We start from the raw sequence: 58997 nt of genomic DNA, 5'->3' as shown, positions 1-58997 counted from the left end.
CGACAATAGAAGATTGGAGATTGAAGTTGTTAGACTATGCCGAATTGGATAAGATGACTGGGAAGATTAGATATTTAAGAGACCAAAAGTTTACAGAAGACTGGGAAAAATTTGTTGAATATCTGGAGAGTATAAGTGAGGGTCCAATAACGCTAGAGGGTTTTAAAAGAGCACTGTGAAAACGTGAGAGGTATTGTTAAAAGGGAATAGAAGAAAAAGATTTAAATAATGACAATATAAACAAAGGAAATGCGTAAATTAACAATAACTACGAAAGATTTGCGGAAAAGCTGAAGGAAGTTCAAAAAAGAAAGATCTGGAAAATATGAATGTGAAAACAATGTATGTTTTGTTTTGTTTTTGTTGTAAATTAATAAAAATTATTTTTTTTAAAAAAAACAACCAGACACACCACAGGCCCCCTGGAATGAAGCTCACAGACCACAGTTTGGGAACCCCACACAAGAGCCTACTGAATATTTTGGGGTCACTTTTCCAAATTTTAATACCTCCACAATACCTTTTTGTGCCTGGGTGGCTAGAACTGTGCACTGTATACAGAATGCAACGCAGCCTTCCAAATTCAGTTATTAGGGACAGATTTCTTTCTTATTAAAAAAGGGGGGGGGGAAACTAGGCAGTGTGGATGAGTCCTCCTTGCCTTGCATGTTCCCAATTGACTATTTCGATTGGTGGAACTGGCACTTTTGCAGGTGCCACAGAATACCTGTTTCGCTTTTTATAAGCCTATTGTTTTGTGCAGCACTTTGGAACTCCCTGCCTCTTGAGATTAAGCAGGCACCTTCCCTGCTCTCTTTCCGCTACCTGCTAAAAACATCATTGCCTAGACAAGCCTGCCCAGATACTTAGAAAGTCAAGTTAATTTTAATCTGTTTTAATACTTGAACTTTTGCATGTTTTAAAGTAGGGTGGTGAGAGAGGTCTCTGGGATGGTTGCTGCGGTTCCTACGCTTTGTGTTTTTCTGTGCTTTTATACAGTAAACCGCGCTGTGCTATTGGAATGAAGAGTGCTGTATACATTTAATAAATCATATTAATAATAATGATAGTAACAGTTTCTTTATTTTTTACAAATTTAATAAATGTGTTCAGTGTGTTTTTATACAATTCATAAATTGTTGTTGTTTAGTCGTTTAGTCGTGTCCGACTCTTCATGACCCCCCGGACCAGAGCATGCCAGGCCCTCCTGTCTTCCACTGCCTCCCGCAGTTTGGTCAAACTCATGCTGGTCGCTTCGAGAACACTGTCCCACCATCTTGTCCTCTGTCGTCCCCTTCTCCTTGGGCCCTCCATCTTCCCCAACATCAGGGTCTTTTCCAGGGAGTCTTCTCTTCTCATGAGGTGGCCAAAGTATTGGAGCCTCAGCTTCAGGATCTGTCCTTCCAGTGAGCACTCAGGGCTGATTTCCTTCAGAATGGAGAGGTTTGATCTTCTTGCAGTCCATGGGACTCTCAAGAGTCTCCTCCAACACTAGAATTCAAAAGCATCAATTCTACGTCAATCAGCCTTCTTTATGGTCCAGCTCTCACTTCCATACATCACTACTGGGAAAACCAGAGCTTTAACTCTACGGAGCTTTGTTGGCAAGGTGATGTCTCTGCTTTTTAAGATGCTGTCTAGGTTTGTCATTGCTTTTCTCCCAATTCATAAATACTAATTGCAAGAATAACAACAATAACTGAAAATAAACCCGAGGATAAACGGAAGACAGGAGGCGAGAGAGGGGCCTCCCTCCGCCTTCACCATCCTTCCCTTCCCCTCCCCCCAAAGCGGGATGCAGGCCCGGGCGCCTGGTTCCCTTAGCAACGGGGAGGCCCTGCGCCGTAACCAAGGGGCGGGGCCTCCGCTCGCCGCACGCGCACGCGCCGCGACGCACTTCCGGCTCCTTAAGGGAACGTGTCCCTGGGCGCCGCCGAGGCCGCCTCCGCCGGGCCGGAAGTGCGGACTGCGTTGGGGACTGGAGACGATGGAGCAGGCCGAGGCGCACAACGGGAGCGGGGCCGGGGCTCGGCCTCCCGCCACCCCGGAGGGCATGGCGCTGGCCTACGGCAGCCTGGTGCTCATGGCCCTGCTGCCCATCTTCTTCGGGGCGCTGCGCTCCGTCTCCTGCGCGAAGGGGAAGGTGAGGCGGGGGAAGGGGCAGCGGGGCGGCCAGGGCGGGACCCCCTCCCACTCCGAGGTGGGAGGCCGCGGTCGCGCCCGCCAGGGGCCGGCGGAACTCCCCGAGACATGAGGGGGGCTTGTGGAGCAGGATGAGGGGGAGACGCAGCTCTCAGGGGGTAGAGGGTATCTGGCTGGCATGCAAAACGGGCCCCCGGCTCAGGGCACACCGAACACGGTATTTCCAGGTAGAGCTGCGAAGGATCCCCCGCCTGCAGGTCCATCCAGCAGCTGCCAGTCAGTGCAGGCAGTACTGGGCCAGGTGGACCTAATGGCTTGACTTTTTCATCTCTGGCGATCACTCGTAATTATTATTATTATTATTTATACCCCAGCCACTCTGGGCGGCTTCCAACAAAAATAAAATGCAGTCATCCATCAAACATTAAAAGCTTCCCTAAACAGGGCTGCCTTCAGATGTCTTCTAAAAGTCTGGTAGTTGTTGTTCTCTTTGACATCTGGTGGGAGTAAGATCGTAGCCGAGTAAGATTATCTTGCATAAACACGGTTTTAACAATGAGTCCGTGACTGTGGAGGCCAATTCTGGATCCACACGTCCTTCCACAGTGGGGACATAGGTTTCCGGGTGGCAGTTGATCACGGTGAGGGTTTGCCAAGCGTGCCTTTCTCTTAGCATGTTTCTCCCTTGAGTCCTGAGTTTGAGTGTCTTCAAAGCCCCTAACACCTTTGGTAAAGGCTTGACTTGAGTAAATGGCTTGACTAGCTTCCCATAGAATCACAGGGCTGGAAGGGGTCCCAAAAGGCCATCCAGTCCAACCCTCTGCAATGCAGGAATGGCTGCTGAAGAACCCCTGCCAGGTGGACATCCAACCTCTGCTTAAAAGCCTTGGGCGGAAGAGAGTCCACCCCTTCAGAGGGAGCCCGCTTGGCTATCAAAGCAGGTTCCATGTTTCTTGTGAAGGAGGTTGGTGCCGTTGGCCGTGGTTAGCTATGGTGGTTATGCGGAGCCTTTGTGCACAGAGAGAGTCTATTCCTGAATAGTAGCACATTGTGAGGGGGAGCAGAGGGACATTACGTTCATGGGGTTCTTGAAGGAGCGTCTCCACTCCCATCGTTCTGCCTGGACACTGAGGTCCAGCACCGATGGCCTTCTGGCAGTCCCCTCATTGCAAGAAGCCAAGTTACAGGGAACCAGGCAGAGAGCCTTCTCGGTAGTGGCGCCCGCCCTGTACACACCCTCCCACCAGATGTCAAAGAAATAAACAACTATTTAACGTTTAGAAGACATCTGAAGGCAGCCCTGTTTAGGGAAGTTTTTAATGACTGATGTTTTAATGTATTTTTAATCTTTCGTTGGAAGCCGCCCAGAGTGGCTGGGGAAACCCAGCCAGATGGGCGAGGTATTAATAATAATAACACTAATCTCTGACACCCCCTCCAGTCTTGGGCTTGCAGCAGGCATCTTCGCTTCCTCCCAGTACCTGAATAGCCAAATATAGTTCTTTGATTCTCTGTGCCGATGCCTGTGTTAGGAAGCAGGGCCATCTTTGCATACATGTGGTGATGGCATGTTCTCCCCACATGCTGCAATCAGGCGCCCTGTCTAATTGTTCTTTTTTTACTTCTGACCATGTCCAGAGCTTAGAATAATAGACTTGTAGAATGCGAAGGGAACCTGAGGGCCATCTATACTAACCCCTTGCAATGCAGGAATCTCAGCCAAAACAGCCTGCCTCTTGCACCCTTCCCTTGCTGCCTCCTGAGTTTTGCATTAGGCCATTGGTCCATCTAGCTCTGCATTGTCTACCCCAGCAGTTCTGTCTCCTTTCCTTGGTATCTCCTGGGGTGATGTGTTTGTGTGTGTGTGAAAAGCATGCACTCCAGCAAGGGTTTCTTCCCTTCTAAGTTGAAAAAGGATTCACTTTGCTACATGCAGTAGCATTGGCCTATTTAGCACAGGACTTTTTGTTCCTTTGCTCTTGAGTGTGCACCTTGGGGAGAACTTGGGAAGGAAGGAAGGAGGCCAACTGACGTGTAAGCAGGCAACAGGGCCAAAGTGGAGAGCATGCCCCTCCTCCTTAGATGCTTGAGTGCTTCCTTGGGCAGGCAGTTGTGGCTAGCTGTGTGCTGACGAGCTGCTTCTGTAGAGAATTCATGTTTTGCATATGCTACATTCGCCACTTTCTGTACATTTCCCTTTATGAAATTGTGAGTGTTGTGTAGGCTGCAGATAAGAAAGAAAAATCCATGTGGGTAATCTTGGATTCGTGCACTGAGGCTGGCAGGAATTGGTTTTTTTAAAAAGGAAATACTTCACCTGATACATAATTAACATCTGTTGTTTTAGTGCTGGAAGCTGTGGGGAGGGTACTGGAATAAATAAAGTCATGGAATCGGTTTGTGGTTCCAGCCCAAGATAGTCAGACCTGTTAATTTATTTAGAGGTGGTATAATTCGGCCTTGCAGACGTACTCACAGAAGTTAAAGGTATAGGGACCCCTGACCATTAGGTCCAGTCACGGACAACTCTGGGGTTGCAGCGCTCATCTCACTCTATAGGCCGAGGGAGCCGGCGTACAGCTTCCGGGTCATGTGGCCAGCATGACTAAGCCGCTTCTGGCGAACCAGAGCAGTGCACAGAAACGCCGTTTAGCTTCCCGCCGGAGCGGTACCTATTTATCTACTGGCACTTGGACGTGCTTTCAAACTGCTAGGTGGGCAGGAGCTGGGACTGAGCAACGGGAACTCACCCGGTTACGGGGATTCAAACTGCCGACCTTCTGATCGGCAAGCCCTAGGCTCTGTGGTTTAGACCACAGCGCCACCTGCGTCCCACTCACAGAAGTTATGAGCCTGGAAACAAAAGGGGAACCTGTTCTCTTCCAACTTCCTTCAGTTTCCCTTTCTGAATTTTGGAAGGGATGCCGACTGTCCACAGGCTATTTCAGGTCTGATATAACAACAACGTTTCCCCACTCACTCTCAGGAGCAGGTGGATTGAGCCACCATGTCATATTAAAAAGTGCCAAAATAATTGCAGGCTGATACCTCAACTGGCCATGTAGTGCTGCATCGAAAGGTATTTGTTTCACAAAAATGTCTTCAGAACAAGAAGCTGAAAAACAATGAAAAAGGTGTTTGTGTGAGTGTATCAGAGCAAATTTCCATATGACGCATTCCAATAGGGAAACTAATTTGCCTCTGAGTGTGCTTGGCAATCCCATTGCTCAAGTTTCCTGAGGGCTGTAAAAGCAGATGTGGTTAAGTGCAATATCTGCCCTACATTGCAGTTATTCTGCTTCCAGCGGGAAATAGGGAAGAGCACATTGGTCAATGTCCAGGCTGATGGGCTATCTTGTAACACTTCCAGTGAAGCTAAATCATGGAAGATTCAGGACAGGTACAGGAAAGTCCTCCATGCAATGCATAGGTAAACGATGGAACTGGTTCCCACAGGAGGCAATGATGGCTACCAATTTAGATGGCTTTTAAAAAAGGATTGGACAAATTCTTGGCAGAGGAGAGGGCTGTCAAAGGCTACCAGCCGTGACGGAAATGCTGTGCTTCTGAATATCAGTTGCTAGAAACCACAGGAGGGGTGAGGGCTCTTGTGCTTGAATCCTGCCTACTAGTTTCCCAAAGGCATCTAAGGAATAATAGGATGCTGGAGAAGATGGGCCATTGGCCTGTTCCATCAGGCTCTTCTTGTACAGTCATACCTCGGGTTAAAGTACGTTTCTGAGCAGAATTCAAAGTGTTGGTGCTGACCTTTAAAGCTCTAAACGGCCTCAGTCCAGTATACCTGAAAGAGCGTCTCCACCCCCATCATTCAGCCCAGACACTGAGGTCCAGCGCTGAAGGCCTTCTGGCGGTTCCCTCCCTGCAAGAAGCCAAGTTACAGGGAACCAGGCAGAGGGCCTTCTCGGTAGTGGCACCCTCCCACCAGATGCCAAAGATAACAACAACTACCAGACTTTTAGATGACATCTGAAGGCAGCCCTCTTTAGGGAAGCTTTTAATGTTTGATGTATTACGGTATTTTAATATTTTGTTGGAAGCCACCCAGATTGGCTGGGGAAGCCCAGCCAGATGGGCGGGGTATAAATAATAAATTATTATTATTATTACTATTATTATTAAAGTAGCTTCAGGTTGTGTGTTTACAGGTTGCGTTCCGCGGCGACCCGGAAGTAACGGTACGGGTTACTTCTGGGTTTCACCACTCGCGTGTGCGCAGGCGCTCAAAATGACGTCATGTGCAGAAGCGGGTTGCGTTCTGCTCAGGATGCGAACGGGACTCCGGTACCACTGTATTCTTAATATCTTTGCTGAATAAGGTATCCTTCCCACCCTAAGGGGCTAACATTTGACCAACTTTTCCTCTAGAATGCTTCGGATATGCCAGAGACCATTACCAGCCGAGATGCTGCCCGCTTTCCTATCGTTGCCAGCTGCACCCTCTTAGGCCTCTATCTCTTCTTCAAAGTAAGTAAAACCACTGGGGATCTCATTGCAGTCTTCTGCTGGCTGACAGCTAATCCAATAACTCTCCCTTTTGTGGGTGCAGAGGAAGCAGAATCACTCCTGGGGAGGGGGAAGTGGCAGAAACCTTTCTGTCTGAAGTATTCGCAATAGTGTGGTGTCTCCATCGGGCCTCTGGGAGCTGTGGGGTGCTGAGTATTTTGTAGGTGGATGCTGTCCGATGCTGGTAGAAGAAGGTCTTTCATTTCCTGGATCTGCCAGCTCGAGGTTTCCAGCTTTCAAAAAGGCTCCATAAAAGGAGGGTCTGCTTGTACAAACAGTGTAATATACTGGGGGGGACAATTCCAGCTTTTAGCTACCTTATCCAGCCTTTCTATTCGGGATTTCCCAAAAGTATGTACTTGGTAAAGTGTATGAAACACAAAATCACAGAATTAAAAGCAGTGTAATGGAACGATAAAGGCAGCACCACTGAAATATCAACTGAGACAACAGGATAATGTTTTAAAAAAACTGAAATATCTAAAAGTGACAGACCAAAATTAAGAAGAAGAAGCAGCTTTATTTAGCCGAAATAAATAAAAAATCCACCCATTGTCTAAAGGCAAAGGTTGTGCCTGGTGCATCCCTGCTTGGTGTGTGTGTGTGTGTGTGTGTGTGTGTCCATAATCCCAGGCTCCACAACCACCAAGATGGCTCCCTTCCTCATGCTCTGGCATAGGCAAACTCTAGCCCTCCAGATGTTTTGGGACTACACTTCCCATCATCCCTGCCCACTGGTCCTCTTAGCTAGGGATGATGGGAGTTGTAGTCCCAAAACATCTGGAGGGCTGAGTTTGCCTATGCCTGCTCATGCTCATCCGCTTCACCACCCACAGGATGGGACAGAGCAGGGCCTCCAGTACTAGCTGGAAAGGCTAGAGAGTGGAGCTGATCTGATCTGCTGCATTGCCTGTTTGCCTTCCCCCTCGCACAGTGGTAGATCGTCTGCTTTGCACGCAGCAGGTACCAAGCTGCATTCTGAAAAGTTTAGGTGAAGTGGGAAGATAGAAACCATTTAGCTCCAGTAAAAGTCCAGAGTGGATTGCAGCATCAAATGAATTTTGCAGTGTGCTCCAGGCCTGAGGAGACTTCCCCAGTTCTGTTCTCCTGACTGGCATCAGAATACCTCGGAGCAAGGCGAGGCCTAGCACGGTTCCCCGTGCCGGTCCAGATTGCCTCCTCTGATCTGGTTGCATGCAGAGTGGGTTCTGTTCTACTTACTTGTTTGGGACATTGGAAACCCCTGGGTGTGGAAGGTGTGCAGAAATGGACATGCTTCCATTCCCACCAGAAGTCTGGATTCTGGTTGGTGCTGAATTCTTCCCCGTCCCCGATCTCTGGTAGTAGGAAGGCTGAGCCAGGAGGTAGTAGGAAGGCTGAGTAGGAAGGCTCTGCTAGAGATCCTGGAGATTCCAGGGGTGAGATGGAGCTGTAGAAGACACCTTCATGTGACCACTTGCCTAAGCCATTTCAAGTGCAAATGGGTGGTGGGATATATAGTTTAATTTCATTCCAACTGTTTGCATACCGCTTAATCACCAGAATTTCTATCGGGTATACAGTTGGATTGCAGGAAACATACAGTGGATAAAAGAAATTGAAATTGATCCTGAAGTCATAAAATGCCTGCTGAAATAGAAAGGTCATTGTCATAGACGTGATGGATTGGCCTCGGAAATTGTTAACTTCCTGGATTCCTGCTGCATTTCTGCCAGATGAAGCCAGCCTTGGGCAACTGGCAATCACAGCCTGTACCGGCAGGAAAGGAAATGGAATAATTCTAACTGGCAATTGGTGTTTCCAGGGTGACTGTTTGTTCATCGCACAGGATTTGTATCTTAGAGATACGCAGATAAGCTGTCTTGGACGTCAGGAGAATGGAGGCCTTTGTGAGGAACAACTGCAAAAGTGACCAAGGTGACCAAAGAACAGTTGGTTACCGGTTCTAACTTTAGAAAGCTTTCATTGTAACTATCACAGAGTTTTTCCAGTCAAGAACTTCTTCCCAACCAGCACGGAATTAACCTTTAGGGGCAGCGCTATTAGAAAATTCATGAAAAAGAACACACACACACTTCTCCTAGGGGAGAAGAAAACCATCTGATCTGGGCAATGAGACTGGGCAGAGATGATGCACCCCCATATTTATGTCAGACCCCTGGTTTGGCATAAGACAGCCTTCGCTAACCTGGTGCCCTCCAAATGTTTCTGACTACAACTCCCATCAGCTCCAGTCAGCACATTCTGATGGGAGTTGTAGTCCTAAACATCTGGAGAGCTGCTCACATCTGTCAGAAATTAAAAGAAAGCAAAATTACAGCCTTGTGGCTTAGATGTGAAAGTTTAAAAGCAGTAATTACGCTTCCGGGTTGTTCTTCCTCTGTTTTGACACGTTGCATAGTTAGAAAGCAGGTTGTTTCACCTGACTGGTTTTTCTTGTCTTCTAGATATTCTCTCAAGAATACATCAACCTGTTGCTCTCCATGTATTTCTTTGTCCTGGGGATCCTGGCCCTTTCCCACACCATCAGGTAAAAGAAGGAGAACAGATGGCTTGAATACTGTGTGTTGCGATTCCATTTAAAAGAAAAAGAAATCTGAACCCTGCTGGTTGCAGCAAAACAGCCGAAACTTAGCTGGCATTTTTCTTTGAAGCAAAATTAGAGGGCCTGTGCTGGGGATGCTGGGCAATACGGCTTCATCTAATAGATTTATCCCTCACTCCTCTCAGCTCTTTCCTGCCATTACAGGATTCTTCCTTCTCCCCACACGCCTCAATAAATTCCCCTTCATTTCTCGCTCTAGAACAAACGAAGCCAGAGATCTCTTCAGAAATTGCTTTTGGGACATTGGGGCATTCCCAGTGGACACGGTTAGCTAATATTATTCCAGAGTTGGCTGCTTCCAAAACTGCTCTTCCATTCCTCAGCTATATAATAAATTTTCCTCTGTTTGAACCAACTAACGTTTCAGGATGAGGAGGAGAAGGGATGAGATCAGAGGTTTGTTAGCAGAGCTGGAGGTTGGCAGTATGTCTCTTGACTCTGCAGCTCAGGGTTTTTCAGACTGAGGGCTGCATTTCCACATGCCAGCGGCGGGTGGGAACAAAAGCAGTGGCGTAGCATGGGGGTGCAGGGGGGGCCGGCCACACCGGGCGCAACATCTGGGGGGGCGTACTCGCAGCTCTCTGCCCCTACCTGGCTCACTCACTCTCTCTCACTGCAGTGCTGGCTGTGCAAATCCGATCCGAGCTGCCAGGTCGCCGCCCACTGTGGAGGGGAGGGTGCCAGGCGTGCAGTGCGGAGAGAGAGCGAGGGACTATCTGGGGGAGGGACAGTGCAGCGGGGGGCGGGGCGCAAATTACTTGCCTTGCCCCGGGTGCTGACAACCCACGCTACGCCACTGACCAAAAGCAAATGTGGGTGGAACAATGAATGCAGAAGCCTAGTTTCTGCCGCCTTTCTGTCCTCCATTCCGGCTGGCAAGGGGCATTATCAGAGTTAAAGGGTGCATTCCAGGCAGGGAAAAGCCATGCAAGCAAAACTAGGGAGTGCTTTTCAAGTGTCTCCTGGGAATGCCCTTTTCAGGGTGTTCTACTTCCCTCTGACGTGGGAGACAGGAAAATAACACACCCGGCCAATGAATGTCAGCAGTCTGCAGTGCCATTCACTGGGTGAAGAGGCAAATTAAAATGTTTCCTTGGCAAAGTGATCCGCTTAAATCCTTGGCTTTGTATTTTTGCTGAAATGGTCCCTGTTCTGCAAAAGCACCACACCCAATAAGCAGGATGGTGTTGGCATCTATAATGGCATGGCTCAGTCTTCCTAAAATCCTTGCCAAATTGTGCCTTGAAAAAGGAGTTCATACGCACTCTTTGAACACTACTTTTAATGAGCTGCTGGTGGTCAATTCCAGGGTCTCCGCATCTCAGTACAAAAAAAAAATAATAAAAAAAACCTTAGCTGCCTTTGGGGGCAATAAGGCCCCCCCTCATACCTGCCCCCCTCCCTTCCCACCTGGCCCCATCAGGATTCAAATGAAAGATGCACAGTGCAGCTGAAATTGGCTGTTTCTTACCAAATTCAAAATGAAGCTCTCTGGGTCAGCTTAATATTGAGTCTCTCTTTTTAGCTGGTTCTTAGCGTGGGGCTGGTGATGATGCTGGGAACTCAGCTCTTAAACATGACCTCCTCCTGTATTTTGTTGTCGTGAACAAGGACATCCCTGAGGGGGTCATTTGACCTGTCCTTAAAGGCGATGGCAGAGGGTGGTTTAGGCCTTGCAAATAACCTCACACAGGTTATTAGCCCACTTCGTTCAAGTTCCCTAAAGGGAAAAAGGAAACCATGGTTTGCAAGACTTCCTTGCCTGGAGCCAATTTTTGAGTGTGCCTCTTTACAAGCTTGGCTCAGTTTCTGCTGCATGTGTGTGCATTAGGCACTTGACTGGGGCGAGCGCTCATTGAAGACTTTTGAGCTAAACTTGAGGCCGACAGGAATACTTAGTGGGTGACACCCCGCTGCCCTCCTCTCAATAATAGTAATAATAATAATTTATTATTTATACCCTGACCATCTGGCTGGGCTTCCCCAGCCACTCTGGGTGGCTTCCAACAAAATATAAAAATATTAAAATACAGTAATTCTTGGTTCTTCGTGAGTCACCTTGTCCCTTCTCTGCTCTTGATTTCAGCCCCGTGATGAACAAATTCTTCCCGGTCAATTTTCCCAACAAGCAGTACCAGCTTCTCTTCACTCAGGGCTCTGGGGAAAGTAAAGAAGGTAAGTCCCTCTCTGCCAGCCAGCTTGAACTCCCGCCTGAAGCATTTCCTGTGCAAATCCTACATTTCCCCTGGCTTCCCTGTTGCTTCCTGATTTCCCCCAACTTGAAGGCCATCAGTAGGCTTGCCTGCAGTTTTCTGCTTCGGCTAGTGGGCTCTCCTTGGAGTTTCTAATTCTTTCAGTATGGCCAATATACCGGGCAAGTGTCCTAGGCACCCTTGTCTTCCAGTTGTCACACCGCTGTTGCTGTTTCTATGCCCACACAGGCAGCAAGAGAGGGAGAGAAGAGATTTATGAGGAACGGCTAAGGGAGCTGGGCATGTTTAGCCTGGAGAAGAGGAGGTTAAGGGGTGATAAGATAGCCATGTTCAAATATATAAAAGGATGTCACATAGAGGAAGGAGAAAGGTTGTTTTCTGCTGCTCCAGAGAAGCGGACACGGAGCAATGGATCCAAACTACAAGAAAGAAGATTCCACCTAAACATTAGGAAGAACTTCCTGACAGTAAGAGCTGTTTGACAGTGGAATTTGCTGCCAAGGAGTGTGGTGGAGTCTCCTTCTTTGGAGGTCTTTAAGCAGAGGCTTGACAGCCATATGTCAGGAGTGCTCTGATGGTGTTTCCTGCTTGGCAGGGGGTTGGACTCGATGGCCCTTGTGGTCTCTTCCAACTCTATGATTCTATGATTCAAACACCTGTGGAGTGATGTGCTTTAAATAATAAAAAAATCAGAACTAAGATAAAAGAACTACATACAGTCAGAGAATCAGCTGAATATCTAAAACCTCTCTTAAGTGGGTCTTTCTGCTTGCAGAGCTTATGGCCCGTCCCCCAACCCATAGTTCAGTGCCAAGATGCATTATTTGCAAGATCCATCTCTGCCTCTCTCTGCCTGCAAGCCTTCAACAGTCTAGGTGGGTCAGCGGCCTGTCTTAAGTCAGCTTTGTGAGCTCATAATCTAGGTGCGAAAACGAGCGTGGCTTCTCTTAGCTCTTTGCCAGGGTTCCTGGGTGCTGCCTATCCCTTACTCTTGCTTTGTATTAAAAGAGGCTGATAGAGGTGAAAACGACGTGGTGGCTTTTGTTGCAGAGATTGTCAACTACGAGTTCGACACCAAGGACCTCGTGTGCCTGGCCATGAGCAGCATCGTTGGAGTCTGGTACCTGTTGAGAAAGGTACGCCCAGCACCTGGCAAAGCCACTTTCCCTTTGCCTAAAATTCTGGGTGTGCCTGTGCTGTGCTAGTGCTGTTTTTATTGTAATTATCTCTATGTTTTTAATAGATTTGAGGGGGGGGGGAGAGGGAGAGAAGAGATTTAACCCTAGCAGTGTTTAATTGCTTTTAATGATGGTTTTCACCCCCCTCTGTTTTTATCTTTTTTATTTTTATCTGTAAGCTGCCTTGAGTGCCTGTCAGGGGATAAGGAAGGCCATAAATAAATTATTATTAGTAATAGTAATTTTAGTAATTATAATTTATAAAATATATAATATAGAAATGTATATACTATTTATATTTATAATACACAGTCATTCCTCGGGTTAAAGTTGCTTCAGGTTGAGCGTTTTCGGGTTGCGCTCCACGGCAACCCAGAAGTAATGGAACACGTTACTTCGGGTTTCGCCGCAGGCGCTCAAAATGACGTCGTGCGCAGAAGCAGTGAATCGCGACACGCATAGATGCGGGTTGTGTTCTCTTCAGAGGTACCACTGTATATATAAATTTAATAATAATAATAATATGCTGGGTTTTGACCTTCCTTGCCCTTCTCCCAGCACTGGATTGCCAACAACCTCTTTGGCCTGGCCTTCTCTCTCAACGGGGTGGAGCTGCTGCATTTGAACAATGTCAGCACCGGCTGCATCCTCCTCGGGGGGCTCTTCGTCTACGACGTCTTCTGGGTAAGCAAGCCCTGGTTTCTCAGGGTTTCGCTAAATACTTTATTTCTACTTACTGCACTTTGCCTGCAAGGAGCTTGAGGTGTGGGGTTCATAGTTTTCCTCCCCGCTGTTTTATCTTCAAAACAACCCTTTGAGGTAGGATAGGCTGGGAGGCGGTGACCGGACCCCGGGGTCACCCGCTGGGCTTCATGACCAAGTAGGGATTCGAACCCTGGTCTCTCCCAAGCCTTCGTTGGACGCTCTATAACATTGCTGTGCACCATAAAATACTGTGTACAGCAGTATGACAATACTTTCTTGGAAAATGTTAAAATCAGTAAAGCATAATCATTAAAGTAACCAGCTGCTCAGCACTGAACAATTGCCTAGGCCTTTCAGCATGGAAAAGTCTTCAAGAGATGCCTGAAAGTTAACAGAGAGGATTCCTTATGAATCTTCTGACAGTTATTGTTGGGATACTGCCAGGAAGACAAAGTCCATCATAACTCCACGTTGTCTCCGGACGTCCATCGATTTCCCGTAGACACGCAGTATCAGAAATTAGCGACACGAGCTCCAGGAATAACTTCCCACATTCCAGAGCTCTTGCACGCTCTATCAGCAGATATGCACACAGCGAAAGATGCAGTCAGGAGAGCATTATTTAGAAGTTTATTCAGCGTTGATCAGAACAAAGAAAAACATGACTGCCTGCTTGAGAGTTCCGGCAGAGAGAGAGAGAAACGAAAGCAAAGACACAACATAAACATCCTGTGAAAACAGGAAATACGCAGACTCTGTGACTCAAAGCCTGCTCCCTTTTAAGGTGGAATGGAAATATCCTAACAGTTATTCTCCTAAGGAAGGCCTGGTCTCCACTGGGTGGCTGCCATGGTGTGAATGCTTAAGCTGCAGTCATCATCCTTCTCACCATTCTTCTCTCTTCCCTAGGTCTTTGGCACCAACGTTATGGTGACGGTTGCAAAGTCCTTTGAGGCGCCCATAAAATGTGAGTACTTGTTTTTTGAAACCTTTGGTGGCAGGAGCGGTGGCTAACTGAGCGACGCTGCAGCTTGAGCAACAGAGAAAGCGTTTCTTGTAGAGCAGGGTATGCAAAACCTCCATCCCGAGGGGCTAATTCAACCCAACAGAGGTCCTGAACTGGCCTGCGGTGCCAGTTCCCTCAAAACCACTCCTTGCTGCCCCAGCCCCGACCTCAGGTGAGAGGCAGGTATAGGCTCACTGCCTTGGCTTTGGAGTTGGTTCACTTTGGTGTCAGGTGACTGCTGGGCAGCCCCGCCCACCTGTCAAAAGTTTGGTGGTGGGATCTGATCCACCCCTTCCACTGAGCAGTATTAGCCCAGCAAGGAAATATAGAGCTCATTCCTTCAGCTCTTGCTCTAGGGCCACTGCCTGCTTTGGGTGCTCACAATCCCATCCTACCCAACCTTAGGAATAATAATAATAATAATAATAATAATAATAATTTTTATTTATACCCCGCCCTCCCTGGCCAGGATCAGGCTCATGGCGGCTAACATCAAAGTATGATACGTTAAAAACATAAACAATTGATTAAAATAAATATTAAAATCAAATTTGGAGCAGAATTACATAAGACAGCAACCCACAGATTATAACTATAGGGGATGGGAGCATTGAGTGCTCACCAGGCCCAACTGTTTGTGCTGATCTTATATGAACTGGTTGGTGGCAAGGGTTAGGGAGGCCACTTACATACTGGGTGCTATAACAAAAAAAGAGGGGGTGGGTCAGACTGGGCCCTGACCAAAGGCCTGTCAGAACAGCTCCGTCTTGCAGGCCCTGTGGAAAGATGCCAAATCCCGCAGGGCCCTGGTCTCTTGCGACAGAGCGTTCCACCAGGCTGGGGCCAGTGCCGAAAAGGCCTTGGCTCTGGTCGAGGCCAGTCTAATCTCCTTGAAGCTCGGGAACTCCAGCACTGGGAGAGACACCAGTGTGTGTTTAATTTTTTTTTAATTTAAATTAATTTTTCATTTTTTTTACCAACAACCAAAACACAGTCAAACCCCCCCAGGCGACTGATACATTGGGTATACATAATCAATAATAACATATTCAAATCAACCATATGTACAATTCTATATACATTAACGCTCCTCCCTCCACAAGGTTTATTTAACTTTTAACATTTTAATTGCCCCAAATTGTTCATACCTGCCTAAATAATTCAATATCTTCTCAAACCAACCCTCCTCCTTCTCACTGACCTTAAACCCTTTCATTTTGTGAATCTTCACAGTTAGATATTCTAAAATTATAATAGTTCTCAGTTGTTCTTCAGATCATATAAATCTTTCGCCCTTTTACCGGTGTGTGTTTAAAGCAGACCTGCTGTAGTCTTTGAATGACAAACTTGGACTCTCTCTCTGTCTCCTGCCGTGGACTGAACTTGCTTCTCCCCTCTTTCCCAGTGGTTTTCCCCCAAGATCTTCTAGAGAAAGGCTTGGAGGCCGACAACTTTGCCATGCTGGGCCTGGGGGACATTGTCATCCCAGGTAAGGGGGTCAGGGAGTGTGTGACTATGCGTTGGTTCTGTGCGATGGAACAGCCCCTCTGGCTCTCGCTTGCTGCTCTTGGTTATTGGCTGGAAAGAAGGAGGCAGCTACTGCACTCCTGGAGAAAGGGAAGGCTTCTTAGCGGAGAAATGGGAGTGGAGCTAGAAAGTTAATTGGTCGTCCCACATTCCATAGCGCATGGGTGGGGAACTCTTTTTGGCCCTGGGCAGGGCGGGGGGCAGACCATAGGCCAGTTCCCTGGAGGTGGGAGGGGATAATCCAACTGCCAATCACTGTTTTGACACCAGAAGATTGGCAAGTGAGTTATCCTATCGAAAGTTTTCATTCCAGCCTCTGCTAAAACACAGCCTTTTCCCCAGTTGCCAGAAACTACAAGAGGGGAGACGGGAAGCGGGTGGCGCTGTGGGTTAAACCACAGAGCCTAGGGCTTGCCGATCAGAAGGTCAGCGGTTCGAATCCCCGCGACGGGGTGAGCTCCTATTGCTCAGTCCCTGCTCCTGCCAACCTAGCAGTTCAAAAGCACATCAAAGTGCAAGTAGATAAATAGGTACCACTCCGGCGGGAAGGTAAACGGCGTTTCCGTGTGCTGCTCTGGTTCTCCAGAAGCGGCTTAGTCATCCTGGCCACATGACCCAGAAGCTGTACGCTGGCTCTCTCGTCCAGTAAAGCGAGATGAGCGCCGCAACCCCAGAGTCGGCCACGACTAGACCTAATGGTCAGGGGTCCCTTTACCTTCACAAGAGGGGAGGGTGCTTGTATTCTACTTGAGGGTTTCCCTGAAGGCATCTGGTTGGCTGCAGTGTGGCATAGGATGTTGGAGTAGATGAGCCATGGACCTGATCCATTAGACCTCTTCCTAAGAGCTGTATGACCTGTTGTCTATCCCTGCCAGAGGTCACAGTGAGTCGCCTCGATATTGCTTTCAGCCACAAGGGGGTGCTGCGGCCTCATGGATCCTATTAGGAGCAGGGAATCTTGAGAAGGGCAGCGTGCCTGAGTGGGTGGGTGCCTGGCACAGCCTCCTCCCTGTAGCCCTAACCACGACCCTTCTGCTCTCTCTCTTCTCCCAACCCGAACCAGGAATCTTCATTGCTTTGCTGCTGCGCTTTGACATCAGGTAAGCCCCCTGCGCCCGCCCCCCCTGGTGAATGTGGGAAAGACCACCCCTGCAATCCTGTATTGCCCTTTTTGTCACAGTCTGCTCTTGGAAAACATTCCAGTTCAGAGCAAGAGTGGCCGTTGTTGGAGGGTAAGGTGGGTTGGGGAACAAGGGCCCAGCAGGTTTTCTCTGGTCATGCCTTTGTGGCCTGATGGTATCTCTCTGCTTCTTTGAGACATTTTCCTCACCTGATCATGGCGTTGGGTGGGCTGTTAGGGAAGCTTTTCCTGCCCCTGGATCACCGTAACGCCCATTTCTGCTTCCTTCCCTGACTCAGCCTCAAGAGGAACACGCACACGTACTTCTACACCAGTTTCGTGGCTTATATTTTTGGGCTGGGCTTCACCATCTTCATCATGCACATCTTCAAACACGCCCAGGTGAGCCGCCTTTAAAAGGTAAAGGTAAAGGTACCCCTGCCCGTACGGGCCAGTCTTGCCAGACTGTAGGGTTGTGCGCCCATTTCACTCAAGAGGCCGGGGGCCAGCGCTGTCCGCAGACACTTCCGGGTCACGTGGCCAGCGTGACGAAGCTGCATCTGGCGAGCCAGAGCCACACACGGAAACGCCATTTACCTTCCCGCTAGTAAGCGGTCCCTATTTATCTACTTGCACCCGGGAGTGCTTTCGAACTGCTAGGTTGGCAGGCGCTGGGACCGAACAACGGGAGCGCACCCTGTCGCTGGGATTCGAACCGCCGACCTTTCGATAGGCAAGCCCTAGGCGCTGAGGCTTTAACCCACAGCGCCACCCGAGCCGCCTTTACCTGTGTCCAAAGGCCACCTACCTGCCTGCAACGGCCGGTTGCCTCTTCGGGGAAAGCAGGAAGTTCTTTGAATTGGAGATGGGAAAGGGGAGGGGGCAGATGAGAAATGAGGAGTTTGGCACTGTTCCAGCAGCCCACTAGCATCACGATAGCTAGGTGTCCTGCTGGGACACACAGCTTCTCCCATGTAAAAAGTGCAGACATCACGGTTTCTAAGCAAACAGCCCCACACAGCAGCGAAGGCTTGCCTCTGGGCATCTCAGCAGTGACCCAGCTGGCCAGAAGGAGAGACGGCTGCCCCAATCCTAGCTGGCTTGTTGGGCATTCTTTTTAAGAGGGCTCCCGGCTTTAAGGTTTCATGGAAGGTGACCCTCTTCTGGGTTTAATAATAATAATAATAATAAATTTTATTTATACCCCGCCCTCCCCAGCCAAAGCTGGGCTCAGGGCGGCTAACAACAATCAAAACAATCCAACATTCTAAAAACTTTTCACCATAAAATCAATCAAAAACAAATTGATGGCAACCAGCAAGCAAGACCCTGTGCAGATTGCCAGAGGAGGGGGTCAGGCTGCGCCCTGACCAAAGGCCTGGTGGAACAGCTCTGTCTTACAGGACCTGCGTAAAGATGTCAAGTCCTGCAGGGCCCTTGTCTCTTGTGACAGAGCGTTCCACCAGATTGGAGCCACAGCCGAGAAAGCCCTGGCTCTAGTTGAGGCCAGCATAACCTCTCTGTGGCCTGGGATCTTCAGGATGTTTTTATTTGCGGACCGTAGGTTTCTCTGTGGGACATACCAGGAGAGGCGGTCCCATAGGTACAAGGGTCCTAGGCCGTATAGGGCTTTAAAGGTTAAAACCAGCACCTTAAACCTGATCCTGTACTCCACCGGGAGCCAGTGCAGCTGGTATAGTACCGGATGAATGTGATCTCGCAGCGATGACCCCATAAGGAGTCTCGCTGTGGCATTCTGCACCCGCTGGAGTTTCTGGGTCATTGCCTGAGGGGGGAAGGCAAATGGCGATCTCCCTTCAGCCAAAAACTCTCTGCCAGCCAGGCCAGTAATGATGGGAGTTGATTCAAATCTTGGTTCCCTCAAAGAGCACTGCATTGGAAAGTTCCCTGGTGGTAGCTGAGATGTGCTTCACAGAAACGTAGATTTGGAAGGGACCCCAAGGGTCATCTAGTCCAGCCCCCTGCACTGCAGGAATCTCAGCCAAAGCATCCAGGACAGGTGGCCATCCAGCCTCTGCTTAAAGACCTCCAGCGAAGGAGAGCCCACCCCCTTTTGAGGTGGTCCGTTCCCTTGTCAAACGGCTCCCACCATCCGAAATTTTTTCCTGATGTTTAGTCGGAAGCTTCGCCCAGATCTGTTTTACAGATAAGGCGAGTGTTTTGAGAAGAGCGGCTTGCCTGACCCCAGAGGCCGGTGATCTCCCATGGCCTGTTGCACTAGCGTGAGGCCTGAGCTCTAGCTTCCTGGGTCAGAACAACCTGGGGCCTCCGGGTGAGGCTGGACTCCCACCAACCCAGCCAGGTCTGGTGGGAATTGCTGTCCCAAGTACAGTGGTACCTCTGGTTGCAAACGGGATCCGTTCAGGAGGCCCGTTCGCAACCTGAACAGAATGCAACCTGCGGGTCGCAATTCGCCTCATCTGCACATGCGCATGACAGCATTTTGCGTGTCTGCGCATGCGCGAGCGGCAAAACCTGGAAGTAACCTGTTCCGTTACTTCGGACGCAACCCGAAAACGCGCAACCGGAAGCAAATGTAACATGAGGCATGACTGTATCTGGAGGAAGGGTTGCTTTAGGCCCAGCTCAGGAGTCTGCCTTTGACACTTAAACCACTTGGTGCCTTTGGCTTGGCAACTCTGACCCCACCGCCCCTGCAATCCCTGTGGTCAATTTGTAATTCTACCCTTGACCTTCCAACTTCCTTAGACTTGTGAGTGTGAAACGGTGAACGGGCTTTTGGTGTATCAAGCCTGGCCCTCCACACTAACGCTGTGCCCCTGTAGTTCCACTCTGTGCCCTATTTTGGCCCAGCCCGTGTCTGTCTCCCGAACCCTGTTTCCAGCCCCCTCTCTCCCTTCTAACGCTTCCCACCCCCCTTGATTTCCCCTCTCAGCCTGCCCTGCTCTACCTGGTCCCGGCCTGCATCGGCTTCCCTCTCCTGGTGGCTCTGGTGAAGGGAGAAGTGGCAGAGATGTTCAGGTAAGAGATGCTTTGCGGCCACACCCCAGTTGCGGTTCTGCCCGGGCAGATCCAGCCGGGTTGGGGGACTCTGCGGGGAATGGGGCACAGCTGAGTCAGCTCCTGTTTCCTTTTGACAGTCTTCAGAGTGTGAAGTAGGCCTCTGAAAGGAGGTAATAATAATAATAATAACACAGTGGTACCCCGCAAGACGAATGCCTCGCAAGACGGAAAACCCGCTAGACGAAAGGGTTTTCCGTTTTTCGATGCGCTTCACAGGACGAATTTCTCTATGGGCTTGCTTTGCAAGACGAAAATGTCTTGTGATTCTTGAGGTTTTTTTCTGCTCCCCACCCCCTTTTTCTAAGCCGCTAAACCGCTAATAGCCTTTTAGCAGCTAATCCGCTAATCCCTTAAACCTTTAATAGCCGCTAAGCCGCTAATAGCGCTAAGCCGCTAATAGGGTTGCTTCGCAAGACGAAAAAACCGCTAGACGAAGAGACTTGCGGAACGAATTAATTTCGTCTTGCGAGGCACCACTGTAATAATAATAATAATAATAATAATACTTTTTTTATTTATTTATACCCTGCTCTCCCCAGCCGAGGCTGGGCTCAGGGCAGCTAACAACCAATAATAAAAACAAGTTGATTGAAATACAACTTAAAAAACAAGATTAAAATACAACATTAAAAGGTACAGGTGGGGATGGGTCCAACCAGCGTTTGGGTCGAGCCAGAAAGCTGAACGCCACCAGTGCCACACTGGAGACGCTCTGTCCTCATCCCGTCTGCTGGTTATTGGCGCTTTCATCTGCCATGAGTCAGTGAATTGGCCTTTGCCAGCCTTGTGCCCTCCGGGTGTTTTGGACTACAGTTCCCATCAGCCAGCATGACCATTAAGAACACGAGAAGCACCTGCTGGGTCCTGGCCAGTGATTGGCCCATCCAGTCCAGCATCGTCTTCTCACAGTGGCCAAGCAGATGCCCCAAAGGTGAAATCCAAGGGGGGTGGACCAAAACATCTGCGGCAGCATAAGCAAACCCATTCTCCTGTGCTCAGTAAAAGCATTTTGAGAGTGGCATGGATGGATGCCAGGAGTGGCCAAGGCACCTGTGGTTTGTGATTCTTCTGGGCAGGAAGAGGGGGCTTGTGGCTCTGCTTGCCTCTGCATGGTGCTGCTCCTTGTTCCCCAGCTCAACAGAATGGGAGGAGGATAGAACCCCAAGGGGCAGGAAGCTGCAGCCTTGAGCTAATAGTGGGGTAGGAGAGCTAATAATAATTAATAATAATAATAATAATATTTGTATCCCGCCCTCCCCAGCCGAAGCTGGGCTCAGAGTGGCTAACAACGGTAAAGCAATACAGCATTCTAAAATCAATTCATTATAAAATCAGTTCAAATCAAATTGATGGCAACCATTGGGCTAGAGTTCTATGAGGATTACAGAAGGAGAGAGGGGGTCAGACTGTGCCTTGGCCAAAGGCCTGGTGGAACAGCTCTGTCTTGCAGGCCCTGCAGAAAGATGTCAAGTCCCGCAGGGCCCTAGTCTCTTGTGACAGAGCGTTCCACCAAATTGGAGCCAGTGCTGAAAAAGCCCTGGCTCTGGTTGAGGCCAGCCTAACCTCCCTGTGGCCCAGGACCTCTAAGATGTTTTCGTTTGAAGACCGTAAGGTCCTCCCTGGGACATACAAGGAGAGGCGGTCCCGTAGGTATGAGGGTCCTAGGCCATATAGGGCTTTAAAGGTTAAAACCAATAATACCAATCTATTTCACATCTGGCAACCAATGCGCCCCTTTGGTTTCAGATAGTTCATGATGAGTCTAAAAAGCCCAGGGCACAATTTTTCACGGCCCTCTAGCAGCTATGATGGCCCATTTACCAGAAGTAATGTATTTAGCGTTAAATCTGGAAGTGTTTACTCAATTCTGACCAAACTAAGCCTCCTGGTGTGTATTTTGCTCCTCCGCAGTGAAGCCTTTGTGCAGACACTGGCTGTGGGGCAGCAAAACTTGCCACTGACAGCCTGAGTGTTGGGGAGGTTACGACAGAGGGCCTTGTTAGATCCAGCCATGTTGAACTACAGAGGAGTGCCTCTGAACATGTGCAGAAAATCCTCCCCCTTAAACTTCAGCTCGCTTTCAAACATGCTGGGTTCGGGGTAAGACGACAAGCCAAGAAACTTTCTCTGAGTCAGTTGTTTTTGCTTCTTCTTGGGCCGGAGCCACCTAGAATCAGGGTCCCTCTGTGATGGGCAGCCATCCTCCCACAAATAAATACGCAAATCCCTGGGTCTGCCGCAATTTAGGGGTGTTCCCCCCAAACAACAACTGGGGGATGGGCAAGTGGGTCAGGCTCCCCAGGTTCACAAAGGGGTCGGAGTGCCTCTGGGGTCCCTGCGTGGCTGGCAGCGAAATCTGCGGATGTGGAAAAGCAGCTGTGTGGTTCTGTGCCAGTCCTTGAGTTATTCTCCCCACCCCACCTCCTTGGAAGTGCTGTGAGGTTTGAAGGGGGGTGGGAAGGAAGAGGAACTGGTGATGAGAGTGATGAGCGGAAGGGACCCCCCCCCCCAGGAATCCCGGCAGGTGTCGTGCGGCCTCTCTCGGCCCTCTTCCAGGTGGCTTTGATGAGCAGCCGGTTCCTGGGGGTGCTGACAGGTCTGATGTGGCACAGCAGCTGGCCTCGCACCTCTCAGGGGGCACCCTGACCTTCACCCCGGGCAAGTTTTGAGGAGGGTACCTGCCCCCTCCGGTCCCCTGGGGGGCCTTTCTTCTGATCAAGCCATTCCTGGAGGATTTCTTGTGTGCCGTTGTTGGGTTTTTTGCCTGTGCCGCTTTGAATGAAAGGCTGGGGCAAGCGGGGAGGGTGTCAATGGCAGGAATTTCGGGTCCCGCCTGATATCTTGGCCCGAGGGGCCTCTATGAACTGGCAGTGTTTATACCTGGGAGATCACCCACTAAGCCATTTATTTACTTTGTTTCATAGAATCTATATACCGCTTGATTGTTAAAACACACACGCCGTCAAAGCGGTTTACCAAAAGGAAAATCACCCAGAAGAAAAGTTAGGAACAATAAGTTGCTCAAAGAGTTAAAACAGCAGGAGGCTGAAAACAGATTAAAACTTGCATCAACTGTCTGAACAATTTACCGTATTTTTTGCTGTATAAGATGCACTTTTCCCCTCCTAAAAAGTAAGGGGAAATGTGTGTGCGTCTTATGGAGCGAATTCAGGCTGTGCAGCTATCGCTGAAGCCAGAAGAGCAAGAGGGATCGGTGTGCACAATCCCTCTTGCTCTTCTGGCTTCAGGGATAGCCACGCAAAGCCTCTTGAGCGCAGCTGGAGCGCTCCTGCCTGTTCACTCTGAGGCTTTGCGTTGCTTTCTTGTTTTCCTCCTCTAAAAACTAGGTGCGTCTTATGGAGCGAAAAATACGGTAGCTCTGGCTGCTGGTCCCTGCCAGCTCCACGTGTCCGAGGCACAAGGGACACTTCAAGGCTGGTCTTTGCCTTTTGCCATCGGACAGAAAAACCCAAGCCAAAGTGTTTCTCAGAAGCGCAGGTCACATTTGTACATAGCGGGGCAGGTGGGCACAGAATTGCTTTCAACCCGTTTTCCAGTGAATTTTGAGCTTCCTTGAAGAGAGAAGTTTGGACGTGAATGAAAGTGTTTCTTAGAAACAGGGCCCTGTGGTCACAAAGACCCGGACACCATCTCGTCGAGGGTTCAGAATACCTTTGCTTCGTGGCTCGGCTGCTTTCAGAGCAAGGCTGCCACGTCCCACCTTTGGTCCTGGGCTCCTTGGCCTCGCCACTCTGACCTTTTCTCACCTGGCAGCCGTGCAGCAGTGCCAGCTGCAAGGTTTGGAGGGCCCTCAGGCAAGACACCCTCCCCGCAACCCGGCCTCCTTCCCTGCATCTTCACCGCTTGAGCCTGGCGCTCCTCATCTTCCTCTTCCTCCTCGTCTCTCCCACTGCCTGGTTTGCTTCCCAGACAGGGAGCTCCTGAGCCAAGCAGGTTGCTGGCATCTTCTCCTTCCTTCCTTCCGTTCCTCCTTGTGTTTGGGACAGGAGGGTTACAACAGTAGGGGCAGAAAGGGCTCGTCCACCTGGCAAGGTAGCCCATCTAGGAGAAGGAAAACTCTGGTCCTCAACTTCTGCTGCATTGTGGTACATCTAGAGGGGGAATAAAAGGTTAAGAAGCAAAGCCTACACAAGTGGAATCCCTAAGGTGGCTGGGTGGCGCCTTGTCTGCTGTTGGGGTGCTTCCAAGGGAACGGGGGCAATTTGCAAGCCCCCAGCTGGCTCCAGCCCACTGGCTGGTAGCCGGCCGATCTCCAGTCCATGGCTCAGCATGAAACACCAATCCACAGCTTCAGAAGCTGGAGCACAGCTCTAATCAGCAGTGTAAATTACACTGCTCAAACAGAAGTGGCAGGAGACGGCTGTGAGAACATATTTATAGGCAGTTTATTCACAAACATGTCTTCTCTTTTCATGTCCAAGAGCAAGCAGCAAAAGCAATAGCTATACACACAAACGGGAAGGTCCCAGCAAGCTGTGCTGGAGTGTAAACAGGCATATGACATAACAACAATCCACACATCTGTTTTAAGTTGGAGCAGAATATCAGTATCCTAACATCCTCCCCTTTTCCGTGTATCACCTGCAATCCCTGTAGCCAAGCCGGGGGCAAATGTCTCGTTCTGCTTTCCTTTGGGCCGTATTAGCGAGGCTGAGAGGGGGGCCTTTTCATCTGGGCAGCCCAGGACTTCCACCCACCCTGCCCAGGCTTGCACCCTGGGGATTTGCCAACACAGTGGTTTGACTTCACCCCTGGAGGTGCACTCCATTGTCTATCAGGACAGATGGATAGCAGCAACGGTGGTGGAAGGGGGGGGGGCTGGGGCTGTTCTGTTGGGTGGTTCTCCATCTGTCGCCCGGCCATGCTGGCCCTGGCAGTAGAGCCAGGTGAGGCGGGGGGAAAGCTGCGTCTCTGTGCCATCTCCCTCTTTGCAGCCGCTCTCCCTGCCGCCCTTCCTAAGCCTTTCCCTTTCTCTCTCTCTCCTCCTCTCTGCCCTGTCTGTGTCTCTCTCCCTGCAGCTACGAATCCTCCGCCGAAATCTTGCCCCATACCCCACGGCTCACCCATTTCCCTAGCGTCTCCGGGTCTCCGTCCAGCCTCGCTGACTCCATGCAGCAGACACTGTCCTGCTCCCACAGACGCCGGCAGCAGCAAAACCCCAGCGCCATGTAGCTCTCTCAGGCCTGCCTGTGTAGCCAGGTAGGGGGAGATCCAAGATTTAGACCCCAGGGACGGGGGGAGGGGGCAGAGGAGGGAGGGAGGGTCTCGGTACCTTGAGTCGGCAGCTTCTGCAAATGCATGCCCAGCAGGGACCCATAGGTCCCTTCTCCCCACTTTCTACACACCAAGAAGTGCACCCACAACCACCCCATAACGTACTGGTTGCACCCAGGTCCTTTGTCTCCAGTCTGGTGCTCTCTAGCAGGGCTGGACTACAACTCCCAGTCAGCACAGGCATATGGTGCTAGGGCTTATGGGGGGCATGGCTGAGCTTGCAGGGGCTGATGGGAATTGTAGTCCAAAACAGCTGGCTGGTCCGCGGCTGGGGAAGAAGGGCCACGGGTTTAATGCCTGGCAGACAGGGCCGCAGAAAACCCTTCTGGGAATGCGGCAGAGCTGTTGCTAGTCAATATTATTTGCGTTTAAAAAAAGTTATATACTATAGATTCTGGCGTATTAGGCGACAGGGCGTATAAGATGACCCCTCAAATTGGCAGCTGCCAGTTATATGTGGCAGCTTCGCTGGGCAGCTTCCTCCCAGCCTGGAGCCCGCCAATCCACTACTGCTGCCCAGCGAACCCATACCCGGCGTATAAGAAGACCCCCAACTTTTTAAAGGATTTTCCAGGGTTAAAATTGTTGGGATACTGCCAGGGAGACAAAGTCCATCTTGACCTCCACGTCGTCTCCGGACGTCCATTGATCTCCCGTAGACACGCAGTATCAGCAATTAGCGACAGGAGCTCTAGAAATAGCTTCTGACATTCTAGAGCCGATGCACGCTCTTATCAGCAGATATGCACAGCGAAAGATGCACTCAGGAGAGCAATATATAGAAGTTTATTCAGCGTTGATCAGAACAAAGAAAAACACGACTGCCTGCTTGAGAGTTTCTGGCAGAGAGAGAGAGAAACGAAAGCAAAGACACAACAACAACATCCTGTGAGACAGGAAATGTGCAGGCTGTGACACAAACATCCTGCTCCCTTTTAAGGTGGAACGGAAATATCCTAACAAAAATGTCATCTTATATGCCGGAATCTACAGTATATGGAGAGCAGATACATTGAAATGGACTGGAGTTTTTATGTCAGTGGGTCTGCTCTGAGTAGGACTAGCATTGGCTACAGCCCCGAGCCCCAGATTTTTGCCCATAAAAACGGCACAGCGACCCAGCAGCGAAATGCGGAGTTGCCAAGGCACCTCTGCAGTAGAGCCAGGAGGTGGCGTGGAAATGCAGCTAGCCGAGGGCCAGATCGGGAGTGGGGAGCTGGAGACGCCTCGGAGGGAAGGGCCTTAGCTCTGTGGCTGAGCACCTGCTTTTCATGCAGATGGTTGTAGGTTCGATCCCCGGGGGCATCTTGCAGGAGGCCTGCCTGGAACCCTGGAGAGCTGCTGCTGGCCAGAGTTGGCACTCAGGAGCGTGAAGGACCAGTGGTTCCTATTGCCTGGCCAGTGGTCCGCATCCTGCTCTCCCTTAGTTCCCGCGAGCCAAATTTAGTAGATGGGGAGGCTGGACACCTGTAAACTTGTCTCCCTCCAGTGGCCTGGGGAAAAGGTTGTGCTTAGGCTCCCAGTCCTAGAATCACAGAATCGTGGAGTTGGGCTCCCCAAAGGTCATCTAGTCCAACCCCCTGCAATCCTCGAGACGGAAGGTGGTGGAAGCGAAACCACTTCCACCCATCTCGTCTCGGGTCCTCTTGCAACTGACTCTTTGCTCTGGCCGCTCTTCCTGGAGGTTGTTGCTGCAGCGGCAGCTTGCATGCCTCCCACAGCGAACTGCCCCAGGCACAACCCAGCAGGGAGTTTCTGCTGCTCCGGAGCTGCCTCACGCCCTTGCCCGGCCTCGTTGGCTCCAGCACAGGAAAAATGGCGCCCTTGGCCGTTGGCACAGCCTGCTGCGGAGCTGGCACAGGGCTGCCTCCACGTGACTTGCCCTTGTCCCACTTGGTGCAGCAGAATGAACACACCCAACCAGGCACCGTTGATGCGTTGAGGGGGTTCCTTGGGTCTGCTTCCCCACTCTTGTCCCTGTTTCCTGTCCCCCACCTCATAACACAGAGCCAGGGAAGGCCGGGAGAATTTCTTCTCTGCTTCAGGTACCCCATCTGTTCCCGGCTGCCGTTGTTTGAATATCTGCTTTGTTCATGGGCCTGATTTGCAAAACCTTGCCAGGGCTGTGCCTTAGCTTAGAGGCCACGCTTCAACTGCAGGGAAGGGTGCAGAGCTGCGACCTCTCAAAGAGCCCAATGACCAAAGGCTTGGTGGGAGGGGGGATAGAAGGGCAGGTCTTTCCATTCTCTGCTTGAAAAATATGATGTCACTGGGGAACTCTAGTCCAACACCTCCCGCCACCCCGGGAAAAAGGTCTGAATTCTGGGACAGTTCAAGCTCCTTAAGCTCCTTTTGCCTTTTCTTGCAAGGCATGGGGGGGGGGGGAGATGATGGTATTGAATAATGGAGTTGTAAAATTGGAAGGGATCCCTGAAGGTCATCTAGCCTAACCCCCTTGCAATGCAGGCATCACAGTTAAGTAGGTAATAATAATAATATTTTATTTATATCCCGCCCTCCCCAGCCGAAGCCAGGCTCAGGGCGGCTAACAACAGTAAAAGTAATACAGCACTCTAAAATCAACTCAGAATCAAATTAATGGCAGCCATTGGGCTAGAGTTCTGTGAGGATTGCCAAAGGAGGGGGTCAGGCTGTGCCTTGGCCAAAGGCCAGGCGGAACAGCTCTGTCTTGCAGGACCTGCGGAAAGATGTCAAGTCCCACAGGGCCCTGGTCTCTTGGGACAGAGCGTTCCACCAGATCGGGGCCACGGCCGAAAAAACCCTGGCTCTGGTTGAGGCCAGCCTAACCTCCCTGTGGCCTGGGACCTCCAGGATGTTTTTATTTGAAGACCGTAAGGTCCTCCGTGGGACATACCAGGAGAGGCGGTCCCGTAGGTACGATTGTCCTAGGCTGTATAGCCTTTAAAGGTATATAGGTCCTAGTATAGGGCTTTAAACCAGCACTTTAAACCTGATCCTGTACTCCACCGGGAGCCAGTGCAGTTGGTAGAGCACCGGGTGAATGTCATCTCGCGGTGACGACCCCGTAAGGAGTCTCGCTGCGGCATTCTGCACCCGCTGGAGTTTCTGGGTCAGTCTCAAGGGCAGCCCCACATAGACCCAGTGGAGGTCCTCTCCTAGCACCCAGCTGCACAATCTGCCCACGTATCTTCTATATCTTTCTTCCGAGCCTTAAGGGCTAGAAACATAGCTAATTGTTTTGGTTTCAGAAAAGGAAGAGGCGTCTTTGTCTTTTGTGCTTGGGGACTTCCGCCACTTGCCCCAACTCTGTGTGCAGTTTTTGTCTCCCAGGGCAGAGCTGAGCTCCCGGCTGGATCTTGTTCCTCTTGCCCAGAAGGCGGCCGCCTGACTTCACCCTCTCCCTCCCTCTTTCTCGTCTCTCCCCAGCTACGAGGAGAACTCTGCCCCCAAGGAGGTGCCCCCGGGAGATGCCAAAGAAGGGAAGAAGGAGAAATGACCGTGGGACGCTCAGCCGGGCTGGGCTCCGTCTGCTGGCCGCCCGCCCTCCCCGCCTCCCCATCGCAAGTGAATTTCGTTTTTTAAAAGGCAACTGGATTGTGTAACAGCCATGTGTGTTTGTACGTGTGCATCTGTCTGAAGACTGGCGGGGCAGGGGGTGGGTGGAAAGCAGGCGGAGGGGCCCCGTATATTCACCTCCTGCCTGCCTGCCTCCTTGCCTGCCTGCAGCTCCTCCTGTTCCCCCAGGGAGGAAGAGGACGGGGCAGGTGGCGGCAAGAAGGCAGCTTCACCCCTTCCGCCAACTGCCTTTTGACGCCCGCTCCCCTGACCGCTGTTCATTGTCTTGGTGGGAAGAAGGAAATCTGGGAGGGTGGGGTGGGAGGGGAGAGAAAGGGAGACTATGAGCTGATTTTTAAATTTTGTATTGTGGATTTGCTTCTTCTCATATTAAAATGAAACAAAACAAAAAAAAATTATTGAAGGACCAGGACGGACTCCGCAGTGTCTTTTTCACGAGGTCACCGAATCGGCTGAGACGGTTTGTTGAACGAGTGGATGTTGACTCACAAATGATCTGAGCGGGATCTGCTTCAGCTGGCTGGCCCCAGAAGTAGAGGCACGTGGCTTTCCTTTTGGAAGTCCATGTCAGGGAACTCCACAATGGGGCACTGTTAAACTATGGAACTCTCTCCCACAGGAGACACAAAACTGTTGTTGTTTAGTCGTGTCCGCCTCTTCGTGACCCCCTGGACCAGAGCACGCCAGGCCCTCCTGTCTTCCACTGCCTCCCGCAGTTTGGTCAAACTCATGCTAGTAGCTTCGAGAACACTGTCCCACCATCTCGTCCTCTGCCGTCCCCTTCTCCTTGCGCCTCCATCTTTCCCAACATCAGGGTCTTTTCCAGGGAGTCTTCTCTTCTCATGAGGTGGCCAAAGTATTGGAGCCTCAGCTTCAGGATCTGTCCTTCCAGTGAGCACTCAGGGCTGATTCTCTTCAGAATGGAGAGGCTTGATCTTCTTGCAGTCCGTGGGACTCTCAAGAGTCTCCTCCAGCCCCAGAATTCAAAAGCATCAATTCTTCGGCGATCAGCCTTCTTTATGGTCCAGCTCTCACTTCCATACATCACTACTGGGAAAACCATAGCTTTGACTATACGGACCTTTGTCGCGGCAAGGTGATGTCTCTGCTTTTTAAGATGCTGTCTAGATTGCTTCAAAAGAGAATTGGGCAAATTCCGAGAGGAGGAAGAGAGGGCTATTATTGATGGCTTCTTGCCGGAACGGCTGTTCTCTGCACTCGACAGCCAGAGGCAGCCCTGCTTCTGAATGCCAGATGCTGGGAAATGCCTGAGGGGGGAGAGGTGCACTTGTGTCGAATCCTGCTCTCTGGTTCCCCGGACGTCTTCTGGTTCTGCAGACTTTTATGTTCTAGTTCAAGCAGAGGCTGCCTGAAGGGGCTGCTGGGGCTTCTCCTGGCCATCAGTGACTCATGAGAAGCAGGGCAGGCCAGCCTCTCCAACTGATCTCGGATTTGGCAGAGGGAGAGAAGAAAAGGGTGCCCTGCAGGGAACTCCTCCACTTGCCTTTCTGGAATTACCTGGCCATGAAGGGTCTCTCCTGGTCTGAGAATTTTAAAATCATTCAGCCTGGACACTGAGGTCCAGCGCCAAGGGCCTTCTGGTGTTTCCCTCATTGCGAGAAGTGAGGTTACAGGGAACCAGACAGAGCAAAATCTCATAATTGTAGAGTTGGGAGGGACTCAAAGGGTTATCTAGACCAGGGGTCTGCAACCCGCGGCTCCGGAGCCGCATGTGGCTCTTTTACACCTTTGCCGCGGCTCCGGGGCGGATACTAGCGAGGGGAGCAGGCGCATTGTGCGCCCCGACACTCCCCACTGTGGCGGGCGCTGTACTGGCTGTGACGTCGCATGGGGGCGGTGCGTGTGTTAGTCACGCACCGTCCCGACGTCACCTTATTCCCGCTGTCAGATCAGAGATGCTTTAAATGTCGCAATGGTTTTGCTGCTCCAAGGTTGCTTTTTCTTCGCAAACGGGCCCAAGTGGCTCTTTTTGTCTTAAAGGTTGCAGACCCCTGATCTAGACCAATATATCTAAACTTCAGTTATATCCCCACGTTTACTTAAATGTGCCTTTTTGGCACCTAGCTGTTCTTCCCTGTGTTACCAGCAGGGGGAGTTGCTTAACTTCATGGCCTTGAGAATTGTTCAGGGAGCTGTGGCATTGACTGGTCAGTAAGTGATCCTGAGCAAACATCAAGCAGCTGTCAGTTTGAAGGAACTTAAATTGCAATTAAATAAAAATAAAAATCAGAGCCGGGCACGGTGGATGCATCAGCCACTGGCTGCATGGTGCCCAGTTCCAAGACTAGGGTTTGGGTCTCTCGTATCTATGCAAGGTTATTTGATTGATTGATTGATTGAATGAATGAATGAATTTATATACTGCCCTATACTTGGAGGTATAGGTGCCACTGTGGTCTAAACCGCAGAGCCCAGGGCTTGCCAATCAGAAGGTCAGCGGTTCGAATCCCCGCAACGGGGTGAGCTCCCGTTGCTCGGTCTCTGCTCCTGCCAACCTAGCAGTTCAAAAGCACGTCAAACTGAAAGTAGATAAATAGGTACCACTCTGGCGGGAAGGTAAACGGCGTTTCCATGCGCTGCTCTGGTTCGCCAGAAGCGGCTTAGTCATGCTGGCCACATGACCCAGAAGCTATACGCCGGCTCCCTTGGCCAGTAAAGCGAGATGAGCACCGCAACCCCAGAGTCGGCCACGACTGGACTTAACAGTCAGGGGTACCTTTACCTTTATACCCAGAGGTCTCAGGGTAGTTCACAGAAAATATCACATATATATATAGATTACGTGTGTGTGTGTGTAAAAACCAAGGTTACTCCCATGGGATTTTCAGTCCTTGGACATTCCTTCCATAGGCAAAGAATAAAAAATATAAACCACAAAGCATTACAGCCAGAAGGGACGAATGCATAGAGATATAACATAGCTCCAAAGGGATAATAAAGTATTAACTCATCCAAATATATGTATAAAAATAGAGATATTCACCACCTGTGAGCTGCTTCATTATTGAGAGTGAAGGTTCTATATAGTGTTAAATGAGATAGACATTTGCAAAGGTGGGTGGCACCAAGTAACCATGAGCCTCAATATTTGTATACGAAATAAAAATTCATGCCTTCTTGAGGGGAGGAGAGAAATGTCCTTCGAGCTCGGCCCTTCAGAGACTTTTTATTCAGGAGGTATCTTTTCAAGATGGGCAACTTGCCAAACCCTTGAATACCAGATATCCAAACGGTTAAGATGAAAGGTCTTCCAGGATTTGGCAATATAGCCCCGGGCTGCTCTTAAGGGATGAGAAACAAAGTCTTTACCTTTCAGATCCTGCTCTGTTCTCATATACAGGCTCATCAAAAGTGCCAGGTGGGGAAATGGGTACAGCTTGTGCCCTCGTGTGCCTCCTGCTCACGCTGTGCTTTTGGCCCCGAGATATTGACAGGAGCCAGGAGATGCCGCAGGACTTTTCACAGAGCAAACGGTGGTGGCAAATGCCAAACTGAAGAACAAACTGCCCTGGACCAGCCGGTTAGGGTTGAATGAGAACGCAGGTAGAAGTTTGGTCCCAAGCAGGTATTGCCAGAAGCATTCGTCCTCGGAGGATGTGAGCCTGCAAAATTGCAAGTTGAGCAAACGGTGGCCCATCCATCTGGCAAATTGCTGCCCACGATGATGATGATGATGATGATGATGAATAGCCAGTGGTGGTTAGAGCATTGTAAAACACCTGGGAGAGACTTGGTCATGAAACTTTCCCTGGATGGCCTTGGGCCAGTCATGGTCTCTCAGCCAAACCTACCTCACAGGGTTGTTGTGGAGTCTGAACTAGGAGCGGAGGACCAGTGCGCACCACTTTGGAGAAGCAGTTTGGATATAAATGCAATACATAAATAATTTGATTTATAATTTCAGCAATCAGAGAACTTCATAGGCACACTTTTCCTGCAACCATTACAACAGCCTGCAAGGCAGATCAGTATGATTATTACAGTGGTGTCTCGGGTTACATACGCTTCAGGTTACATACGCTTCAAGTTACAGACTCCGCTAACCCAGAAATAGTACCTCGGGTTAAGAACTTTGCTTCAGAATGAGAACAGAAATCGCACGGCGGCAGCAGGAGGCCCCATTAGCTAAAGTGGTGCTTCAGGTTAAGAACAGTTTCAGGTTAAGAACGGACCTCCGGAACAAATTAAGTACTTAACCCAAGGTACCACTGTATTCCCATGTAGGATGCAAAAGTTGAGAGTGAGTGGTCAACTTAAGGTTATCTAGTAAATTCACAGCAGACCTGAGAATTAAACATACCGTAGTATCTGTAAGTCAAGTCACACAGCTCTGGCTAGCTGGCTGGATCAAATCTGGCTCAGTGCACTGCCGCCTCTTGCCTTCAGTGGAGAATACCTTTAAAGGCCTTTTTAAAAAATAAAAATAAATCACCTAGAGGTGAGACCTTTTGCACCAGGGAAATACCCTTGCAGTTTGCTAAGAACTTATGCTATAGTTTGACGCTGTGCCCAGGACTGCTCCCACAAACCAAAATGCTTGTTCCTCCCCCACTTTCTGTTTCTTTTAAATTTGAACATCTAACCTGCCAAAGCAGTGATTCCCATGTGGGTGGTACTGTCCCCTGGGGGGGATTCCCTAGTGGGACACTAAGAAGCGAGGGGGGGGGGCACTGGAGTTGTAAATGACTTGCCAGTCTTTGAAACACTGTTCTCACTGGATCAAGTTTGCCCAATTAATTCAACTAAATAGGTTTAGCTGGATTCGGAAGAATCGTGCAGCTAATTGTTACCGTTTCGAATTTTATTGTGCTCTTATCTTCCTTGGCAGGTCATGCAACCTGCTATTCTGAATAATGCTTTATAATGGGTTGGGGGCACAGGGGATGAGTTTGTGGACCTGAGGGAGCAGGGGGCCTGAAAAAGTTTGGAAACCCCTAGGCTAAGCAATTGTGCAGAATTCGAAAGCCGGGGTGTGCCCTGTAAAATTGGGTTGGCTTAATGATGATGATATTTGCTGCCCCCATTATTTTGGGGGTGTTTGTGATTGGTTTTGTTTTTTTCCTATTTGAACAATTTATTAAGGTAAAGGGACCCCTGAGCATTAGGTCCAGTCGTGGCCGACTCTGGGGTTGCGGCGCTCATCTCGCTTTACTATTCCGGGTCCTGTGGCCAGCATGACTAAGCTGCTTCTGGCGAACCAGAGCAGCGCACGGAAACGCTGTTTACCTTCCCGCCGGAGCGGTACCTATTTATCTAATTGCACTTTGACATGCTTTCAAACTGCTAGGTTGGCAGGAGCAGGGACCGAGCAACGGGAGCTCACCCCATTGTGGGGATTCGAACCGCCAACCTTCTGATCAGCAAGTCCTAGAACAATTTATTAGTTTGCCTGTTTTTACAAGTTTAGAAAAAGAATCCCAGGATTTTTCCCCCTGCGTGTTTTCGCCTAGCTTCCTTGTAGTCCATTATGCCAGCTGAAGTTGTCAGCACAATGCACCCAAACTGACGTGAAGGTAGCAGGTTGTTCTGCCACTTTTCAAAATCCTTCAGTTGGACATCAAATCTGGGGCTGATCACACCACACTTGTTGAGTCTGCCTGTGAGATTAACAACAATCTTCCTTGCTCTGTGATCATCAGTGATCTCAAATTCACCTATGTAACCATGCTTCATTATCACAGTTAAGAACCGGACAATAACTTTGGAGCACGGTCTGATGAGAACTTGATGTTTCCCATGCTTCTCAGCCTTGTTGATGCTTTTAAGAGCATCTGCCAGAACATTCGTGCGCACCATGATGCCAGTGCATCAATATGGCGGAAAAAGCTTGCGATTGGTTTTTCATTGGGATTTAGCTTTGCAAAGCCTTTGCAAGGGAGCAGGCTCTGATCCTGCACACATAGCAAAAGCAGCAGGTGGCTGTTGAACGTGGAGAGTTGGAGGGGATGCTTCAGAAATGGAGTCGTGTGGGGAGGATAATTACGAACCCCAAAATTTGCGATTCCCCTCCAAACCTGCGCCAAAGTTTTGCTGCTGTTCAGCAGCAGAAAAAGCCCTTGTTTTGCAGCGCCCCACCAACTGACCAACTGGTGCATCAAACAAAATTTGGGGGTTCGTAGTTAATGGTTCCTCCACCCCCTGCCCGTCACAGTGCAGCCCAGGCAGCTTCAGATCTGCAGCTGGAAGGGGGGGGACCTGCTTTCCAAAGCCAAAACATCTGCAGCCTCTCTCCAGCCCCCACCCACCCATTGTGGCCCAGCAGGATTCCTTCAGCTCCTTCCCCTCATTCTTTCCACACTGACCCTTCTGTTTATCCTGATGCAGGTGGGCCGCTTCTGGCCCCCTATTGAACCGCTCTGCCCTCTGGACAAGACTGCGGCCTGTTCAGATCAATGGCGCCTTCTGTTGCTGGGCTGTTTCCAAGGGACCGTCCCCTGCCGTTTTCGCAAGGGGGGGGGCAGCCGTCCTCCAAGCCTGGCGATCTTTTGACGGTCTCCGGCCGAGCAGGGCCAAGATTTAACGCGTCCGCCCCGCTGACCCCAGCTGTGCCCTGTGGCCAAGCGGACCTGCCTGCCCTCTGCCACCAAACGCCGAAAACAACCGTGCAAAAAAAGTCAGGGAGTTAACCCAGCGCAGAGCCCTTTCGGGAGTTGACAGCCCTGGAAGTGCCTCTAAAAATAGGTTCGCGGGATGCTGCTTCCGGCTGATCCTTGCAATGACGGTCAAATGGTCAGGAAGTGGGAAAGGGCTCTTGTTGCAAAATTTACTCTGCATTAGGGGAATTGGACCCACCCTCAAACTTCCTGCAATTCTGGGCCATCACCCCAAACGGACAAAATCTGTTTATTTCTGGTTTGACTGGGAGGTCATCTCGAACTTTTCCAGGAGGGGAGGTTACAGAATTTGGGGCTTCTAGCTCGAAAATCAGTTAGGGGGGTATGTCAGAGGCATATAAAATTATAAATGGTGCTGTGGACGTGGATGGAGATGTGTTGTTCTCCCTCTCAAAATCCCAGAACCTAGGGACATCTGGAGAAGTTGAACATTCAGAGCAGACAAAATGAAGTATTTCTGTGGAATTGTTAAACTGTGGAACTCACTCCCACAAGATCCAGTGGAAGACACCACTTTGGATGACTCTCAGAGTGACTTAACAGCAGTTAGCCTTCATCTTCTCTCTTCTTATACAGTAAATGCTTTTATTGGGTTTCTATAACAAACATTCCTTTTTAAAAAAACACACACACATCACTTGTCCTCCACAAGTTGGGCTATCCATGGCTGCTATTAATTTATTTATTCTATTTATAAAAGTATTTGTTTACTTCCTATTACTATCTGTCTCGAGGTGGAGTACAGGCGAAGATGGTAAAACAATAACGGCAAAATTGCAGTAGTATACAGACCAATGCAACCGATGAGGCAAAGGGCACTACTAATTAATTCCTACAGTATTAAAAAGCAGGAAAGTGCAGAGCGATCCTAATATCCCTGCATCCCAATTTCCCCCATGAATTTGATGGCTTACTTCTGAATCTGGGGAGGCCTCCTGTCCTTCGAGACACTCTCTGCAGGTTTCAGAATCCTGTTTTTCCTCCAGCCCCCTCAACTCGCTGCTAGGTAGGAGAGCAATAGCCAGAGTTTTGGGGTGTCCGCTGAGCTGGAAGCTGGAATCACAGAGACCTGCTTGCTCTGCACTGGATCCAAAGCTGCGACTAAACGAAGCAAGATTTGTCGGGGTGTCAGTGCTGTGAGCCCCTCCATCCTGTGCCCAGCTTTTATATTTGTGCAAATAAAACCGTATGTCTTAAAGACACTGCAGTCTCTGCTGACCTTCATTCCAAGGAAACCGAACATAGCTAAGTTCCTGGAGTCCCTCCCTGCTCAGAGATTAGGCTGGCGGGTATCAGTAGACACGTGGCAAGCATGCTGTTCTCCGACGCAGCAGACCCGGACCCAAAGATGAATTTCACGGCACAAACCCAGCCGCAATCACAAACATAACTGGATCCTGGATAGCTCAATTGGCTGGAGTGTGCTTCTGATAACGCCAAGGTTGTGGGTTCAATCTCCATATGGGACAGCTGAATATTCCTGCATTGCAGGGGGTTGGACTAGATCAGGGGTCAGCAACCTTTTTCAGCCATGGGCCGGTCCACCGTCCCTCGGACCATGTGGTGGGCCAGACTATATTTTTTGGGGGGGGGAGGGGGAAATGAACGAATTCCTATGCCCCACAAATAACCCAGAGATGCATTTTAAATAAAAGGACACATTCAACTCATGATGATGATGATGATGATGATGATGATGATGATAATAATAATAATAATAATAATAATAATAATAGTTATTTATTATTTATACCCTGCCCATCTGGCTGAGTTTCTGGGTGGCTCCCAATCGAGTGTTAATACAGCATTAAATATTAAAAACTTCGCTAAACAGGGCTGCCTTCACATGTCTTTTAAAGGTAAGATAGCTGCTTATTTCCTTCACATCTGAAGGGAGGGTGTTCCACAGGGCGGGCGACACCACCGAGAAGGCCCTCTGTCTGGTTCCCTATAACCTCGCAATGAGGGAACCGCCAGAAGGCCCCCGGCGCTGGATCTCATGTAAAAACACCAGGCAAGCCTTGCAAATAACCCGGAGATGCATTTTAAATAAAAGGACACATTCTGCTCATGTAAAAACACACTGATTCCCGGACCATCCGCGGGCCGGATTGAGAAGGCGATTGGGCCGCATCTGGCCCACGGGCCTTAGGTTGCCTACCCCTGGACTGGATAATTCAAGGGGTCCCTTCCAATTCTACAAATTTATTATGATTCTATGACACTTGGTGAAGTGCCGGGTGCGGGGAGGAGAATCTGCCCAGGGACCTTTTCATCATGGGCATAGCCAGGGGGGCAGCTGCCTTCCCCTAAATCAAGTAAGTAAATAAATCAATTGCGCCACCGATAACTCTGTCCTGCCCGGCCCCCAACATAAAGCCTGCCACCCCAAAAATAAATCCTGGCTGTGCCCATGCTTGACTTGAGCAATTTTCAGCAGCAAGGTTTGCCAAGAAGGCAGCTCCTTGCCAAGCAGGTGTGTTCAAGCTGTTTTGCACCAGGGGCTCTGATATAGTCCAGAGTATCAGGAGGACAAATAGAAGGGGAAGAAATGGAGGCAGTGAGAGATTTTACTTTCTTGGGCTCCATGATCACTGCAGATGGTGACAGCAGTCAAGAAATTAAAAGACGCCTGCTTCTTGGGAGAAAAGCAATGACAAACCTAGACAGCATCTTAAAAAGCAGAGACATCACCTTGCCAACAAAGGTCCGTCTAGTTCAGGGGTCTGCAACCCGCAGCTCCGGAGCCGCATGTGGCTCTTTTACACCTTTGCTGCGGCTCCGGGGTGGATACTAGCGAGGGGAGGAGGCGCATTGTGCGCCCCAACACTCCCCACTGTGGTGGGCGCTGTACTGGCTGTGACATCACATGGGCGCGGTGCGTGCGTTAGTCACGCACCGTCCCGATGTCACCTTCCCGCCCGCCCGCCTGCTACATTGTAAGGGGCATGTACGCTGGTCACTGTTTTGAAGGGGAGTGAAGAACACACACACACACAAAAAGGTAACTTGTTAATTTAACGTTTATTTCTATGAGGAGGAGTAATTCTGAGGGGTCAAACAAAGAAATAATTAAAAAAGTGACAAAAAAGTTATTTTTATAATAACGAGTTTTGCGGCTCCCAGTTTTTTTTTCTTCGGAAACGGGTCCAAGTGGCTCTTTTTGTCTTAAAGGTTGCAGACCCCTGGTCTAGTTAAAGCTCTGGTTTTCCCAGTAGTGATGTATGGAAGTGAGAGCTGGACCATAAAGAAGGCTGATCGTCGAAGAATTGATGCTTTTGAATTCTGGTGCTGGAGGAGACTCTTCAGAGTCCCATGGACTGCAAGAAGATCAAACCTCTCTATTCTGAAGGAAATCAGCCCTGAGTGCTCAGTGGAAGGACAGATCCTGAAGCTGAGGCTCCAAGACTTTGGCCACCTCATGAGAAGAGAAGACTCCCTGGAAAAGACCCTGATGTTGGGAAAGATGGAGGGCACAAGGAGAAGGGGACAACAGAGGACGAGATGGTTGGACAGTGTTCTCGAAGCTACCAGCATGAGTTTGACCAAGCTGTGGGAGGCAGTGGAAGACAAGAGGGCCTGGCGTGTTCTGGTCCAAAGGGTCACGAAGAGTCGGACACAACTAAACGACTAAACGACAGCAACATCAGGAGGGCTCCAGGTTGTCAAAGCCTCTAGCCTTGGGCGATGGGGCTCGAATTATGCAGGGGGGCAGAGAGGTCCCGGCCCCCTTCCCGCTGTGGGCGCCTTTCTTGGCTACTGTTTTCCGAAGGGCTTGGCGTGGTTTGGCTGCCCTCGGGATCTGTGGGTGGTGTGAGGTCTCCCCCTGCCTATCCCCCCAAGAATCCAAGCATTGCAAGGGTCTGCCCCCCACATTTGTGGGGGGAGAGGGGAGCCGGGCCTCCAGCTGCAATTCTGCATCGCTGTTGCTGCTTCCCTCCCCCTGGCAGGGCAGTGCCGGGCTCTCGCTTGGGACTATCCCGGCAGCGATGCCCGATGCCAGAATCAACAGGCCGTGTTTTCTGGCTCCGCTGCCCGTCCACAAAAGCCGTATTGAGCCATTATCCCCCCACGGCGGCTGCAAGCAGCAAGGCTGGCGCCTCGCGCCCTGCCATCTAATGACCCTCCGCTGTCTCCTGCAGATGTTTTCGATGACTCGCAGCTACTTTTTCCAGCGCTCGTGTCCGCAAAAACAAGAGAGGCCACTTTAATTCCAATTAAAGACCTCCAGCTAAGCAAACAGTGTGCAGCGGGGAACGGGCAGAACTCAGCAGCCAAACCCAGCCCACCGAGCCACCAAGTCTAGACTCCAGATGTGCCTTTGCCAGTCCCCGCTCGACCCAGGCAAGAGCGACACTCGCCGGGCGGAGAGGGCCAAGAGCCCAGGGAGCCCCTGCGCATCAGGGAGACGGGGGGCCTGGGGGCCACCGACCGCATGTGACCCCGAGACCAAGTCTGCCTCGGGCCTTGAGGGCCCTGTGGAGGCAAACTCCATGCTAGGGATGCCTGGGAAAGGAACCGAAAACAAGGCTGCCAACGTCGCAATGGCGTTACGCAAATCTCTGGAATCCCGGGTGGGGTTCTGGGCGCCTCTCCTCAAAGGGGAGATTGGAAAGGGCTCAGGAAAGGACTGACAGAAAGATCAAGCAGAAAGAGCGACTCCTAGGATAGCTGTCGGTAGAGCAGAAGAATCCTAATCTCGGTGGTGGTGGGTTTGAGCCCCATGTTGGGCAAAAAGGTTCCTGCTTAGCAGGGGTTGGACTAGATGACCCTCAGGGTCCCGCTTGACAGTCCTATGATTCTAGGTAACTTTGAGGGAAAGTTGCAGAGTTTGGGGCTTCTTACTTCAGGGGAAAGGCGAGGGAGAAGGAACCTGGTAGAAGTTCGTAAAGTTATGTTTTATATACAATGGTATCTTGGTACAGTGGTACCTCGCAAGACGAATGCCTCGGAAGATGAAAAACTTGCAAAACGAAAGAGTTTTTCATTTTCTGAGTTGCTTCGCAAGACGGATTTCCCTATCGGCTTGCTTCGCAAGCCGAAAACGTCTTGCGCCTTTTTTAAAAAACCGCCAATGCATTCCTATGGGAAACCGTCAATACACAGTGGTGCTTCGCAAGACGAAAAAACTCGCAGAACGAATTAATTTCGTCTTGCGAGGCACCACTGTACTTGAATGGCTTGGCTCCCGAGCAAATTGGCTCCTGAACACTGCAAACCCAGAAGTAAACCCAGGGTTTGTGAACGTTTTTCGGAAGCCAAATGTCCAACGCGACTTCTGCTTGAGTGCAGGAACGGATTAAGTTTGAGAACCAAGGTACCACTGTATTCTGTAAGCCGCCCAGAGTGACTGGGGAAATGTAGACTAATAATAATAATAATAATAATAATTAGTTATGCATGGCATTGAGACAGTGGACAGAGAAAAGTATTTCTCCCTCTCTTGTAACACTAGGACATGTGGACATCCGATGCATAGTTAAACTATAGAACTCACCCCCACCAACCTTAATAACAATAATAATTTATTATTGATATGCCACCCATCTGATTGGGTTGCCCCAGCCTCACCGGACCGCCAAAACCCGGAAGTACCAGAACGGGTTACTTCCGGGTTTCGGAGGTCGCACATGCACAGAAGCGCTAGATCACACTTTGCGCATGCGCAGAAGCACCGAATCGCAACCTGCGCATGCGCAGCTGCGGGTTGCAAACGTGCATCCTGCACAGATCATGTTCACAACCCGATCACCCACTCTATACAATATTTTGGAAGACCTCTGAAGGCAGCCCTGTATAGGGGAGCTTTTTTTTTAATGTTTAATGTTTTATTATGTTTTTATATATGTTGGAAGCCACTCAGAGTGGCTCGGGCAACGCAGTCAGGTGACCAGTGTATTATCATCATCATCACTATTACAGTGGACGCTCGGGTTGCAAATGTGATCCGTACGGGATGCACGTTCGCAACCCGCAGCGGTGTGTCTGCGCACGTGCGGGTTGCGATTCGGCACTTCTGCACATGCGCAAAGCACAATTTAGCACTTCTGCACAACCACCGAAACCTGAAGTAACCCGTTCTGGTGCTTCCTGGTTTCGGCGGTCCATAACCCGAAAAAACGCAACCTGAAGCGTCTGTAACCCGAGGTATGACTGTATTATTATGGACAACCCTATTTTTGGAGGGTATGGGAACTTCTCCGCATCCTCTGCGGCTGTGCAGAGTGGGAATATGTCAGGGGTGATCTTTTTATTTCGAGGGATTCCCACGAGATCGGCTGCTTCCGAGGAGCTCCAGAGTGTGAAATTTGAAAACGACTGGGCGGCAGGGAGGGGGAACGGAAGCGGCTCCCCTAATTAAAAGTGGATCTCTTACAAAAGGGCCACCTGAACAGGAGTCATAAACCTCCAGAAGAGGACAGCAACTCTCTCCCTCCACCCCCCCACAACCCCCCCCCCTTCTCCTTTGCCTCTGGCTGGGCTCCAGAGCAGGCCAGCACCTGGGTTGTTACAATAACAGGCCTTCCCAGGCTGGGTCGCTGCTCCCCCCCAACTTCTGCAACTCCCCTGCAAGCCTGGCTCCACTCTGTCTGGCCAGCTGTTCGGACCACCTTCCTTCTCTCGGTGGGGTCCCTCCAGATGGGGAAAACTTGGGCTGCTCCTCCCTGCAAGAGGAAACGCCGCCTGTTCTGGCAGGAAATCTACGTTTGTCTTGCAAGGAGCCCCAGGAATGTTTCCAGAGCAGGGGCAGCTGGACGGCAAAGATGCAGCCTGCCCCCGTTTTTATCACTTCCCGTAAAAATCCAGGACAAGCCGCTGGCTCCCCGTCACCCCAGAGCTGTGCCAAACAGCTCCCTTTTTGTAAAATTGAAGACTTTCTTGATTTACAAAAGTGTGTGCGATGTCTCTCTCTCGTATTCCCCCCCCCCCCCCATGTAACATTTTTACACATCAGTTTCATTTGTGGAGACATTGGGAAGAAAAGGGACATGGGTGGCACTGTGTGTTAAACCACAGAGCCTAGGACTTGCTGATCAGAAGTTTGGTGGTTCGAATCCCCGCAACGACGGGGTGAGCTCCCGTTGCTCGGTCCCTGCTCCTGCCAACCTAGCAGTTCAAAAGCACCTCAAAGTGCAAGTAGATAAATAGGTACCGCTCTGCCGGGAAGGTAAACGGCGTTTCCATGCGCGGCTCTGGTTTGCCAGAAGCGGCTTAGTCATGCTGGCCACATGACCCGGAAGCTGTACGCCGGCTCCCTCGGCCAGTAAAGCGAGATGAGCACCACAACCCCAGAGTCGGCCACGACTGGACCTAATGGTCAGGGGTCCCTTTACCTTTAGGAAGAAAAGGGGGAAGGAGATGGAGGGGGGAAGATGGGTGGGGTTGGGATGTTTCTATTTTACTTACTATATGTAGGGTTTGGTGTCAGCGTTGCTTGCGCAGGTTCTTTGCTGTTCACTTGTGTTCCTCTCACTTTTGGTGAGAGAGGTTGGGGTTGCCCTAGGGCAGGAGTCAGAAAACTTTTTCAGCAGGGGGCCAGTCCACTGTCCCTCAGACCTTGTGGGGGGGGGGCTGGGCTATACTTTGGGAAAAAATAATGAACAAATTCCTATGCCCCACAAATAACCCAGAGATGCATTTCAAATAAAAGCACACATTCTACTCATGTAAAAACACGATGATTCCCGGACCGTCCGCAGGCCGGATTAAGAAGGCGATTGGGCCAGATCTGGCCCCCGGGCCTTAGTTTGCCTACACATGGCGTAGGGTGTGGTTGTTTGTTTGTGGTTGGCTGTGGTGGTCTTTGTTTTCATGTGTGCGTGGGGGGTGGGTGGGTGTTTTGGATCAGGTTAGCCATACTGATTCATATGCTGTCGGCGGATTCTTGTTCCTGTCTTGTTGGGCTGTGTATGTGATAAAGGGGAGCCATACCGGGGTAAAGGCGTCTTCTTCTGTTTGTCCCCGTGTCAGTTTCAGTTTATTGGTTAATTTTTCTAGTAGTTCTGTTTCCCATACTATTTAGTACCATTGGTCCATGCTTACTCCTGATAGGTCTCTCCAGTGTCTGGCTATGATGCTTCTGGTTGCTGAAAGTAAGTGGGTTATGAGCTCTTTGTGGTGTAAGTGGGCATTATTGTCTTGGAAGGGCCAATTCTGGGGTGATTTCTAATACTTGCTTGCCCAGGAACCTCACCAAAATGCTGGAGAGGGTGCACCTCCACAGGCACATACCTCCACGTATGGTGGGAGTGCCCCAAAATCCAACTAAGTAGCTCCTTTATATATATATATAAAACCCCCAGATTTTTCACAAGGGCATCGCAACCAAAGACACACATGGAACTGTGGCGCTGGAAAGGGACCTGGTGGGTCATCTAGCCTGACCCGCTGCAATGCAGAAATCTCCGCTAAAGCATTCAAGACAGATGGCTGCCCAACATCTGGTAGTCCAGGCTGTGTTCCCCGCCCAACTTCAAGGTGAGGGGAATGAGCCTGGCCAAAGTGAAAGGGCAGTGAATGCTTCAGAGAGCCCATTTCAGCCAGGTTGACCCTTGGGGTCCCGATATCCAGTTCTGTAGGTCTATGATTCTGTGATTGTTCTGTTGCGGGTTTCCCACAGGCAGGCAGACAGACAGACAGACAGACAGCCGTAATTTTATTTGTATGCCGCCTTTCCAAGGTCCAAGCCATGCTCAAAGCAGCTTACAATAGGAAAAAAAATACGTAACTGCAACAAAACAAAAGTTCCCATAAACATACATAAAATATTAAACAAATAAAGTCATACCTCGGATTACAGACACTTCGGGTTGCGCACTGCGCCAAACCCGGAAGTACCGGAATGGGTTACTTCTGGTTTTCAGTGCTCACGCATGCGCAGAAGTGCTAAATTATGCTTTGCGCATATGCAGAAGCACCGAATTGCCGAATCGCAACCCCTGCGTGTGCAGACGCGGCGCTGCGGGTTGCGGGCACTGCAGGATGCAAACGTGCATCCCGCACGAATCACGTTCGCAACCCGAGCGTCCACTGTCCTCAACCAAACTGAACAATTCCCACATCATTCACAATATGATCTATACCAAAGATACAAAAAAAAAAACAAAAAACTCCTCCAACAATACTTCTAAGACACAGAGAGGTCAAGATCCTGCAGGGATAAGAGAGTCTCCCATTTTCTCTGCTGGATGAGAGCCTCTTCCACTTTTCGTGTTGAGACGCCGGCGAGATCAGAACGCTGGACTAGATGAGTTCATGGCCCCGATCCAGCTCTCGCCTGCGAATTGGCCCTGTGGCAAATTCCCTACGGAACTCCTTGCCCCTGCACCCCCCCTTGGCTTTAAAGGAGCGGCTTGGCCTTGGGGCAAAAGGGAGGGCGGATGGACGGATCCTGCGCTGGTCACCAGCCCTGCTCCTCTCTCTGCTTTGGCCTGGAGGGGGGATGGATGACGCCCAGGTCCTGGTGAAGGAGTCGGAAACAGGCATGAAGGCTTGTGCGAGGAGGGGCAGGAAATTGGACTAAATCCCAGGAAACGCCGCTCGGCTCCAGCTGGTCTAGGCCAATGCGGATGGGGGGGGGGGGATGTGAAAAAGCGGGGGAGAAGGGGTTCTGTGAAGCTGTTTCCAGGGCTGTCATTCCTGGAGTTTCTGTGAGCAATTGCGGAGGGTTGGCGCATAGGATCACCGAATCGTCACATTGGAAGGGAGGCAGGGGGTCATTTAGTCGGGAAATCCAGTGGCGTAGCGTGGGTTGTCAGCACCCGGGGCAAGGCAAGTAATTTGCACCCCCTAACCCTAACCCCCAGATGTTGCGCCTGGTTCGGCCGGCCCCCCCTGTACCCCCCACGCTACGCCACTGGGGAAATCCCCCCCCCCCCCGGGATGTGGAAGAGGGCAAACCCATCAGGGATGGAGGTCTTGCAATAGTGGGTCCTTGGCATCCGTCTGTCTAGGGAGACAATGAAGGTTTGCCTCTTCTGAGGCGGTGAAATCTGCAACAATACAACCATTTCGAAAGAAGATGCACTCCAGGGTGTTGTTTCGCGCTGAGGGTCTGATCCAGATTCCTGCATCTCCCCACAGGGACCTGAACCGTGCAGTGGGGTGTAGGGGTGGGGTGTGGACAGGGCCAGATTTAGATTTGATGAGGCCCATAGCTACTGAAGGGGACGTGTGTGGCGCTGTGGGTTAAACCACAGAGCCTAGGACTTGCCGATCAGAAGGTTGGCGGTTCGAATCCCTGTGACGGGGTGAGCTCCCGTTGCTCGGTCTCTGCTCCTGCCAACCTAGCAGTTCGAAAGCACATCAAAAGTGCAAGTAGATAAATAGGTACCGCTCTGGCGGGAAGGTAGCTGGCGTTTCTCGCAGTGAGGGAACCGCCAGAAGGCCCTCGGCGCTGGACCTCAGTGTCCGGACAGAGTGGTGGAGGTGGAGACGCTCCTTCAGATATACTGCATTCCTGCATTCCAGGGGTTGGACTAGATGACCCTCGGGACCCTTCCGACTCGACAATTCTGTGATTCTATGCAACATAATCTAACCACTCTGCAAACAAATCAGGTTGAACGCTAATTAAACAGCCTGTGGGGAGATGCATCCCATCCTTTTAAAAGCCCATCCGTTACATGACATGACTTGGCTTGTTCATCAGATGTTTGGTGTGGGACCTGCCCGTTTCATGGCACCATTATTTCCCTGCAAACAAATCACTCTGCCCGGACGCTGAGGCCCAGCCCTGAAGGCCTTCTGGAGGTTCCCTCGCTGCGAGAAGCCAAGTTACAGGGAACCAGGCAGAGGGCCTTCTCGGTAGTGGCACCCGCCCTGTGGAACACCCTCCCTTCATGGATCACTGCCTTGCTGTGGCAAAGGGGCTGGAATAACTCAGAGAAGCTATGAGCTATGCCATGCAGGGCCACCCAAGATAGACAGGTCATAGTGGAGAGTTTTGACCAAACGTGATCCACCTGGAGCAGGAACCGGCAAGCCACTCCAGTATCCCTGCCAAGAAAACTCCATGGACAAAGACAACAGGCATATCAAAGTTATGACGCTGGAAGATGAGCCCCTCAGGTCGGAAGGCGTCCAACATGCTACTGGGGAAGAGCGGAGGACAAGTACAAGTAGATCCAGAGCTGATGAAGCGGCTGGGCCAAAGCCGAAAGGACGCTCAGTTGCGGATATGCCTGGAAGCGAAAGGAAAGTCCAATGCTGTAAAGGAAAATATTGCATAGGAACCTGGAATGTAAGAACCATGAACCTGGGTAAGTTGGATGTGGTCAAAAATGAGATGGCAAGAATAAATTTTGACATCCTGGGCATCAGTGAACTAAAATGGACGGGAATGGGCGAATTCAGTTCGGATGACCATCATATCTACTACTGTGGGCAAGAAACCCGCAAAAGAAATGGAGTGGCCCTCATAGTCAACAAAAGAGTGGCGAAAGCTGTACTGGGATGCAATCTCAAAATTATTATTATTAGTATTATTATTATTAGGATGAGTTCTCAATAGACAGGTCCCCTGGAAGCGTTCTGACTCCCAGGTGGATTTGCAGAGGGCTGCAGGAAGAGAGCCTTGCTGCCAAAAGGGAGGAAAAAACTTTTTCGCCATGCTCATCTTGGGTGCCTCTGGTTCAAATTCGACAGAACTGGTTTTTCACACACACGCCACCTCCCTTCCTTATCCCCCACAGCTTCCCCGCCTTTCTCAGCCACCACCTAATCCTCCTTCCTCCTTGGAACAGAGGCTCCTCTGGCCACTTCTGGTCCCAGAAGGCAGTGGCTTTGTCATGCTAAAGAGAGCGACCTGCTCAAAAAACGCGCCATCTGCATTTGAAGGACCTGCAAGATCCTCGCAGAATGGGAGACCATCTGGAGCAAAGCTGGCCAGCAACCCATCCTCCTCTCCACGCCCCCCTCCCTCAAAGACCTTCTCAGAGAGTTCCTTGAAAAGAACAAGGGGTGGGCAAGGAAGGGGGGGTGATGGGAATGGGGAGGAACACTAGGAAACTCTGGCCGGACAATTCAGCTCTTGGGCTGCAGCAGCTGTAGCCCCCTTGGCTCCAGACAATGACAGATGCAAAACAGAACCGGAGACCGCTTCCCATCCCCCCTTTTTAAGCCAAAGTGCATCAGATGGTGTGATAGCATGCAAGTTTTGGAATGCCACAGAACTCTTTTCTCACCCGACATCAGTTGGTGCCAAGAGCATGCCAGCTTCAGAATGTCACAGAGCTGTTTCTCATCCAGTCCGTTGGGAAAAGAGGTTCCCAGTAATACTGTTGTTTAGTCGTTTAGTTGTGTCCGACTCTTCGTGACTCCCTGGACCAGAGCACGCCAGGCACTCCTGTCTTCCACTGCCTCCCGCAGTTTGGTCAAACTCATGCTGGTAGCTTCGAGAACACTGTCCAACCATCTCGCCCTCTGTCGTCCCCTTCTCCTTGTGCCCTCCATCTTTCCCAACATCAGGGTCTTTTCCAGGGAGTTTTCTCTTCTCATGAGGTGGCCAAAATATTGGAGCCTCAGCTTCAGGATCTGTACTTCCAGTGAGCACTCAGGGCTGATTTCCTTCAGAATGGATCAATTTGATCTTCTTGCAGTCCATGGGACTCTCAAGAGTCTCCTCCAGCACCATAATTCCAAAGCATCCATTCTTTGGCGATCAGCCTTCTTTATAGTCCAGCTCTCACTTCTGTACATCACTACTGGGAAAACATCACCCCCTAAATATACTCTTTCTGGGGTAGTTTGTCCACTTGGGGTCCCCACCCTGCTCTCAGCTCTCACCCGTGACTCCTGGAAGCTGCCAGCATGTGACACACCCCAGGAACAACTTCAGGGGAGGGTAGCAAATGGGTTTCAAGCCCTTAGTAGTGATGTATGGAAGTGAGAGCTGGACCTTAGGGTATGCAAAGACAGGCTGTGGCAGATGTAGGGGATGAGACAAATTGTGGGTCCAATGGCCCACAAGCTTCTGCACAAGCTGTGAAGCAGGGCTTTTCAAACTGTGTCCTTGCACGATGCTGCGGTGTGTCACGAGAACGCTCCCCGCACTCCTCCCCTGGCTGGAAAGAGGTTCGCTTAACATCCAGCTTGCTAGTAAAACTGAATGACTGTGTCACAAAATGATGCGTATCTAAAAAGCGTCTCGCCAACTTCAAAAGTTTGGAAAGCGCTTCTGTCAAGGAAAGTGAGGGGCATATGGGGCTCGCTCACCTGGGAAGGGAGCAGGAGAACTCTGATCCTAAACTTCCACTGCCTTGCGGCTATGCTTATTGTGAGAAAGGCTTTGGGAGAGAAAAATCTGGACCCGCTGCTGCCTTGTGGGACAATTTCGGGAGAAGTCTTGTAAACAGTAAACCCTACTGGTTAGTGGAAGGGCATGCTGTGTAGGTTTGTGCTTTGCAGTCCCCTCTCTCTGAGCCTCATCTGCCTGCATATCCTCAGCCGGACAGGCTGAGAGGGTTACCTGCCCAAGGCCTGTGCCACGTTCCCCACTTCTGAAGCTCAATAAAGTTGTGGCCAGTTTGAACCCATACTCTGGTCTCTTGTCTCATTCTTTGGGGGAAAGGGGTAGGCGCCACAGACAGGTTTAGCGTGTGTGCCCACAAATCGGGAGCAGAGTTGGATGGCACCTTGTATGGCTGCTCCTGGCAATTCCTGCAGCCAAGCTGGTGGCAAAACTATTGCTTGGCTTTCCTTTGTACCCCTTCAGTGAGGCCTTGTCCTCTGGGCAGCCCAGGGCCTCCATATGCACTGCCCACGGAGAAGCAGTTTGAGTTCACCCTCAGAGGCTCACTCCTTTGTCTCTTCAGACAGACAGATGCAAACAACTCAATGTATGTGGAGGTCAGATTTTATCTCTACCCCACCTGCCCTTCAACAAACACAAGGTGTTGTACGTAGCTCTCCATCTGCTTTTACCCCACCTGGGTGGTAGGTTAGGGGGCTGAGGTCCGGTGACTGGCCACTGTCACCCACTGAGCTCTGGGGCTGGGTGAGGATTACAACCTGGTCCACCTCTGTTCTGTCCCAGCGTTCTTCTAACCACTATACCACACTGCCTGGTACTGTATTTAACAGTATTCGATATGCGCAGGACTGAGCCAGGTCTGAATGGGGAAGCAGCTGTGCCCACTGGGAACTGTGCCAAGCCAAGGTAGGTTGTTTACTGGGTTCTACGCCAGCCTAGCCGGGCAGGTCTTCCTTTATCCCTGTCTTTTAGAATCTTGTTATTTCTTGTTAGCTTGCCATTCCACCCCTAGACCAACAGAGGTGTATCACCTTTGACAAAGGTGTTTCAAGGCAATGTAGGTGTCCCCCTGACTTTTTATCCTGTGTTTATTTATGACCTGCCATTCACCATAAAGTCCCAGAGTTAAAACTGGGTTGCCCGCCTCTGCACACCTGCACTTTCTGGATGCAAAACTGCAGGGGTGACACACACACACACACACACACACACACACACACACACACACCAGCCTATATTAGCTGTTAAAATAGGTGGTGAACCCCAAAGCTATTTCTCCTTGCCTGATAGGCTTGGACTCATACAGCTCATCTGCTGTGCTTTGGGTTTATCCAGAGTTCATTCTCACCTGTTCAGGTATCCTTGGTAACAAAAAGAGGCCATTTGCACATCCTGTAACTGCTTTTCTCTCCAGGCTGCAAGGTCACCTTTCCTTTGCAAAGAAACCTAAGATTTCCTGTGTGTCACCTCTGACTCACCCTGGCACCTTGCAATAAATATTAGCAGGCTACACTCTGGATTTCGCTCCAGCGGGTAAGAATTTGGCCCACCCGTTGCCTGTTCCTCCGTGCTCTGCTGGGGTGCGATGTTTGCAAAGGAATGCACTGGCAATGCAGGGCCCTGCAGTCTGCAGGATGGGACCCTCTGCTCACCACCTGTTGGGCAGAGATTCAACCCTGTACGTGTTTGCTTCACCAGTGCATTCCTTGAACACATCCTGGCATGGAAGGAGAACAATCCTGCACAAACCAGCCATTGGGAGCAGTTGGATGGGACAGAGATGAAATCCTACAGTGGCCTCCGACTTTTGAGTGGCTTGTGCCTGGAAGTCAGAGAGCGCCAGAGGAACTGTGGGACTGGCACGCAGGGTGCCCTTGTTTCCGTACAGCCATGAGTCTGGAGAGGTTTCATCAAATCCCCGAACCTGTGAGATTTGACAGTAAAGCCGTCATGAAAGTTGGAGGGCAGTGGATGAGCTGTCTGCCTTTCATGCTGCGTGGAAGATGTTTGTGGTGCAGCTGCAAAGCTGCTCTGCTCCTGGGTTAATAATAATAATACAGTCATACCTCGGGTTGAATATGCTTCATGTTGAGCGCGTTCGAGTTGCGCTCCACAGCAACCTGGAGTAATGGAGCGCATTACTTCCGGGTTTTGCCTCTTGCGCATGCGCAGACACTCAAAATGACATCACACGCATACGCGGAAGCGACGAAAAGCGACGCGCGCAGACGTGCCATCACTAGTTATGTTTGCTTCTGGATGCGAACGGTGCTCCGGAACGGATCCCATTCGTATCCAGAGGTACCACTCCGGCGGGAAGGTAAACGGCGTTTCCGTGCGCTGCTCTGGTTCACCAGAAGTGGCTTAGTCCTGCTGGCCACATGACCCGGAAGGTGTACGCCGGCTCCCTTGGCCAATAAAGCGAGATGAGCGCTGCAACCCCAGAGTCGGCCACGACTGGACCTAATGGTCAGGGGTCCCTTTACCTTTACCAGGGTTAAAAGCTGAGCCTATCCAGGCAATGGACTCCCTTTAGGTGCATGATTTCTCCTGCTCTGGAGGGTAGGACTCGAATCCATGGCTTCAAGTTACAAAAAAGAAGGTCCTGGCAAAATATCAGGGAGAAATTTCTGACAGCAAGAGCTGTTTGACAGTGGAACAGTCTCCCTCAGGATATGGTAGACTCTCCTTCCTTGGAGGTTTCTAAGCAGAGGTTGGATGGCCATCTGTTCTGGATGATTTAGCTGAGATTCCTGCATTGCAGGGGGTTGGACTAGATGACCCTGGGGGTCCCTTCCAACTCTACAATTCCATGATTCTATTGTCTTTGCACAAAACACACACTCTCTCCCCCTTAGCCTCCATTCCCCTTCTAGAAAGGGCAGGTGGGAGACCCTGCTGAAGTGGATCTCAAGTACCACAAAGGATCTCAGGTACTATGTGGGTTCCGTTATGTTTCTGCAGTGCTTGAACATGCTAATCCCATTCCTCCTGCTAGGAAACAAGTCAGAATTTTGCTCTGGAGGTCTATGCCCAAGCACGGCAGCACAGTCGGCCTCCGCTTGCCTTTCAAAGGAGCAGCCCACATTCTGCATCGTCTCTTTCCGTCTGCTTGGTTGCGAGTCGCTTTGGGTTTCCTTACAAAGCCACCGGCAAATTTAATAAACGAAAACAACAACAACGACTTGCAGAGGAGCTGAGCTGCTGGGCAAAGTGCCTTGCTTCCATCTGGCAACTTTTTCCCCCTCGCCAGGGAAGTTTTATTGCTGCTCCTGAATGCAAGCGCATCTTACATTTATATGGTAGTCGGAACGAAAGGAAGACTTTAGAGCTGGGAGGAGATGGCGCTTAAAATGGGGTGTCCTTAAAAACAATTCCATCTGTGACCATACGGAGCCAGAGCCGTGGGGACTGGGAGCTGGCGAGGGCTCCATCTCCCCAAAAGACCCTGCCTGCCTGCCTTGTGTGGTCTCTTCAGAAACCTTGTTGTGAAGTGCCTATACAACTTGAGGCCTTTGATATCCACCGCTGCTGAGCAACCTCTGCCTGGCCCAGAGGGGGCGGGAGCCCCCAGCCATTCCCAGCTTAGCTCAGGGCGAGCGCCATATGGCCAGAGAGGCGGGTAGAGGAGCCCTCTGCGCTTTCCCAGAATTCACATGGTAATGAAGCCGCTCTCATGCGCAGGGATGCAGGCTGGCGCTGCCCACGATGCGGCGAGCAGCAAAGGCGGCCGCTCTGGGAGCTTTCACACGGCAGCCACAACACAGCGCCATCAATGGCCTTTAAACCACCTGTTTGGTTTTCCCACCGTGGGGCATAATGGGGGGGGGGGAGAGGGGTCTCTGGGAAGCTGCTCCCCTTCCTCCTGGTTGTCCTGTCTCCCCACTCCATGACAGCCCAAATATGCCCAGCTCCGGCCTGCCATTCTGCCATTCTCTCTTCCGCCCAGCTAGCTCACAACCACACCGCGCACTGTTCAGTGCACCACTCCCACATGTCTCTCTCTCTCTCTCTCTCTCTCTCTCTGTCTCTCTCTGTCTCGGGACTCCTTACAACAGCCTTGCGAGGTCGGACAGTGGTGTGATTCCCATGCTGCTGAGAGAAAACAGCAAAGACCTGATGAAGAGAGCACAGCAAAGGTTATATTTTCTGAGAACCCTCCGGAAAAACAATCTCTCAAAGGACCTGTTGATGGCATTTTACCATCGTACTGTGGAGAGTGTATTAACTTATGGTGTGTGTGTGTGGTTTGGGAGCTGCATGGTTAGGGGAAAAACAATGCTGTCCAGGGTTGTAAAGACTGCGGAGAGAATAATTGGGTGCACTCTTCCCACCTTGGATCAAATCTATGCTTCCAGGTGCCGTAAGAAAGCTGCAGAGATAGCGCAGGATAGTGTGCACCCCGGAAATGATCTCTTTCAGCTTCTGCCTTCTGGAAGAAGGTACAGGGTTATAAAGACTCGGACTAGCCACCTGAGAAACAGTTTCTACCCAAATGCGATTTTGGTTTTAAACACATTGTAAGGAGTCTGTATGGGAGTATATTGTATTTAAAAATGGGGTATCAGAGTTTTTAGGGGGCTAACCAGGTTGGGATAGCTGGGATAGCAGGCTTGTTGGGTTTTGAATGTCTTATGTAGATTTTTCAGTTTCGTTGTTCTGTATGGGACAATGACAATAAAGAATATTGTATCGTAAAAAAGAATTAAAAAACACCTCAAGGACATTGCCTCCTGTGGCAGGGAGTTCCATAGTTTAACCCTGCACTTCACTTCCTTTCAGCTGTCCGACGTCTTTATTTTATTTATTTATTGCATTTATATATCACTTTTATCTTCCAAGGATCTCAAGGTGTTGCACGCAGTTCTCCTCCTCCCAACAACCCTGCGGGGTAGGTTCAGCGAAGAGATCATGACTGGCCCAAGGTCACCCCCAGCGAGCCTCATGGCTGTGTGGGGATTCGAACCCTCCTCTCCCACGTTCAACACTCTGACCATTGGGCCACACTGGCTCCCTTCCAACATTCAGCTTCTTTAAATGTCCACAAGTTCTAGTGCCATGAAAGAGGGAGGAAAACTTAGGGTTTAATGTATGGGTAGGCAAACTAAGGCCCAGGAGCCGGAGCCGGCCCAATCGCCTTCTAAATCCGGCCTGCAGACAGTCCGGGAATCAGCATGTTTTTACACGAGTAGAATGTGTGCTTTTATTTAAAATGCATCTCTGGGTTATTTGTGGGGCATAGGACGCGGGTGGCACTGTGGGTTGAACCCCAGAGCCTAGGACTTGCCAATCAGAAGGTCGGCGGTTCGAATCCCTGCGACGGGGTGAGCTCCCGTTGCTCGGACCCTGCTCCTGCCAACCTAGCAGTTTGAAAACATGTCAAAGTGCAAGTAGATCAATAGGTGCCGCTCCAGCGGGAAGGTAAACGGCGTTTCCGTGCGCTGCTCTGGTTCGCCAGAAGCGGCTTAGTCATGCTGGCCACATGATCTGGAAGCTGTACGCCGGCTCCCTCAACCAATAAAGCGAGATGAGCGCCGCAACCCCAGAGTCGCCCATGACTGGACCTAATGGTCAGGGGTCCCTTTACCTTTACCTAGGAATTCGTTCTCCCCCCCCCCCAAAAAAAAAGAATCTGGCTCCCCCCACAAGGTCTGGGGGACAGTGGACCGGCCCCCTGCTAAAAAAGATTGCTGACCCCCGGTTTAATGGCTGAGCTGAGCTTTGGGTTGGGCTATCCTAACAGCCCCCAGCCACCTGGTCTGTTCTCTCAAGCTAGAAATGGCAGAATTTGCACCCGGATTGACTGATGCTTTCAGTTCCTGGAAATCCCCAGTGGGGAGAACAGGCTGCTTGCTGGTTTGTCTGTCTGGCCACAGGATACTGGACTAGATGGGCCATTGGCCTGACCCAGAAGCCTCATGTTCTTAATGCTTCCAAATCTCCGTTTCTGGAACCTGCAGAAGAGAGAGATGCTCTTGTTCTGGGGTCCAGCCAAGCGGCTTGCCAGGCTCTTCTGAGGACCCGACGCCTGGGAAGCACCTTGAATCCGGCTCCCAGGTGATGCCTCCCCTCCTCTCGGCCAGCCTCTGGCTCGGTGACAAGCGCAGGAGTTTTCCCACAGTCGAACACCTGAGCTCGCCAGCTCCCGGTCGCGCACCTGCGATGCCTGAGCGATGACTATCAGCCGGCCGTCCAGCCAGGCGGGTGGAGATGAGAGGGGCTCCTGGCACGGGGAGAAATGCCCTTGGCGTGATTAGCCCGGCTGCGATGGGAACCGTGGTCTCCGGGACGGGAGGAAGGAGGGCGCAGGCTCTGGGGGAGCAGCCGGTACACCTTGTGCCCTGGCCAGATCTAGCTTCTCCAACAGACGGCCGCCTCCCAGGGGGGGAGAAGGGAGCAGGATTGGCGCCTTTGCAGCTGCAGCTGCTTTGAATGAGCTAATTGCACGCTTTGAAGGAGCCGCCCGCGTCTAGGTGGGAGCCCAGGAAACAGCCCTGCCAATTGCAAGGAAGAAATGAGGAGGATCTGGCTGAAGCCAGGCTCGGACCATTAAGTCCATCTAGCTCAACGTTGTAGGCACTGACTGGCAGCATTGTCCATGCTTTCTCGCCAGAGCTTCATTCCTCACCTGTATTGGGGGAACTGAACCCAGGACGTTCTGCATAAAAGGCAAACGCTTTGCCACTGAGCCCAAAGGCGTGGCAGAAAGTCGTCTTTGCAGAGATCATTCCATCTCTGAGCTCTGAGCATCCTAATCCCCCCTACCCCAAAAAAGTGCTGGATAAGAACGGAACGGCGCTCTGCGCAAGTTCAGGAGCACCTGTATTCTCCTCCTTCGTTTATTCTTTTTTTTAAAAAATCATTAGTTTTTATTCAATATTTTCCGCTACGAAATAAACATACATGGGAAAGTACGTCTTTCATCTCCAATTTCAATTCACAGAGTCTTTTCACAGTTTGTTTGCAGGTAGTTACAGGTAGGTAGCCGTGTTGGTCTGCCATAGTCGAGACAAAATAAAAAAATTCCTTCCAGTAGCACCTTGTCATATGCATGCACACGTCTTCAGATAGGTATCTGAATGCACACGAAAGCTCATACCAATAACAAACTTAGTTGGTCTCTAAGGTGCTACTGGAAGGGTTTTTTTTAATTTTGTTTGCAGGTAGTGAGAGAGACTTTTGTCCTTGTCGTCTTGTGATTGGGGAGAGAGAGGGAGAAATGGGGGGTTGTTCTTTCCTTCTGTCAGGGCTGGCCTTGCATCTTGGCACGAACCCCGTGTTCTCTCTAAATCAGTTTTCTAAATGCTGTTTGAGTCTCCCGGGATTAGAAATGGGGAGGCAGGCTCCATTCCCACATCTGGGGGCTTCTTGAAAAATTTACTTTCAGAGTGTGCAGTGATTAAAAAGCGGGGAATCGGCAACAAAAAAATTCAGTGTATGCACCCCTCAAAAAAGGTCCAGTTGACCAGCCATACTTTTCTCCTGAATGCTATAAGGGGTTCAGGCACCCCCCCTTCCAGCCTCCCCCCTTTGATTCTTCTCACACACACCCCAATTGACACTTTGCATTCCATTTTTTTAAAAATAATATTTATTACTTTTTGAACAATTTACACAAAACCAAATAAAAACCGAAAGGAAAAACAAAACAAAAAGAACAATACAATACAATATAAAGACACTACATAACACTAGACACATTAAACTAACAAAACCTAACAAAAACAATTTAAAACACTCAAACAATTTCAGTATCTTATCTTTCATTCACTTATTTCACCGACCTCCTCACACCTCCCTTTTTGTATTCCACTTCTGTCAAATGTTTCAGCAATTCCTTTCCATCTTCCTCTGTTATGTGTCCTATAATTCCATGCCCCCTGAGCATGCTCATTCGTCATTTGGCTTCTCTTGGATGGCCCTGACCCATTAGGTCATTTATTTATTTAAGTTTCGGAGATCTTGGGGTTCCCCTGGCCATGGAGAATGTCCTTCTTCTTTCCTAGCCACCCAGTTTGGGCTCCATTTCTGCTGTCCTTCACTGTCTGCATGCACTCTTAGAAGGTGTGATGCCCTTTCTCAAGAGGAGTCCATTCCCCCGGCCCACACAATTTGTCCAGATTTCTTCACTAGAATGAGGCCATTCCAGAACAGCAACTAATGGCAGGGATGCAACAGACCGCCTCCTCCAAAGACAGGTCATCTGCTGCATCGTTGCCCCAAGAATGATTGACTTATCTGATCGCACTTGATGCCAAGTCGCGAGAGTATCCCAGAAGAGGGAGGCTGGAGCGAGCCGCGGACATGCAGAGACACGACAGGCAGCCTTGGAGAGATAGCTGAGCCTTGCAGTCCCTCCATGGCCCTTGGGGGCCCCTGCCAACTCTACAATCCTATGATTTTATGTACCCCAGCAAAGGCTGACTAGAATGAGCCGTGATCATGCAGAGAAGCGACGGTCAGCCTCCTCCACAGGTGGACATTTGCGGCCATTCTCTGCTCCATAAAATACATGCCTTGCCACACCTAACAACAACAACAATAACAATAATTTATTATTTATACTCCGCCTATCTGGCTGGGTTTCCCCAGCCACTCTGGGCGGTTTCCAACAGAACACTAAAATCCAATAACCTATTAAACATTAAAAGCTTCCTGAAACAGGGCTGCCTTCAGATGTCTTCTAAAAGTTTGGTACAGTGGTACCTCGGGTTACATACGCTTCAGGTTACATATGCTTCAGATTACATACGCTTCAGGTTACAGACTCCGCTAACCCAGAAATGGTACCTCGGGTTAAGAACTTTGCTTCAGGATGAGAACAGAAATCATGCTCCGGCGGCAGCAGGAGGCCCCATTAGCTAAAATGGTGCTTCAGGTTAAGAACAGTTTCAGGTTAAGAACGGACCTCCGGAACGAATTAAGTACTTAACCTGAGGTACCACTGTAGTCATTTTTCTCTTTGACATCTGATGGGAGGGCGTTCCACAGGGCGGGTGCCACTACCGAGAAGGCCCTCTGCCTGGTTCCCTGTAGCTTTGCTTCTCGCAGTGAGGGAACCGCCAGAAGGCCCTCGGCGCTGGACCTCAGCATCTGGCCAGAACGATGGGGGTGGAGACGCTCCTTCAGGTATACTGGACCGAAGTCTAGTGTCCCTCCCTGCTCTCCCAGCCCAGAGTTTGGGAACTTCTGCTGTATTCTGAGCCAAGGTTGGGTGCCTGGGCACCCAGAGGCGATTGACAACTCGTCTCTCTCCTGTGCCTACGCTCGTCCCTTGATTGCCGCTTGCCCGCTTTTTGGCAGACAAAACCTTTCCCAGGGTGGGCGCAGGTTGGGTCCTCCATTCAGCGTCCTGCCCGCCCCCAGAGGAGCGCCGTGCGGACGCCCTGTTCCCACACGGGCTATCAAAGCCTCTAATTAGCCCCCATCTGCTCCTAGCGGACCCCCTCCGCGCCGCCCCCCCCTCCCCGCCACCAGTGGTATGTGAGCCTCTATTGAGAGTCCGGGGCTTGGGGCTTTGTGCGCTGGAATGCTATTCTCTCAGCTGCCGGAGCAGCCCGGGAAAACAATCCGAGGGGGCCTCAGGCTGCCCACCCCCACCTCGCCGTCCCCCCGGCCAGCCCAGGCTGCCTCCGCTTATATCTGTGGCTGGGTTCTCTGTGCCGATTAGCCCAATGTCAAAGCTCAGGTCCCCCGGGGTCAGAGGTCACGGCACTGAAGGCGCTGCAGAGGTGACGGCCACAGGAAGAGGCCCGGAGTCGACCCTGGAACGCAGAAGGGACCCTGAGGTCATCCAGTCCAACCCGCTACGAGGAGCCCAAACAGCAGTCCCCTCTCATAGCATCCTGAAAAAGCCAATGCTCAAGGTATCCAGGATGCAGTTTTTCCAATAGGGAATGCCACCATGAAGCACCTGAGCATGTTCAGAGTTTTTTTCTCTGTGCCTCTGAGCATGTTCAGAGTATTTTTATCTCTCTCTCTCTTCAAAGCAGCAAGGAACTCCAGACCCTTGACATCTGCGATGGGGAAAGAGCAGGGAATGAGCGGCCATATCGACATGGCTTTCGAAAAGGCCTGTTTCTTGGATTTCTGCCAAAGATGGGAAGCTTAGCAGTTTCATGCAGTTGTGGCATAAAGCAAACCTCCCTCAGTCTATTGTTAATGCCCGACAGACAGATTACAGCAAAAGTAA

The 58997-nt window shown here is 50.6% G+C and overlaps 2 protein-coding genes and 1 long non-coding RNA gene across 6 annotated transcripts; 1 reads left to right on the top strand and 2 right to left on the bottom strand.

Annotated features, from left to right (window-relative positions):
• The first annotated feature begins 1883 nt into the window (after nucleotides 1–1883).
• HM13 (histocompatibility minor 13) lies at nucleotides 1884–29327 on the top strand. Of its 4 annotated transcripts, none has more exons than XM_083447546.1 (13): nucleotides 1884–2143; nucleotides 6529–6627; nucleotides 9114–9196; nucleotides 11358–11446; nucleotides 12535–12620; nucleotides 13221–13346; nucleotides 14277–14334; nucleotides 15779–15862; nucleotides 16964–17000; nucleotides 17320–17422; nucleotides 19938–20023; nucleotides 25105–25285; nucleotides 28769–29327. In XM_083447546.1, exons 1-12 carry the CDS (start codon nucleotides 1988–1990, stop codon nucleotides 25256–25258), a joined length of 1161 nt encoding a protein of 386 aa, XP_083303672.1. In that variant the 5' UTR covers nucleotides 1884–1987; the 3' UTR covers nucleotides 25259–25285; nucleotides 28769–29327. The 4 variants fall into 4 exon arrangements, with proteins under 4 accessions (XP_083303672.1, XP_083303674.1, XP_083303671.1 ...); XM_083447545.1 differs by having other exon boundaries at nucleotides 1941–2143; nucleotides 12493–12620; XM_083447548.1 differs by lacking the exon at nucleotides 25105–25285.
• LOC310680757 lies at nucleotides 17801–37201 on the bottom strand. The gene is made up of 4 exons (XR_014512913.1): nucleotides 35242–37201; nucleotides 33240–33345; nucleotides 18783–20165; nucleotides 17801–18183 (listed from the first exon to the last, which is right to left on the bottom strand). It is a non-coding gene; the product is annotated as an uncharacterized lncRNA (long non-coding RNA).
• LOC310680720 (small ribosomal subunit protein uS8-like) lies at nucleotides 34310–34759 on the bottom strand. The gene has a single exon (XM_083447739.1). It carries the CDS (start codon nucleotides 34733–34735, stop codon nucleotides 34343–34345), a length of 393 nt encoding a protein of 130 aa, XP_083303865.1. The 5' UTR covers nucleotides 34736–34759; the 3' UTR covers nucleotides 34310–34342.
• Nucleotides 37202–58997: the final 21796 nt, after the last annotated feature.

Source organism: Podarcis tiliguerta (assembly GCF_965153285.1).
Source record: "Podarcis tiliguerta genome assembly, chromosome: 6".
Classification (NCBI taxonomy): domain Eukaryota; kingdom Metazoa; phylum Chordata; class Lepidosauria; order Squamata; family Lacertidae; genus Podarcis; species Podarcis tiliguerta.
The sequence above is the reverse complement of the archived record's forward strand: the minus strand, read 5'-3'. Positions and strand labels throughout refer to the sequence as shown.

Coding starts and splice junctions, on each gene's coding strand:
- HM13 (XM_083447545.1), top strand. CDS start 1,988: ATGGAGCAGGCCGAGGCGCACAACGGGAGCGGGGCCGGGGCTCGGCCT. Junction 13,347..14,276: donor TCGTCTACGACGTCTTCTGG/GTAAGCAAGCCC, acceptor TCTCTTCCCTAG/GTCTTTGGCACCAACGTTAT. Junction 15,863..16,963: donor GGGGGACATTGTCATCCCAG/GTAAGGGGGTCA, acceptor AACCCGAACCAG/GAATCTTCATTGCTTTGCTG.
- LOC310680720 (XM_083447739.1), bottom strand. CDS start 34,735: ATGGTGCGCACGAATGTTCTGGCAGATGCTCTTAAAAGCATCAACAAG.